Here is a 72,089-nt window from a genome sequence, read left to right as displayed (position 1 = left end):
GTGAAAGTCATATTTTGTTATTTCTTCCCCTTTTTCTTCTTCTTTCGAAAAACTTGATCCGTCTCTCTCTCGCTGTTATTTGAAGACCAAACGTCATCTTTACGTCTCACAGCTCCGAGATTTAAAACTTATTTTGAAGGAGGAAAACTTGTAGATTCTCTTTTTTGAGCATTTCACTTGCTCCTCTCATTCAAAGCTCTGCATTGCAGTGGTGGAAAAGGAAGAATAAGCATTTGTTCTCTGTAGCCATGGTCTTATTCTGGAAGTCAAACCTTCATGTGAATACGAATGGCAATAGGAAAACGCTGGACACTGGCACATACACATTATTAATAATCGCTGCTTGTTTGAGGCAGACCTGCCATTGATCATCTCCAGCACATCAGTGAGGGACAAAAGACAAAGGACACCTGAAGGTTGTCTTCTCATGTGACTACATTCTCGCTCTCACTTGTTCCTGCATCTCGAGCCCTCATGTATCCACCAAGAACATCTGGGCAGATCATATTACACGTGCACGCATTTCACTATAAAATAGATATGAGGGGGTTTCATGTGTTTTTGTCTCCCTCTCTGGTTCGTGTTTCTCTGTGTCTCTGCAGGATTTGTGCAGGCCACTACGTTACAGTGCCGTAGCTCCAGACCTCTGACCTGTATACATTATATAAGTTACTTAAATTAATCATTCTGATCTGGTAAATCCATGCATCCATTCATCAATTACACTTTTTTTATCCAGGTCTTGGTTATCTTTACGGGATGAATAATTGATATTAGGATTTATCATGATGTGCTGCTGGGAAATGACACGTGATCCAAGTGTCAATATGATGTATCTGCTATTCTGCTAAATTTAACTTAACTAAAAACCCATCATTCAGCCCTGTGCAGCACCGTGTGTGTGTGTGTTTGTGTGTGTTTGTGTGTTAGTGATACACAGTGAGGGGCTACAACAGAGGCCTATGACCTTTGCCACAGCCCAGAAACCAGATGCTGACGTCACGTGGCCTCGTCCAGCTGGAGGGAGCAGTGGCCTACATAGCAGCTGGTCAGATGGGAAGGCTCAACACAGTCCAGCAATTAACCTGCGAATGTGGCCGAGATCAGAGATGCTTGTGTTCAGTGAGTCTACCTGGGGATGTTTGATTCATCACCTCAGGGAGTCTGGAAACCAACAAGTCCTTCTTATGTCTCAATCCCTCCACAGGGACACATGTGAGCACTGTCTGACTCTAACTGTGTCCTGATCTTACTGTGGTGAAGATTTAATTACACATTTGGTCACAATCAGGAGGTTTGAAAGATCTTAGACTATCTAAAGATGGAGGACGGCTCCCAAAAGTAAAGCCAAAGAGTCTCGATCACCACCTGGTGGCTGGCTGCGGTATAGGTCATTAATCCTTCCTCCTGGTTAATAGTGATTGTTGCCTTCGCCGAGGAGCTTAGGTTTTGATTGGAGTTCGTTTGTCTTTTAGTTTGCAGGATTACATAAAAATTACTGGTCAGTTTTTGCGAGGATCGGTATTGATGATTTGTGCGATGTGGTGCAGCTTTAGTGAATTTAAGAGGACTCGTTGGATTCTGTGTTCATGTTGGACTCTGCTCCTTCTGACCCCTCCGCTGAACAACTTTGGCTATAGACTGTACGACTTGTCACTCATAGCTGAGGTAAAAACTTGCATCATACCAATCTCACTGTTTTATTTGTGTGTGTTTCAAAAAAGTTCAAAGGGTAACATTGAGATAAATATACTCCTGCCTGTTTACACCACAGTTTTATATAAGACTGTTGAGGTGAGGAGCAGCAGGTCTGTGTGTGCGTGTGCGTGTGTGTGTGTGTGTGTGTGTGTGGAAGCTGCTCTCATCGTGCTGCCTATTCTGAGTTTCTAAGGAGACAGATCAATCAGTGCTGTCTGCAGCAGCGAACCCACTGCAGGTCTCCATGTTGAGGGTGTGGGTGTCATGGTAGAATCCTCACTCTCACCCACTAATGCAAGTATGAACTTGACTCATTCTTCTCGCACCGCTCTCCTCCGCCTTATCCGCACTGGAGCCAAATCGCTGAGAGTAAGCTCGCTTCACGAATAAAGATGAGCTCGTGTTTTGTTTTTTTGTTTGTTTCAGCTCATATGAAATCATCCGAATCTGCACACATTTCCTCCTCCTCCTCTTCTTACAAAGCTGTGTGTGTGTGTGTGTGTGTGCGTGCGCGTGCGGTCAGGATATCAATGCTCAGATGTATCCCTTCAGAAAGAACACGCTCTCCTGACTCGTGTGACGACAACCTATGCTGCCAGTTTTTGTTCTGCGGTGCATTGTTGCAAATTGATTTCGCAGGAGAGCCGGCCTGCAGATTGATAATTCAGCCCCAGTCTGACAGCTGTGTGGCTGGACAGAGACCTGACACACACACAACTCCTGTATTTCTTTTTTTTTATGTGCAGCCAGCCAGCTGTCAGCCTTTCCCCTGAATTATCAATCAATTCACTGCTGATAAAAAATTTATTTCGTTATTTAAGGTCTGCTTTTCTCACACACACACCCACCCCCCTCTCCCTCCTCATCGTGGAGGCAGTGTGTAAATCATTACAGGAGAGCGACGATGGAGAGAGAGGAAAAAAGAGAGGCTGAGGGGAAAAAAGAAAGAAAGGGGGTGACATTCACCAGTAGAGAGAGAGAGAGAGAGAGAGAGAGAGAGAGAGAGAGAGAGAGAGAGAGAGAGAGAGAAAATTAAATGGAAGAATTGATGCGAGAGGGGCTGGCTGTCTCAGATGGAGAGGAGGGAGAAGGTCAAGGGGATGAGGGTCCGCTGCGCCACAAATTACCGCTCAGCTAGTCTTTGGCGTTCCCCGATAATTTGCAGCCCAAGGGGAGAAGAAGATCGTTAGTGATTGTAGAGGATGGATATGAGAGGAGGAAATATATTGCTATGGACTTTTCTCTGGGTTTCAGTGGCAGATCTATAAAAAAGAGTGCTTATGGGAGACGAGGCCAGGGTCAGACGTCAGACGACCGTAGGAGGAGAGCAAACCTTTTGAGATTATCAGCTGAAAACACGTACACGGAGTATATACTGAATCAGCATTAATGATATGGAAATAAGCTAAACAAGGCTTCTTCTTTATGACACCTATTGACACCAGTGTGGGTTGTGGCTGCGTAGGGATACACTTTAGTCATGTTACATATATTTTATATTTATTTTACATGTAATTACTGCTTTACAGATAAATCTTCATTAAAATGTCTCAAATCGACTAGACCTCTGTTATCCTCCCTGTATCGTCTCATAGTGTTCGTGTCTCTCGCTTCCAGGGACGCTCTTATCAGAGATTTCTTTTTTCATGCGGACCTCAGCAACTACGAAACCTAAACTCGGCCTCATCTTCTGTGTTTCTATTTGTCTCAGTTTAAGAGGTGTGATGAGGAATATGTGTGTTTGAAACTGGCTTCATGTTCTGCAGTTCGGTTGCGAGCTCGACCGTGGGTTTGAGCATATGGACATCCAGAGGGCGTTAAAATGCAAAATGAACGTGGAAGAGAAAGAAAACAATAGCAGCATTGTCAGTGTGTTCTGTTGAGTGTAGGTGGCTTGTAATGAACATCTGGATCTTTGCAACTGTACTTTTCTGCATAATGACACCAGAAAGACACGGATTACATAGAAAGATAAACAGTGAGCAGATTGTTTTACCTCTTAAGTGAAAGGTATGAATTGTTTTAATGTTTTTTGGGTTGTCCGTCCATACGTCCGTTCGTCCCATTCCCGTCAACACGATATCTAAAGAATTCCCCAATTTCCTCAGATTTGGAACAAATATTCACTTACTCAAGAATTAACTGATGTGATTTTGGTGGCCAAGGGTCAAATGTCAATATCTCCGAAATACCTTGAGGGAATTCTTCCACATTTGGCTCAAACATTCACTTGAGCTTGGACTTTATCGTAGTAGCCCAAGGTCAAAGGTCAAAGGTCACAGTGGCTTTACAAAGTATGTTTTTCTTGAACATGATATCTTAAGGTCTTCAACTGTCTTCAACTTTTGAAGAGTCACTTGGACTCATAGATAAAGTGATTATGTTTCATTCGCCAAAGGTAAAGGTTACAGTGACCTTTTATATGAATTTGGGAAAAAAGTATGTAGAACTATGTCCACAGAAACTGCACTGGTTGGCGGAGGCATACAGCCGCAGTGCGGTAATTCTGGTTATGTTAATACAGGCAAGTTATTAAAGTTGTAATAACTTAAGCCACATTCTGAGGTGTCTCCTGAACAATGGACAAACAACCGAGATATGAGTGAGTATCGCACGGAAAGTTATGGTTCAAGAGGTGGGGAAGAGTGAGTGGTCTTTAATGACTAATTGCTCCATCATCAGCCGAGCTAATGAGAACAGGCAGGAGATGTTTAGCTGTCCCTGACGTCTCCTGTCCTCTGTTGAGCCTCCGTGGACCCGGAGCCAGTTGCAGCCTCAGATCCCAGAGGTGTAGATCCAGGACGACTGCCCTCATCCCACGCTGTATTTCTTTCTTGCCAGGGAGGAATGAAATGTGAACACACTCATTAAAATTGACTTTTAGATTAAAGGGTTGCTTCACCTAAAAGACATAAAACTCTAGGTTCTCTCACCAGTAATGGGATCCAGCCTTGCAGATAGTATTGGTTATGTTCATCCAGGTTTTGGGACATCTCCTCTGACTCCACTCAGACACAAGAGCTGTGATTTCGACAAAGGAAATTCAGCTGTTACAGTTAAATAATCATTGGTGTAATGATTTGGTGACTCAAGCTTTTCAGCGTCATTAATAAGATGAGTCATGTCATATCCGCACAGCTCCCAGTGAGCAGTGATAAAGTAATGTAGCGCTCCGCATGTGTCTGTGTGTGTTTGTTTGCTCTCCACCTACGTTCATATGCGTCCTTGTCTCTTGTCTTTGCTTGTCAGGAGGCTTGTAGCAATCACAGAGATCTGTGAGGGCAGCAGCGCGGGTCAGATTTCTACAGGAACTCAGAGACAAGGTCCAGAGAGTGACGGAGTGTCCATCTGCTCGGAGCTATTGAACGATCCGACGAGCGCTCTCACTTCTGTGCCTTCTCTGCGTTTGCCTCTAATGGACAGATGCCTTCAGTTCTCTACAAAGAGGCGCACGTCAGCCGATATATTGGTCGAGTGCAGCGTCTCCTGTAGCATATTAAAGTATAAGTGGGTCAAAGTGTTGTGTGTGTGTGTGTGTGTGTGTGTTTGTGTGTATTTATGTCACTCTTCCATTGTCCACGGTGGCTGCTTACCTGGGGTTTGTTAGGGGATCAAGTGTGTGTTCTTGTTTTTGTTGCCTCTACCAGAGCTTTTTTCCAGAATAAACACTTGTCAGGGCCAGTAGACCTCATGGGGACCAAAGCCCAGGCCTAATGCTAATCACTTCTGTGGTACTGGTTAAGGTTAGTGGTAAGATGTGAACTGTGGTTAGGTATGGATTGGTCATGGTTTAGTTGAGGGATAATGTTTTGGTTAGGCTGTCCACAATGAATTTAAATCAATGCAAAGTCCTAATTAGGATGACTGCGTAAAAGTGTGTGTGTTTGTGCGTGCGTGTGGAGCTTGCTTCATGAACCTCCTCCAATCAGGAGACGGACTCAGTGGGAAGAACACACAAGTTAAACAAGACTGCTTGATAACACACAACAGCCTGGTCACCAAAACACACGCAGACATTCATGCCCTCAACACACACAAACACACACCCCCTGAGCCAAACCCACACTTGCGCTGACTGTCGCACATTGCCCCACATCGCTGTTGTCTCACGGGTGCTCTCATACGCCGTCACCCCGGTCCTGACTCAGCCGAGCGCCAGCCCCGACGCTCTCACCTCACTGCACCTGGATTCAACTCACAGGACCGTATCATCTTAACTCATTTCTCCTGGAGAAATGTAATTATTGCACATCATATTATCCTCGCCTGGGAAAAAAATGTGTTTTGCCGTCTCACAGAAATCTGCAGACCCTGAGAGATTGCAGATTGTAAATCGCTGGAACTCTGAAGCACACACTGGCTGGAGCAGAATTAAAGCATTGCTCCGCGGTGTGTGTGTTCGTGTGTGTGTGTGTTGTCTTGTCTGTGTGTGACGTGATGTTTGTTTGTTTGTTTTGGTGGTGGTGGTGGTGGTGTTACGGCATGTTTTGGCGGAGGCCTGTACTGTTCTCTTCACTGGCAGGCTGACGTGCTTCTGGAGCAGATGGTGCCGACTGAGAACACAAGCACTCCGATGCCCTTGAACGAGACAGGAAATTTCTCTTCCCCTGATTTCCCCCTTTTCCTCCTCTTTCCTTTTTTTTAAAGTCCCCTTTAGTTTGTGGGACAGGGGGAAATGCAGGACTACAATTCTAACTCCACTCTCCTAGGTCTGTCCTCTGCTTTGTTTGGGTTGTTTTTCATCTGGAGTGTCCCACTGCTGCTGACCTCTGACCTCCCACCGCGGAGAAGCTGAAAGCGTAGCTTAGCCTCCATTGAGCCTGTCATCCCCGTCCAAGCTGATTATTACTACTAGTGGTTAAACCAGTGGCGGACGTGTGACGAAACCCACGGCCAACTTTCCCCAAGTCCTCTCCAGATGTCACAGCGGCAGGTTGCGCGCTTTGCTTTCTGACGCAATTGTGATGCATTGACTGGCTTTGCCTCAGTGTGAGTTATTCTCAATCTTTAAATCCGTCTGTCCACCATGTCTGCTTTAGTCATCAAGCCGCCTACTCGGCTGGCTGCTCCTCCTCTGTCTGTTTGTTTACCTGCAATTCTTCTTCTTTTTTTTTTCACCAGCTAAATCGTGATCTCACCTTCCCCGTGTATCTGTCAGTCTGGGCCACTCTCCCTGCATCCTGTCAGCAGCATGTCTCCATCTGCATAATTAGTTTTGTCTCCCAGCCTGTCATTCTTAACAGGAGGTGATTGACTCGGCTCTCCGCGGGGACGGCTTCCGTGCACCACTTTTGGACGACGCGATGACACATTTCCGACACATTTCGCACTGTATTTCTTATCACGCTGCTCTGTTTCGCTGCGTGGCCCATGTTTCATTGTGCTGAGGTGATTGCTGCCATCCGTCATGAGTATTCACTGAGTTTTTCATTATCTTACAGCACTCAGTGGATTTATGTCTTTCGAGACCATAGATGTGTTTGACAACGCGAGAATCGAGAGGTGAATGGCAGCATCCAGAATTTCCAGGGCTCTGTGCCGTGCTCAGCTTGTCTGTGTCTCTCTCTCTCTCTCTCTGTGTGTGTGTGTGTGTGTGTGTGTGTGTGTGTGTGTGTGTGTGTGTGTGTGTGTGTGTGAAAGGTCGAGGCACAAATAGTGTTAGTGGACACAGAGGGGATGAGCTACAGAGGCTATCAGATGAAGAGATTATTACTGCAGACAGACTGTCTGGTTTAAAAAACAGGGACGTGACGTTATTTGTAGAGTGAGCTCTGGGTCCAACCTGGGGCCAGACGCATAAAACTAGAAATAGGAAAACCCGCACAGAATATTTGTGTCAATGATCAGAAGCCTCGCATTGATTTCTTTTATTAATCCCAATCGTTGTCAAATCTGTGCACAAACACCATTTCCACTCCCACAGTCAGCCGTAAATCATTTGTTTGTATGTGAACACTGTGGACAGTCTATAGCTCCATCAATGAATGAGTGTCTTCAACTGCCATCATCACACGCAATCAATGCCGGGGCCGTGGCTTTTTATGGCGTTTGCATCATCAATTGATCACGTGCACGCTCCTCAGTTATTGGCAGTGATGTCTCGATCATCGTCAGCCGGCGTTAAAGGAAAGTAATAAATCTTTTTGTTCAGTTGAGTGGATCAAATATGCTGTGAGGAGGATTTCTATCTCTATTCATATATAAAAGAAAATTCAAGGTGACATGAAGATGAGCGACAGCTTCATATTGCATTTTTCAAATGTCAAAAAAAGGGAAAATGCATCTAAATCGCCATATTGAAAATTGTTCATCATATCATCTCAAGAAAAAATGCTAAAATAGAAGATTTAGAAATTATGTAGGAGAGAATTTAACAATTATGATACTTCTGTAAATGACAAATGTGGCCACTGTAAAAAAAAATTGCATTGTTACTCTTAAATCACAATATAGAGAATTAAAGTAAATCCCAACTCTTTTAATAGCTTGATATTTTTATCAATGTCCAATTTTGATAATTATTTGAAATCCGTCTTCCCCGTATCATGTTGCCCACAGTAAGGACTCAAGAATGGTCTGAACCATATTAACATATTGTCTGTTTTCTCGCCCAGTGTCAGTTGGGATTGTCTCCGGCTCCCAGTGACCCTCAAAGGATAAGTGGTGTAGATAATGGATGGATTGAATGATGGATGGATTTTGTCAGTGTGCATTTACTCAGTACATTTAACTTCTGAAATCTCAGTTTAGTGCAGCTTTGGCGCTCCTGGATTTCCTATTCCACTCATCACTGCATTAGAATATATCAACGCCAGACTGTCAACATATGGTTTTATGTGCATTTCACTTTCAACTTCACATTCATAAATACTTTTTGAAGGCTCCCTCTGGTTGCCTGTCATCTCGCTGCCGTCTGCCGGCAGCTGCTTTTCACAAACTGTTCAAACATCACGAGGCGTCTCTTCCTGTCAGAGGCCAGCGAATACTGGCAGGAGGGAAATTTGGGTTTATCAGATCTTGACTTTCACAATAATGCAGTCTGATGAAGTGGTTGAATGCGGACGCTGTTAATCCAGGTGTGTGTTTGATTCCTCACGACCATTTTCGACTGAGGTGAACCCGGCGTTGGTTCAGAGGTGCATGTCACTGTATACGTCTCTGATATCCCAGCACCACCAGCACAACATCCACAATGGCTAAGGGCCACTGCTGCTTTGCTTCGGCATCCATAGTTAAAATATTTCATCTTTTTTGCACACGACAGGGGCTCTGTATCTTTTAATAAACGGTGCTCACAATGTTTTATCTGGTCTCGTTGGTCACGATAATCCCGCCCTCGCCCCCCTGATTAAAGCGTTTCTTTCTGCTAGACCAGCGAATCATTGTTGTCAGAGAGCCAAGTCGTTGGCAGTTGAAACACAGACAACCGGTTTGAGATTGGCTCCGGACCGGCCCCTTGGTGGAACCGGGGGGTATGAGGCTGTCGGCCCCCCTCTCCGCAGACGTGACGCAGTAAAGTGCCGTTTCCATCCCGCCTGGAGACGGAGCCCATGGATCCTCATCAATTACAGCTCCTTGATTAGTGCAGAGTGCAAACAGGCTCTGCTCTTTGAAGGCATAATGACTCGCTCCCCCCCCTCCCCACCCTTTACGTTACCCACTAATGGACTGAGCCACAAGCAATCTCACTGCGGCTCCGTGTACAGTAATTGGAGGATGCTGTAGTGTTCATAGGGCAGGCTTGAGGGGAGAGAAAATGGGCCGATGCTGCGTGTAGTGCAATCAATCACTTTGCACGGGTCAGATCTCAGCCAACGCACTTTAATAGGACTCAAAATTAAATCACATTAAGGTTAAGATACAGTTTATTAACACAGATATAAGTCGTACTGCATTTTTGTGTGTGTTTCTCTGCTTTTGACTGCAAATGAGCAGAAGGACCTGATTTCGACAGGACATTTTCCCTCTTATCTCATTTTATAACTGCATGCGTCCCATGGGAAGCATCGTCACGTGTGTGTACTCGTCCTCCTTTTGCTGCATATTACTGCAATGTCTCGCAGCCTCGTGGTCGTGCTGAGTTTATTAGCCAGCACTGGATGAACGCCAGGTGTGTTTAACTAGGCCAGGCCTCAGTGGCGCTCTGTGAGGAGTCACGTGTGTTATGTAACCGCTCTACCTTTTTTTAGAAAGCACTGACAGAGCCTGCAGGTAAATGATGTTGTCCAAAGGTAATACACACTTTAACTGTCCACTCGTGACACTGCCTGTTTCAGTGATGTGTCAGTTATCACATACTTTGTCATTACGATCTCAGTGAATGTGATGAATCTCAGTGTGGCTCATGAAACACAGACTCTGAGATCCTGACAAAGCATCGCTGACTTGAGCAAACTGGTTTTGTTCTTGCAAAAAACCCAACATGTGACCTGGTTTCCACTTCTCCAACCTGAGGATTTGCTGCTTTTTGCTTTCTTATCGCTTCTTTGGGTTTTAGAAAAAATGACATGTACTGTTGCAGTTTGTTTTGTGAGCAGGTCCCTGTTTGGTTTGCATTCACTTACACATGCAGGCAGGTGAGAGGATGCACAGTGTTTCCATTGCTTTCACGTTGCTGCAAGAGGCTGCAACGCACCAAGAAACACAGATGTAGGGAAGACGACTCTTAAGTTACTAAACAATGCAAGTGATGTTAGTTTCAAAGTTTATATACTGGCCCCATTTACTTTGCGAATGCAAAACTGGATGTTGAGTCAGATTTTTACTAAACGAATGAGGCCAAGAGAATTCACGATAACGATCCATCTATATAAAGTTTAAATAATGATGATGATAGTCAAACACATCTTTAGCTTTGTTTATAGGGATTTTTATCAAAATGTTTGGCAAATGAATCCCCAGAATTGTGCAGCTAGACGCTGATCTCATTAATGGTCCGAGTGATTGAAGATTGACCGATTTACTCATTAATGTATTAAATCATTATTATTATTCAGAGTTGGTAGCATTAAATTAAAATTTAATTTAGCCCACTTTGGTTTCACGTCTGCGTCTCCCGCACACAGACACTGATACAGAAACAGAGCAGAGATGGAAGTTATCAGTCTCTGCTTGTTTTTCTTTTTCCCGACTCAAAGTGAATCGACAGTCAATGAGAGACGTTGTCTGCTGTTCCTTCGATGCGTCTCTGCTGCTCTCAGAGAGAATGAGAGAGTGTAATTATACATTCTACCCAAACTACTTATTATTACCATGTTGGCGTGTGAGCTACATTGTTGCTGCATCACAGCGGAACGAAAGTGAACTCATTTGGGAGACGCCTGATTGATTTTACAGATTTGAGTTTAACGGCACCTTTAATTAAACAATCAAATAAACTAAATCAGTGATGAAAATAAAATTCTATCTGCAAACGCGTGGACTTTTTGTATCTTAAATGCAGAGAAAACCTTTGCAAGTACTGGATTATTTGGCCAAAGGTTTTATAGCTGAAGCACAAAAACAGCGTGGGTCCGAACACAAAGTTCAAACTGTGGTTTTCACCTCCTCCTCCTCTCCTCTTTCTCTTTTTTGATTCCCTGAATGATTCCAGTTTGAAATGAAATCCTCCCGATGCAGTAAATACCGTGCCCTCCGTCTTGACACAGGCGTTTGTTTGTGCACATGCCTACACAGCGGCAAGAATACACACATACTCCCGCCTTTTCATGCACACACCCACACACACACACACAGTGCTGAGTGCTGACAGTGTGGTCCCAGGTTCAACAGTAAAGTGCTGCAGACGTCTCCCCGGAGAGCTCAGAGTCCGATTCCTCGAATGATGCACACGCCACCCGGACACCGCTGCAATATAATGAATGTTTGAGGGGAGGTGGGTGAATGTATCGGAGGGAAGAGGAGGTCAGAGACAAATAAGGCGGAAGAAGAGGCACAATCTGACGAAGGTGAAAAGGTTTAATAGGACTGATGAATTTCTCACTCCCCAACTCTAAAGGTTGGCTGCGGCGTGTTGTAAAGGATCAGTCGTATTATTCAACAGTTAAACTGACTGTAACAGGGCAGATTCTAATATAAATGGTGTTATGCTTGAATCAGTACAATTTATTATAAGTTGTAAATGCCAGCCCCAAAGTTACGGCCTACCAATCATCTTGGCTCGGCCCTTTTCCCCTTTTTTTTCTCTGCTTGCAGTTCACTTCTCATCTCCACTTTGAGCTGTATAATTGATGGTGTCACTATAATTTCCTGTCTCCTTCTCCTGTATGCAACTGAAACTGGGATTCTCCTCTTCTGTTTTAATCCCCCAGCTGTCCAAGTACATCATGCATGACTGCCTCCATTCTTACCCAGTGTGTGTGTGTGTGTGTCGGTGTAAATGAGCGTGTCTCCCTGCAGCCAGGATTAGCCGGCTGTGTATCGCTGAAGTCTTTCCAGAGTATCCACAGTGGGAGAGAGGAAATGAGGCGATCAGTGGTGGGGCTATAATCAGCAGTGACGGGCCGCCTCACCAGCACCCAGCAGGTGAATTGGAAGGACAATCCACCTGGCTGCCATGTTGTTTTTGTTGTTTTTGTCACAGTCATTGTTTCTTTTTTGAGCTTTTATCATAACCTGTGATGGTGTAACGGCTCGGGAGAATTTCTAAATCTTGCATTAATCTTAATAGAATATGCTGCTGTATTACATGAATCACAACTACTGTGATCTCTTATTACGACTTATCCTTATACCCTCCTTTACCTGGCTTATCCAGGGGTCTTTCTCTCTCTCTCTCTCTCTCTCTCTCTGTCTGTCTGTCTGTCTGTCTGTCTGTCTGTGTTCAGGGATGTTTGCAGCTCATTCCTAAACATGGAGGATCCTCAGCCGCTTGTGACACACGCATCCTTTGCTTAACCTCACATGCCCGCTTCCCCTCTGCAGTCGGGGGGCAAGACAATTCACGACATAATCCCCTGACGACGCTTCCATCATGTCTCTCCGACAGTGATTAAAGCAAATTACCATACGTGTGGAAGGACAAAAAGATTGCTGTGAGAGGTTGAGGTCATGATAACAATGATTCACTGGTGTTATGATGAAAAACCCTTTGTGCTTTATAGAAGAGCTATAGTGAGGGAGGAGGGGGGGAGGTTTTAATCAGATGAGATCAGTGGAAGAGGATGTCACAAGGGTCAATAAGGAGTCAACGGTGCATGGAGAACACGTTGTGCTGTAATACCCTCTGACCCTCATGACACTTCCTTGTGCCCTTTAAGACGTTTCTGTATCTACAACTCTGGGATTATATTTAAAACCACATATTGGACGTATTTGAGCCCAGAAGGATTTGATTGTGTTCTTTAAGACTTAGTCGGATTACAAACCACAACACTCGGTTCAAAGAAATAACTAAACATCCCTAATCTCCTTTAACATTTAAGTTGAACGGCTTAAATGAATATATAAGGGGGAAAAAGTGCGTCAGTCATACAGTAAAGAAAAGTCTTTAACGGGCCTGTTTCAGAAACCTGGCATCGTGATGGAATTATTCCGCATCAGCACGTCCATGGGAACACTGAGCAGGTGCAGTCATGACGTGCATCAGTGTAGTTTGAACATGAGCCAGGGAAAATGTTTGGCTGCCTTTATACAAGCATCAACAGTGGAATATTATATAATGTAATGTATATTTGACCCAATATGGCATCGTTTATTCTTTTGTTCTTGGCCGCGGATGTAAGTTTGACACGTGTCATTTAAATTGACCATTTCATGATGATATTTCTTTTGATATTTAGATTTTGATATCACCATAGCCGACATCTAAGGGCTCATAATGGGTTCTGTAGAAACTGTTTGCTCTTTTATTTGTTCCATGTGTGTGTTCATTCTGTCACACTGTCGTCTATTCAGAAACAAGACACACGCACAAAGTGACAAATTCTTGTGTCAAGTCTCTGCATCTGTCTGCGTTGTATTTTTGTTTTCACTGTACACAAAATTCACTTCAAAAAAACGTATTTGACTAAAACTCATTGTTGAGCCACGAGGCCTTTTGACAGATTACCATCACTGACTGCACTAGATTAAAGTGCTTTATAATGACATTCTGTGAAAGGAAACATCTCTCATCTCTCCCTCTGTCTTTCAAACAAAGACACACGCAATATGTAGGTGTCAGCATGTCTGTCGTTTTTCACAATGGCACTTTGTTCGTTGAGGTTTGTGTAAGCTTTGCTGCTTCATACTGACCTGACACCTGCCAGACTAACCACACTAACCTGGACTGTGAAGAGAGACTGTGGGAGAAAGACGGAGTGAGATGATGATACCACAGGGAGGAAACTTCTGTCAAATGTGAACAAAAGTAGAAAGAAGAATAAAGAGGAAGACCTGTGCACCTGAGAACATTAAAGTAAAGGAACAACATTTGGATAATAATATAATATATGGGTACATCTATTTTCTGCACTCGTTTGTTCTTTCAGTCACACGGAGACTGGAGTTTATCCAAGAATGAAAAGTTTGAAGGCACAGAGACAATGAGTTCTTCTTTCTTTTAGTCACCAGATCTTACATTAAGCTGCAGTATGTCCTCGGCAAACTCTTGACCAGATCAATAGGGCCTCGTATTAATAAGTCAAAGACATCCCAGTAAGATTGTTCCGGAAGTCACAGGGAAACATCTGCAACCACTTCAGCTCTCATCCTCCAGATTTGGGTTCTCCTTAAGCACCTGCCTCCCCTCCGACCCCTGATCTTCCTCCTCCTGTCTGGTCTCCAGGGGCATCATCAAGAGCCGAGTCTCCTCCTGAACGTTATCCTGGCAATCCAGGTGTATGCTGGATCTTTCTTCACCCAGAGCTTATTGATTTCTTTTTCTTAACTTCAACCCTCTGGTTACACTTCAGGGACGTCTTAAGTTGCACGGATCATCTCCCTGACAACCGAGAGACTGCACGACTAGGACCCAGATATAATCTGCAGCTGCTCATTTAAACTGTTTGTTTTCATTAATTTCGATCTTCTCTTTGTCCTCTTATTTCTCCTTCCTTTTTTTTTTTTTTTGAAAGTTACATTTTTGAAAGTTAGGTTGAAAACAGACGCATAAAAAGAGAAACGGATATTAAAACCTCAGGAAATATGGTCCCTGTGGACTGAATTCTAATCCCAGTAGAGACATGCAGACTCAGAAACATGTTTATTCACCACATCCTCACAAAATTAAGCAAGTTCTCTAACAATTTATAGGCTCATTACCAGTTTGGTGGTGTTGAAAGAAACTGGTGCACCAGTCTACCCTGAGAAGACTCACTTTCAAACTTGCTGATTATTGCTCAATAGCATTTTGATGAACAATAATAATCAGTTACAGTCACGTTAACTCTCACAACTGCATCGGAGAACATAACTACGACTCTGAACTACAGTAACAGGAAGAGATTGACATCTTTGGGAAACGGCTCGTTAGCTGTTAGTGAAAGTATATTTTATTGGCCTTTCACCTTCATTACACAGCGACAGTGGAGAGAGACAGGATATGTAGGGAGAGGGAGGAGGGGAGTGACGGCCAGGACTCAAACCGAGGACCTGCTGCTCAGGGCATGAAGAAAACCCTCAACCATTCAGCTGCCGGGTTTCCCCTTATTGTTCAGAATAAGATGAGATAAGATTGATACCACTGTCATGGCTCCACCATAGACTGTGTATGAAGATGGATGATGGTTCACCTGCTGGCTGCTATATAGGTCATAATCCCCTCCTCCGTGTTAGTGGACGGGACATTGACCAAACATGTCCAATGTAGTTTTGTCAAAGATGGTTTCTGTCATTTTTAGTTTTAAATTACACTATTAAATGTTCAAGTGTTAATTTCATTGTGTTTTATTCTTAAGTAATATGATCGACAGCTGAGACTCGTGGTTGGTTGAACATGTGCATCTGTGGCAACAATATTTTGGCTACATTTTTTCATCATAAGAGGAAGTGGAGACATGTATTAATTTCCCTAACAGCACCAAAAGCTCACTAATAAACATTGTCTTGACCTATTGATTAATGTGTCCCCCCCAAAATAAATACATATACTTTATCTTTAAAAGTAGTGAAATCATCAGAATCAGAATAATAGATTTTTCCAGGTTGTGCCGATAATTTACGATTGATCCCAGAAACAGCCCAGTGAATGAAGTACTTCTCCTTTATCCTCATGTGAAGCTCCTGGTTTGTTCTAATGCATCCGAGCTAATTCTAAATGGATTAGAAGAACCAAAGGTAAACCGGTCAGAGCACTACACTGGTCTTCCTTTCAATACAGAGAGTGTGTTGTTAGTGTTGTTCATTAGTACAACTAATGACTAATGCATCATCAATATCCACCACATAGATCCATTGTATTAACTCTACACACTGCTCTGCTCTGTACAGTCCACTCCAACAATACTTTTGTCACTAGTCACCTACAAAGTCATTTTACTCCAGGAACAAGACATTCTGCACTGGGTGCCAGTTTTGCTGGGTCTCTATGGGATTTTTTTTTGAGAATGGTGCAGTCAGGCATGGTGGGGAATGGAAATGAAGGGATTATGATGAGCTGTTAGCATTAGTCCTTCATAAAGATGCATGTAAACATTTAAAAAGAGCACGAGCAAACCAAATTAGGCCTCCAAAATGTGTCCACCTCGTTCTCCCTCGCCTGTGATCTGAGTCTCTGTGGACTCTGTCGTCATCGGGGAGAGATGAGAGGATTGAGGGGCTTATGTCCTTTTGGTGAGATGGGAGAATAAGAGCCCACTCAGACCGAGACAGAGAGGAAAACACGATCCGTGGCAGATTAAAGTTGAAGGTCATCAGGAGTACATTTCAGATCACCGCTCTTCAAGTGACAAAGCCGTGTGAGTCATGAAAACATCATCACACAGGTTGATTTGTGCAAATTGAAAAATGAGTCCAGCTTTACATTCAGCACCACGTAAAAAACGACTAGTTTTTAACTGGGATGAAAGATATGAGAAAGAAGATTGAGCTTTTTTTTTTCATTTCTGCAGAGTTTACGAGATTGAATTTCAATATTATTTAATTTGAGAGCACCTTCAAAAAAGTTCTTCCTAAACTTGTGAATTCTTTAACTGTCAGACTCCTCGTGGACTCAGTTATTCAACCGGTTGTTAAGCAGGAAAATAAAACAAGAAATATTATTCACAATCAGCATTTTTGCTCATTTCTTTCTTTACCTAATATTTCCTTTAATTGATATTAACCCTCATTAGTGTGCAGACACATCATCCACTTGATTGGTGTGTGTGTGTGTGTGTGTGTGTGTGTGTGTGTGTGTGTGTGTGTGTGTGTGTGTGTGTGTGTGTGTGTGTGTGTGTGTGTGTGTGTGTGTGTGTGTGTGTGTGTGTGTGTGAGCCTGTTTGCTCATGTGTACGATAATTTGGGACGTTGCTACAAGCTCTTAGAATATAAAACATCTATTAGCAGCTGTAGGGGGTCTAAAAATACATGCATAATGAATGTGACACACAAGAACACACACACACACACACACACAGCACTGGTTAAGTCTCCGCAGAGCTAAGGCAGTGGATTAAAACTGCACCAAAATGTGTCTGATGTGAGGAACAGACAATTACATAACACAGAGAAGTGCTGACCAGGAAGAGCAGCTCAGCGTGAGTGTTTCGCTCTGTGCACCTGTTTTAATATTTCTGAACTTTTAAATCATTTCAAACTCTCATCCTTTTACTTATCAAGGTGATTATAGAAGAGAAAACATGCTCTTTATAAGAAAAGTTATTTTAAGGTCCCTGGAGAATACACGAGCAGAACTAAACAAGGTTATATTTGGATGTACCATCTCGACGTACAGCAGCGCATGCATACAAATTTAATCACCTAGCTCTGCTCTCTCTTTTTTTGCTGCCTAAATGGGTTCCTCTCAGCGGTGCCATCTTCCAGCCCGGACTGCATTAGAGAAGCTGTGCAGAAGGAACTCCCCCTGCAGGCTGAGCGTAGAATCAGCTGCACTTTTTTCCTCATCACTATTCATGACATGCAGCATCGGCTTTTAGCCGCTGCTCATGGCCACGAGTCTGCGATGACCACAGCCTCTGATTTACTCTAAGTCAGAATCGGTCCTGCTGAGCGTCAGCCTGAGCCTGATGACGACTTCTAGCCCCTCAACGTTTCTCTATAGGAGCAGATTCCTCTACAGGTGGGCGTCATTCTTTTACACAACTCCCTGCAAGAGGGAGATTGAGTGATGAAGGAAGAAAAAGAGGCAAAAAATGGAGTAAAGGGATAAAGTCTGGGTAAAAACGACGTTGAGTTCTGACTTAATTATGTTTGAGTGGGCATGATGTTTGATTTAACTGTTGAATCTTAGCATTAATAATGAATATGTAGATGGGGTCATATGAATTTGATGTAAATATTTGATTTAAGCTCTATACCACCGGAGTCGTTTTTTTTGAGAAACCTCTCCCTCCCCGGCTTCTTCCTATCTGACCATCTTGTGAGAAAACAGTCACACAAGCAGTTTTTATTTTAATACGAAGCTCCGTGAGCCCACATCTCCTCCTCCAGCTCTGTGCTCGAGTCAAAGGGAATTCCTGAGCCGTGCTCAACCTCGGCTCTGCCGTCTCCTCACCCACACAGACTCTCTGCCTCCAAGCTGTTTGCCTCTTCTTTCTGTCATTTTTCTATTTTTCTATTTTCCATTTTCATTTCATATTTCCAATACACAGTTGTTCAGGACAAGAGAGAAGCTCCTCACGGTGTTTTGAGAGTGAATCCACAGTTTTGAATCACGTCGGCGATACAACAAATCATTTCAGGGTGAAGGTTTAGTGAAAGTTTGTAAATTGAACTTATTATAAATTAAAATAAAAGTTATGTTTGTTGCTTTCTTGTTGCTTTTGTTACCATTGAACTGAGCCAGGCTAGCTATTTCCCTCTGTTTCCAGTCATTATGCTGAGCTACGCTAACCTGCGCAAGGCCTTATCTACACATTTAGCATGTAGACGACTCAAATTAGGGCTGAGGAAGAAAACAATATCAATAATTACCTTAGTGAGACTTAGATTTGTAAAATGCTTTAAAGTGTTTGTCAAAAAAGAGTTTAAAAGCACAACCTTTACTCAGGAGTCTGTCTTTAAACTGAAACAAAATAATAATGAGACGATATGATATGTAAGTTTCTGTGATCAAATCATTTTTGACCATATCGTTGTGAAATCAATCCTCCCAAATTGTGGAACTATTCCTTTAGAGATTTGTGAGAAATTCACAGAACACGTCATATTTGATACACGCATGCACATCACGCGCAGACTGCTTTCTAACAGCAGAGGCATTGTCATGGTTACCACACAAGAGACACGAACAATAGCAGAGTCGATGCACAACACACTCCTGTGCTGCTATTGTGTTCTTAGTTCGTTAGCTACTTGGAATAATCACCAACGTGCTCCACCATCTGGAACAAGTGGAAGGCTGCGGCCCTGAGTAAACCAGGGGAGCTCAGGGTGTAGACTGCACCTTTTAAGAGCCAGTTATTAGTCTGGACCATATGTACATCCCAGACCAACTGTAAAACTTGCTCCTCTGCAACTCCCGTGCTAACTGTGGGCTTTATTAACAACTACCAAATAAGAACTATACTCTAATTTGTCTTTTTTCAGCACCTGCTCCTGGTTTTCGTCACTGCACCATCCCCTCGCCTGCTCGACGTCTTTCCGCTCCTCTCCCTCCACGCCTCCACGTGCTCGCTCTGCACGTTCCCACCTGCGCTCATGATCCGCTGCATGCACCTTCAGTCTGCTCCCTTTGTCCTGAGTTCAGACAGTCCCTTCATAGTCTCAACAAAACCAGTGGAATTTTAATCACCCATTATCGCGACTTATCCAAGCCACCGTGGCAGGTTTCCCAGTGAGGGGGTCACTCTTTTGTTCCTGTTTTTCTGTGTATTCACAGCGGCCTGGCAGTGACTCTCCTGTGACGTAGAGCCATCTTCAACTATTAATGACACTGAGACTTAAGATTCAGATTCATGTTCTTCAACGTATACATTATCTTGGAGATCTTCCCTCCTTCCCTCCACCTCCTGGGAAATTATCAGTCCAGTGCTAACTCTCATCAAACCCCTAAGAGGTAGAAGCATGTGCTCGACTGCGATTGTATTGATCCTCCACGCAATCATGCGAAGGCAACAGAGTAAAAGCTTTAATATACCCTGAGCTCGGTGTGTTTTACGATAATGGCAGAGCTCACTCAGGGTGTGAGGATCCTCATCAGAGTCTCAGGACACTCAGGACTCGTAAGATTCAATCACACACATGTGCTGTAATGAAATACAGAAACATTCAGTCTTAAATATTTAATACTGATACAAGTGATTTCTTATATAAGTGGAGGTTTATTTTTTGGGGCTTTCCCAAAAAAACGATGCATACAGTTTAAACCACTGTGAGTAAGAAATTAATGAGCACAAGTGCTTTAAGGCAGTATTGGAGTTTTGTCAATTTTCACGTCGATGTGATGAAGCAACGGGACTTAATTTACTGAGGGAATAAAACACATTTGTGTGTTAGATATTGTCTTTGCCTCTCACTCACTCCCCTGTGTTCTCACTGTTTTCCATTTCCTTATGTTCTTGTTTGTCCCCAGTTTGCTTGTCTGTGTTACTGTGTGTGTGTGTTTTTGTGTGTCTGTGTGTGTGTGTGTGTGTGTGTGTGTGTGTGTGGATGCTGCTCCCCCTTAATCAGCTGCACACTTGCCTCAGATCAGCTCATCGACCTAACAAGCTCCATGCTCCACTCTCATGGTGCCATGCTGTGGTAGCCAAGCTCCAAGTTCTTTTTAACTCATCTTTCCTTGTGGCCTTTGACTCCGGCCGAACTATTGATCACCTTCGACCGCATTGATCCTCCAGCTCAGTGTGCTACTCCGCTCATTCTAATACAAACGCACATTGTAGTGGAAAAACGTATATTATCATTTATAAAAACAAAACCACTCGATATATAACATGTTTTAAATGTTTTTGACGTATTGGTTGTTGTGGCTAAATAAAGCAGCGCAGCTACAGTCCTCATCAGTCGTAAACATTAGCCAGACACCTGACCTGTCACCTACATTGACCTGATACTGTCTGCACCGCTGACCCGTCCTTGAGGAAACAGGTCAGGGCCCTTTATTCATCTGTTCATTGCAGTCAGGCTTTAATTCATTATGGCTGATCTGTTAAAAATGTGATTTGGTCATTTATGGCTTGTAACCACAGCCCATAAAGCTGCACTGGGGGATCTGAGATCAACAGAAAGCTCCACACACTCTGTAAACAGGCACCTATAGCTACTATAGGGACAGGATATGGTATAACGGAGTGTGATATATATTCTAGGATCCCTCAGTGATGGGACTACAAGGCATCACCTGCTTTTGTCAGCTTTTTTACTGGAAAGAACACAAAGCCTGTCCAGTTGTCCATTTTCTCTCAGCATCTCACCCCAACTCACTCCTCAAACTACCAGGAAGACAAACTCATGTCGCACCCTGTGAAACGAGAACAAGCGATAACACACATTTCACCTTTCTGAACATAACAGTCCCGACACAGTGGCAGTGACACGACAGGTGACATCACAACGTCTGTCGCAGTACGTCGGCGAATCTTTGTTCACTCGGAACGATCAATTTAAGAATGATACAGAAGTGCACACGATTTTAAAAAAGCACATGAAAGAAGAACGAGGCTTTGATTCGAGCTGCATTTTGCTCTGTTTTTATCTCTTTCTCTTTCAGTTCGGTGTCTCATGTGTCGTTCTGTATCTGCTAATTCCAGGAATCTCTCATATCTCGAGAACCCTTCATCTTCTTGGCATGTGCATTGTTAAGGGCCCAGAGAAGTGCAGTGTAGAATTTACAATTTTAACACATTATCCTACTAAACAGTGAATAAACACAGCAGCTTGCCATCTTGCAGTAGTGGGGGTGAGGCAGCGTGCCTTTAACATGTCCACTTCTTTGTCTTTAGTGTTTTCACTTCCCAGGATGAGTAACAGTCCTGATCAGATGACCTGCAGGGACAGTGAAAACCAAACTGCTTAGGTTTATCATACTAACTTATACTGTCGGCCGGTTCCAGAAACCTCTGTCAGTCTGCATGTGGCTTGTATATCTCCAGAACCGTTCGTGCTAACGGCTTCACACTTGGCACGTGTATTGTTAATAGCTCAGGGAAGTGCATTGTTGAATTTTAACACGCGATAAGGTCGATGTCAGCGCTCTGTAGCAGCGGCGGCGGCTGGGTTTCGTGTAAGTGGCGTAAGTAACTCACGACAACCTGACAGCGTGTTCATGACAACGGCAACAGCTATTCCTCCAGTTTGGGGGTTGTGCGTTCTGAGTCGAGCTAAAACAAACACTTAACAGATGAACAGCTCTTTGTGCAGCAGCGGTGGTGCAGCTTCAGGGTTGGACTGAGTCCTGAAGGTCACTTTTACAGATTCAGACAGAAACCTGCCACCAGCATCACCACAGGCCAAACAATTAGGTTTGGGCTCTGCACTAGTAAATACAAATGGAAACTGAATTCACATTAACATTTCGTGGATAAATGACTCCCCTCCTCAGTTAAATCAACTTTCACTGATTTTCTTTCTCTTTTTTTGTTGCATTTTCTTGTGCAGTAGTTTGCCACGAGTAGCGGCTCGTGATGATCTGCACTGTGTCAGCGTCTGCCTCTGTGTGTGGGTGGGTGAGAACTGGTCCATACAAGCACTGAAATGCTGAAAAGGAATCACACATTTGCAGTCCTTGAAAAACACAGATTAAGCTGTGAGGTCTTTTCAAAGACCAGTTTTGGTTCTTTCTCCTCTTCTGCGAGGACATTTACAAGGCCGCCTGCCTATTCACACATGGAAAGCCCACATGTATTAAAACATCAAAGCTTTCTTGGTGCTATGCTGAACTCTGCAAAGATCCGTGAGTTGTGTTTTCTTGCTGTCGATACGTGTCTTGAAAATATTAAGTGGGAGAGGGGGAGAGAAAGAGGGATGAATAAATAAGTGAACTGGGTTGCAGAAAACTGACGGGAGCAGTTTCCTCCCATGTTCCTTTTACGTCTTTGGGCAGAAAGAATCAGATAAATTAATAATAACGTACGGTTTGGTTCACCTCCTCCTCCCCCACCTCCTCCTCTGGGTGCTTCTCCCCCTTGTGTGTATTTTTGAAAATTGCCTTCATTGCTACGGATGGCTTCAATAATTCACTTGAAAGTTTTGAAAAACGCAGAAGATGATCTTGAGAACATCCAGAACGAGAGAAACAACAAATGAAAACATTTCCTTCTGTTTCCTTCTCTGGTGTTTCCTCGCACTGCACCAGCGTCAGAACGCATGAGCCCGACTGTGCGCAGACAAATACAGCCACAGTGCGAACACATATTGATTCTGCAAAGCACCAGTGATGCAAAGATGAATTGTTTTTACAGTGAGAATGAAGCCAAACCATCCATTCTATCAGACGTGTTATTTATGATTCATGCAGGATTCAGTATCTTCTCCGAAGTCCCTCAGATCCTCTGACCAGCGTCTCCTGGCTGTCCATTGGTCGAGGCCAAAGGAGAAAAGGTGAATGTGCATTTTTTAGTTCTGCTCCAAAGTTTGTGCTCCCCCTCAGTGAGATTTAACTGACCCACATGTTTACTCAGGCTTTTGACTTGTCCTTTTTATTCATACTTAGCCTTTTATTACCTCCGCCAAGGAAGTCAGTTTGAATTGTTGTTTGGAAGCAAGATCACTAAAACTACTGGATGTATTTCCACGAAACCTGGTGAAAGGAAAGGCAATTTCATTTGTAAAGCCCCTTTCATTCACAGATGAGTCAATGTGCTGAATCTAGCTGGAAGTAAGGATGTGATGTGGGTCAGGGAGGGTTTAAAGTTTGATACTGATTCAGATCAGGATCGGATCCAGGATTACATTTGCAGATCCAAATAAGAATCCAGATCTAGTGAATTTTATTGTTTGTTGTGTCTTGTTTGTTTGATAGTTTGCTGGATTACGCAAAAACTAATAGATGAATTATCACGAAACTTAAGGGGAACTTACCTACAGGAAAGAATCTCCGACCATTTTCTCATCCAGACTCTTTCCTTCTGCTTTTCACCAAAGTGGACGATCATGGTGTCGATGCTGTTATAACTGTGATCTCATACATATCAGTTTCAGGCACCATCCAGAGGAACTACAGTCTTGTAATGTCATACAAAAAATACATTGCCCTCCTTATGCATCTGTTACATGTACTGTAAATTTGAATTAGGAGCTCTAGTGTTTATAAGTGGGTATTACAACCTGGATAACAGACGCTGCTCTTCAACCCTGTGACCAGTCAGAGCATTAACATCCCGGAGGAGAGAAGCTTCCCCGTGAATGTGTCTCAGCTCACGGCGTGTTTTGTTAGGACCTCGCCTTGTTTTGTTTTCCCGCCCCCGCAGATGAATGTGACTGATATTCCCCCATCGCCTGCACATATGGAAATTAATGGATTTGGGTTACAGTATATCTTCATGTATGAAATTGCTTCTACAGTAGGGGTTGTGTGTGCTGTGCAGGGCGATAATAGGCCTCCTATATTCCCTCTGTATAGTAACTCTGCATCCTGTCAAAGTGACAGAAAGCACCTCTGCTCTCGCTGCTGCTGATGCTGCAGATCAGAGCCTCTGGTTTTATTTCCTCGAGAGGAGAGGAGAGGAGAGGAGAGGAGAGGAGGGGAGGGGAGAGGAGAGGAGAGGAGGGATGGATGGATGGATGGAGCCATGGAAATAGGCGCAAACATGGAAATATAAATAAACTCCAACCTCTTGGGTGCCACCACCCACCATCTCTTCTGCTCTGCATCTGCTTACTCCTGCAGTGAACTTTGTAAATTATCCTGTTCTTTACCATTATTATCATGTTTCATCTGGTCACCTGTGGTCCTGTCCTGCTCCTCCAGTCCCTCCACGTGCTGCCGGGAGCTGCTGCCGTCAGGGGCGTTGGTCCTTTTGTAGAAATCAGCCACTGTCGCTGCTGTAAACTCCTGTTCAGCCTTCATTTTAACATCCTCCTCCTACCTGCCTGAGGGATGAATCACTCCTTTTCTTTGTTAAATAAACAGAATGTAGACTGCAGTGTATAATACATCTTTGTAATGTACCACAATACTGTAGCGGTGACGGGGGAAACAACTTTACTTCTTTCGTCTTTGTGTCTCTTTTGTGTTTTGTAAAGCTGCTTTCAAGCACACACACACACACACACACACACACAAACACATTCAAACCCACATGGTGAGCCCAGCATGAAGCACCTTCGCTCTGTAATAGGTTTTATCTTATTTATTTTTTTGCCCACACTCCGTCGCCACTGCAGAGCTTCACTTTAAAAGTTGCATGAACTTCTTTAACCAATCAGGACGAGCTCTGTACTTTTCCATGCTGAAGCCCATAGGGTCAGTCCAAGGGTCCGTGTTCGCTGTGAAGGTCGTTACAACGCACACATTTCATTCTTTGCTGCACTGTGTATCAGCTGCACACGTTTTTTTACAGCTTGCAAATGTGTTGCAGCACTTTCTGAACAGCGGGGGGTCTCTGTGAAAGCCTCGTGTTTTCGTGCGTCAGCCTTACACATGTGAGTCAAGTGTGATCTCGACATGCGAGGCCTCGGGCTTTACAGGCGGCTGTGAAGGTGATGTAATGTCGTTTTCTCTGCGCAGACACATCGCGGTGTCTGAAGCTGACAAACAAAAGGAGTCTGAAGACGAGTTCCTTTTGTGTCTGTTGCCAAACTTTTGGTGGGCGATTAAAATAAAATAATGCCATGATCATAATATTGTGATCGCCGCCGCTGCAGAGTCATGCTGCTGCAATCAGAGGCCTTAGAACTGCAGGTGCTCCATCAAAAGCTTTCCATGAATATTAATTAAAGCTTTGAAAAAGAAACAATAGGAGATTTCTAAATCAACAAATGACATTTTATTGCTATCGGGTATGAATAATACTTTTAATAGTTTCAAATTATATGAGGGATTTCATGCCCCCTCAAGGATTGAAGCAATTTTCAAGAGTTTGGCACGATCCCTCTCGAAAACCTCTCAGATTTTAATCCTGAAGTTGCACTGTCATCCTGCCAAACAATAATGTCTTTTTCGATTGGGAAAAGTTGACATTTTATAGATATGAAATTTGGACCTGAAACTTCCTTTTGGGGCCCCGGAGGTGCTCAACAGCAGCTGAGGTCACCTTCGCCTCAGGCCGGCTCCACCCTGAGCCCTCAAACAGCTGCACTATGTATCCCATGTTATTAATATACCTTTTATTGTGAAAAACTGCGGAGCACCAGTGGGAGAGTGTCACATTTTATTCATAGATATTCAACAGTTTTCTTTCGGTGGATTTTGTGATAAGCGTATGTAATTGTTGAAAGCAATAAATTCCCCAAAAACTCATAATACAGGTGCTCGTCTTGCACTGAAGTAAAGTTTTTAGCACTTCTGTTAAGTGCTTTTTTTAAAAACCAAGTTATCATGCGACTGGAGTAATTAATCTCCTAAAATTAAACTGATGTTAGAGATATTACCGAGCTGATAACACATTTATTCCTTGCCTTTATTTTTTATCTTTCATCTGTTTTCTTAAATCATGTAAATCAAAGATAACAAATGACTCCGTAGCTCAGATCCCACTGTTATAAATCTTGAGCGCATGCTTCATCAAAGTGTAATTAGTTTTCCTCAAGGAAAGCGTGTGTATGAGAACAGTGAAAAAGGAGGAGCAGCAGCGAGGTTGTTTCTGTAATCAAAGAAAGTTAAAACACCTCCAGTTTAATTACCACTTTGCAATCTCGGTTGTTCAGGCTTTAAAAGAAAGTTGTGTATTACAAACAGACACATGGTTTCAAATGAGAAAGAATGCGGGGGGGGGGGGGAGAATACTCTGCACACACACACATTATATATTCTCCCCAAATGTTATATTGATTATCATAATGATTTAATTTATACCGTATGGTGATTAATGGTTGTTCTGATCTAAATAAGCTGTAACCAATCTTATTGGTTGCAAAACATCATGATGGCATCATTCCATCATACTATATGATCAAATTCTTCATAGGCCTATGTCTATATAGTCCTAAAAGATGTAGAGATACCTTGAAAATGCATTTTTAAGCTATATATGATGCAATTTTATGATTTTATTGTCACTTCATGATCTCACGTATATAACAATGTTTTTTTTCTGGATTTATTTGTGCAGACCAATCAAAATCATCCGGAGAGATCCCCCCCCCAGGTAATATTCACACAAGGTTAAGTGGAAATCTGTCCATGTTGAGTTATCTGGTCGGTGGTGAAGCATTAAACTCTCAGAAATAGAAAGTTCGGTGCTGATTGAAGGCAACGTTCAAGGTCAGTGGGAAAACAATGTACTATCAGCACTGGGATTCCTCTTTGTTTTGTCCCAACAGCTGCAGGGATTACGTTTCCTTTTCAGAAACTAATCCACAACATAACAAAAAGAAAATGATTGAAAATATGTATTAATCACAGATGACTGAAAGATAAAGTAGGCTTCCTCCTCATTGACCTGTCCAGGTGGACCCCGCCTCTCGCCACATGTCAGCTGGGATTGGCTCCAGCCCCCTGGGTGAAGAATGAGGTGTTTTAATGTTCAAAGAGGGGAAATGAACCTAAAACAACACTATTAAAGCCGACTAATGATAATAATGGTTCAGGAATTTATATATTAGCAAGTTTAAGTCGAACAAGAACATTTGTGAACAGAGAGTACAAAGCTGCACAGTACAGCTTGACCATTTGCCAGAGCTAAAATAGGGGATAGAGAAAATACAACAGCCTGCCATAATGGTAGTGCACTAAAAACCCATTATCCCCTCACGGTGAGTAACAATAATTTATGATGACATTTTCTGCTAAATGATGTTTTACGGATGGAGCTGTGAGTGCAGGGTCAGCGGCAGAGCAGCTGTACTGCGGCAGACAGGCAGCGCCTTGCTAAAGGACTCATCAGCAGGAGGAAGTGGATATTTAAAAGAAGATGCTTTACGTGCTTTCTTGCCGAGACTGTTCGCTGTGAAGATGCAGTATTCAGCCAAAAGAGCATTATGGGGTCTTGAGAATCGCTATATTGATATTGATTGTCACGTTTTAGAACTTGTTACGTGAGTTAAAAGTTGATTGATGAATAAATAACAAAAACAGAACTCTGTCACTGCATCGACAAAATGCACACAAGGTTTTTTTGCTCATCTATCTTTCAGCAACTCCGACATGCAGATCACACAGTAGATTATTTATCACTTGTACACATGAAGGTTATTCTGCTCTATATGTGAAGACCCAGCACATGACGTCTGCTGAACTCTGCCGTCCAACCCGATTCCTGCGTACAACAGAGATCACCTATTTTAGAGATTAATCCCTGTCTCATAAAACACATGGAAGTGTCTCCCTCGCTCTGAACCATTTGGGAGGCTCGCGCCGTCGTCTGGGCCGTGCGTGCGTCGCCGAGAGATGATACTGCACTTAACATGGTTTTGTTCCCTGCAGTGACATGTACTCGGCTGACATCCTGTCTGATTTGCACCACGTGGTTATATTTTACCGCGGCCCATCCCCTCCCCTCCCCTCCCCTCCTAAATACAGCAGCCTGAGAGCTCAATCCATTAACGTCACTCAGGCACACAAATACCCTCTGACAGGTCCAGAAATAGGCTTTTAAAGCAAATGTAACTGTTATTGAGGCGCGGCCATTATATTATCTGCTGCAGGTGTAAAGCCGCAATTTGTCTGATTGAGTGAGTGAGAAAGCAATTTTTTTTAAACTCATTGAATTTGTTTTTTCCTTCACTTAAAGCCTAAATTTATTCATCAGTTTTCCCCCCAACAAGAGCTGTTTGCCCTCAAGCGGTTTTATTAGCATCAGCGGGGGAACCTTATTTTCACAAAATGGTCAACATGTCGTCTGAAAAGCTTCCCCCCCCCCACCCCCACCCCCCCTCCTCGCCTCACTAAATTACAGCTCCAGAGAAAAACCCTGAGTGCTTGTAATTCTTCGGTCAAATTAAAAAATCTACCGCTGCATCAGCCTTCAATGCCCACATCGGTTAATCTCCTGTAAATATTTAATGCTTCCCGTAGCTTCACCCGCGCAGTTATTTGGATTCTCATTTGTTTTCCTGCCTTTAGAAACTCAAACTAATTCTGCGCGGCTAATTGCTTCGTCTGTCATGTACGTCAGGACGCCTCTGAGCGACCGTTTCCTCCATGTTTTCTTTCCTCTTTTTTTTTTTAATATCAAGAATTTATAGGTAAAGATCGGAGGCTAGTAGCCAGGACTCGCAGTGATGAATACGTCCTGACAGCGTTATTGAGGGATATATTGTTTTCTGGGGACATGGGAGGATTTTATCTGGCGAGTATTGTGAGAGATGATTAAAGGGAAGATACTGCTGAGAGTTGTATCGGCAAACCGAGTTATGAACGAACTGTGCCCACCTCTGGGAGCAGTAAGGAGCTCAGGGGTCACGGTGGGCTGTAATCTTAATTGTTTTCAGGTTCGGCCCCATGTCCTCCACACTTAAAGAAATGATTCTCTCCGCGAATCCAAATGCTAGAGTTGAGCGGGTTCACTCATGTACAAGACGTCAGGCTTATTACAGTCAATCATCTCCGCTGGGGAGATTTCTTCATGTAGGCAGCTGGCATGAACACTGATGACACGACTGCGACTTCAAACAGATCTAAATATCATCTCTCCGTCCTTTTCCCTGAAGTTCTCATGTCACATGAACCCTCTGTAATGACGATGATGAAATCTAGAGCACGTGGAAATAATAGGGGGCTTCTAACAATCGGCCTGAAACAGGAACTGTGTGACTCCAGAGAATCTTATGGATGCATATATGAAAACGTTTAACTTTTCCTCCTCCGAGGAGGTTTTGTCAGTTTCTGTTTGTCTTTCCATTTGCAGGATTAGCCAATAACTGCTGAGTCGTTAAAACTTGGTGGAAGGGTGGAGAGTACGACCCAGGAGAGAATCCATTCACTTTTGAAGTGAAGTCAATAAGGGGGCGGATCCAGAAATGTTTTAACTTTCTTCAACAATGTGAAATTGAGGCCGTTTTTCAACAACTGCGTCGGTTTTTATCACAGTGTGTTGATGGTGCATATTTGCTGACTTTCCAACAGCTTGAATCATTCTCCCCCCCCCACACTCTCTCTACAGTGTTGCTGAGATTTGCATGTGCAAGTTCGACAAAAGCTGCACAAGAACCTCTCAGTGATCATATGGCACCGGCTCATATCAGTGATTTCCCTGCTGACGCCCGTCCTTCCTCTCGGCCCTGAACCCACCATGATGCCAAAAGACGATTAACTTTCACCTCGTGCGTGCCCGGGGCATTTGGAGCTTTTGAAACCAGTGTCAATGGAATCCGTCACTGATGTGATTATAATTTCTGGACCCTGCCGGAGTAGCAGGACGTCCTAGTTATTCTGCTCCACTGCCTCACATCAGTAATGGAGGTAATGCTCACTTGTCAGCGCTTGACAAGTTTGGACCCAGAAGAGCCCAGTATATCACAGAGCCTGGGTTTAGTTGTTAAATGTGTATACGAGGGTTGAGTTAAGTACGTTGTGGGACACTTGTAGGTTTTTTATATTAGCTCCATTCCATCTCTGCTTTCGCCGGCCGTGCCAAACCAAACCAGGGTGGCATATATTTCCTCCCAGCAGGGGAAGTGACAGGTCACGGTGCTCTGGCCCAGCTTGGTGAAACCGTGACGGCCTCCTCCCCTCAGCTGTGTCTCTGGCAGCTGAACTCCTGTGAGTCTGTGGTTTGGACTTCAGCTCCACTCATGGGATCTTGTTTGTTCTGACACTGTTTACTGCTTTCCAGACGTATCCGACCTGTGGTAAAGCTTCACATTAAAAGCTTTCCACTGGCAAACCACCACAATGCTTCTTTTTTTAATTTTTTTTATTCCTGTATCGGCCCCTCAATCAAATCATTTGATATAGTTTTCAATCTGTTGATACATAACTGAAAAACGCTCTCACTACACGACCTGTTGTGTGTACAGATGTTTCCTAATTGGCTGATTTGGTATCACAATAAACCATTGTGATGGAAACAATTTACAAAAACAGCTACTTCTGCCTTCTGTAATTTCAGTTTCATTGCTTCCAGCATTTCATTTTATTTTAATCTGTAACAATTCATGAAATATGCATTGATGAGTTTCCAGCTCTCTGGGGCTCGTAATGTAATCATTGTTTTGTTTATGATGGAAAAGAAGAGAAAAAAGTTTCAAAACTGAGGAAGAAAGATGGAAAAGTGAAGCAGAGCAAACTTTGAACACAGTAAAGTACAAGAACGGTGCTGTTTACTAAAACATCAGCAGCTTTACTTATAGTACTTCTGTATGTAATACTTATAGCAAAGCTACTCTGACACGTCATTATTAATTATTTAGTTCCTTCCAGATTTCTTTTGCAACATAATCCCCCAGTCACTGCCTCTTTCATCTTATATCCCACAGTCAGTGAGCGGAGGCCATTAGTGCTGTATGATAAATAAAACAGCTCTGGTGTCATCAGAACCTCTTTACATTTAAAATGGATTGAAATAAAACAATACTGTAAAGATAAGGAGATAAAGCTTTAAAAACATCTATTTATTCATATTTATTTCTCTGTTACGAACTGAAGTTAATTATTTCAGTAAAAGAACAGATTCCTCAACACTTTACCAACTCGTAGCTACAATCAGGTTCTTCCCACAAATCCCACCAGGGCAACTCTGTACAAATGTGAATTTGGTAGAAAAATTGGATCAGTAAAGAACCCATTAGATTTCGGCACAGATCCGGGATCAGGTGGTGGATCCAGAATGTTGTGGATTTTTTTACTTTCTTTAAAATTGTGTCACAGGGCATTTTTTAACATTGACGTTGATTTCACAGAGAATAATTCATGCATCCTGATGAAAAGGATCAGGCAAGTTTGGGGGACTGATATTTTTGAATGTGGTCTATTCGGTGCAGATCCAAATAAAAATCTGGATCCTGTGAATTTAAATGTGGTTTCCTGAGGGGAAGGTTGGCGGAGGTGTGGCTGCCATTCCAGTTGTAGTTTTCTTACTGTCTCAAAGAATAGATAAAGTACAATAACTACGTGTATTCATTTTTCCTCACCAGGTTACTATTGAGTTTTTTAACACCCACAGGAGCTGTGGATTACAATAGCCGACAGGAGACAAATTATAGTGAAGTAAAACATCTAATTTTAAACGGCACATTCTTTAGATTCACTCTATGAGAACACATGAAAAAAGAATATCCTCTTTCAGCATGCGCCCGTTTTATTGAGATGATTAATCACTGTCATCTCCAAGACGCCACCCTGCATACAGGGACGCACTTCCACCGCTCTCGCTCCCGTCCTCGTCCTCTCCTGCAGCCTCACCTTTCCCCCTCTGGGCCTCCAGCGGATCATTAATGCAGCTCTGATCTGTACGATCCAGCATGCATGGATATTTATTAGCAGCTGTCACATGTTGGCTGCATCAATAATTAGTCACTGTAAAGCCATTTGGGTCCTAATTACGGGCGGGGTCCAGCGTCGGGGTGATCCATCAGCCGGTCACGTATTGCACATGCAAATGCAGGCGTGTGATCGTCATCTGAGACTCACGCGTCGACTCCTCATCTTTCCAGTGCACTTACAGTGAGTTGATCCAGTGCAGGTAGTTACTGTAACGACTCGTCTCCCGCAGAGAGAGAGTCCAATAAATTCTGATGTCATTACTGAGTTTAACTGCAAGTGGGGCTGCCAGAGGTGTTAATGTGATATAATGCTGTACAACTTTTACACCCTTATTACTTATTTATCAGAATTTATAATGTTGACTATTTGTTATCCTCTGCTGAAATTTCATTTTGGCAAAAAAAACTGAAACAAAAATGTGAAACTGGCCATTTGTCTCTCCGCAGAAGTGTGATATATATATTATCCCCATTACATCTCGCTGCGCTTCAGGAACCCAACTGTAATTTTGCCAACTTTATTTTTAATTATGTTTCTCTCAGAATCTCACAGCTCTTGTTGTTTTGTTCCTGGAGTTGAAGGCGCGCATCCAGCAGTGAATTCTCTGATGCAGTAGATATGTTTACTGTTGCTTGTAGCATAAGATTAGATTTGAGAACCAATGAGTCAACAAAGGATTGGATGTTTACCTGCTGTAAATCATGTGCACACAGGATTAACACTGCGATCAACAGAGTATTTGTGTTCTGCATGTGATGGTGGATACATTTAGTATGGTGTGCACAATTATATACGATGCATAGTCATTAACCCACAACGTTTCCTACAGTAAAAGGGTGTGTGTGGTGTGTGCATTTTCCTTTGTGCACCATTTACAGTGTGCAGAATGTGTATTTGCTCAGTTCCGCATGCTGTAGCCCCTCGAGCATCTACACGTGCACACAGGTGTGTCTGCATTTGTGTGTGTTGGTGTGTGTGCTGCGCTCGATGGGTCATAAAACAAGCCTGATAGGGCCCAGTGCGTTGGTGAGCACATTATCATCAGCTGGCCCCAGACTTTTATGGCCTGCCACACCTCTAAGCCGCGCCAGCAGTCACTGGTGTTTTATGAGCGCTGCTCCCACATACAAGACAGCGGGAGAAGGGGAAGGGTGGGGCGGCTGAGATGTAAATTATAGACTGGGCGGCTGTGGTAAAGGCACCGGAACAATCACAAAGCTCTCGGTCATGAAATATGTGTCCCCCGATGCCGAGGGAATGATGAGGTGGGCAAACGGATAACAAGGAATCTACAGCATCTCCCGACACCTGACTAACAACATCTCCATCGTCAGAGCAAAACGATTGGAACGAAACTAAGAGACCTGAGAGGCCTGAGAGCAAATATACACTGAGAGCAACGTTATGATGCAACAGAAATTAGATGTTGACACAGTGCATTTAAGGGGGGGTGTGAAACTGGAGAGTTGAAAGATTTAGTGTCAGATTTGGTTGCACAGAACAAAACACCTTTTCAATTTATCTTGAATTTCACAGTGGAGATTTTTCTCTTGGCAGGAGATGCAGGTAGTCTGACCTAGATGTGCAGTCTGAGGAATTGTTTTGTCTCTGATCTGGGTCTAATTCCAGCTACATATGGCAGCAGCAGCTTAAATTGTGAGTATTTTTGTTTTGTTTTATGAGCCTATGTTTGGCCCTCTCAGGACTTGATGCCTCACTCAGCTCTGGCACCGAAACACAGCGAGGTCATCTTCCCACAGTCGTGCTGATATTTGGGAGATTATGGGATCAGCAGAAATTAGGACGCTGCAGCTGTGGTGACTTTTTCCTGACATTGGAAACATGCCACAAGTAGTTTGTCCTCATGCACCACATGCACGCACACAGTGATCATCAACATCATCCTGAATATTATCAATTACCTGCGTACTTTTCATGTTTTAACCCTGCGAGTCAAACTCCTCTGAACTGATGAAGCGCGTTTTTTAGGATTAAAGTCGAATTGTAAAGATCTGCACAGGAACCGCATTGTTGTCTAAATTACTTAGCAATCCTCTACATTATTGATACGGTTCATTAAGGAGAGATTAATTGTGTATTGGCAAGCCCATCCCCCAGAGTTACCAGTGCTGAGTTGTAGCGCTGCTGATTGTGCAGTAGTGGACAATAACAGGATCTGTCCTGTCACTATGAAGGATGTCACACCTCCGGTCATCATGCACACAACCACCCCAGCGTTTAGCCTGCACCTCGCGACACAGTCCCCACCTCACACATGTCCTACGTCAAAGGAATATGCAAAAGAAATAAATCACCATCAGTCAAGATGCAAATATGGACTTTTACTGTTTCTCTTTTTTTTTACCCAGTCTACTAAATCAACATTGATTCTCTTCTCTGCAGTATCAAACTGCTTTGTAAAGGCTTTTCTTGAAAAAGATCCTGTGATAATGCTGAGTCCTCACCCGGAGCATCAATGCTACCCCTCCGTCTCGGTTTTGCTGCGTGCGCCACAAAGTCTGCAGCGTGTGAAGCCTGTGAGCAGAGAGTGATACTCACAAATCCGTCAACGCGGAGACAACCCAATGCTTTTGCTTCCACAGGGCAGGGAATCAATCACCCTGGTTGTTTAGCCAGGACCTGGTTCACTGTAGTGAATGTTGGTGCATAAAAATGCCCATTCACTTGGTTTGCATGCCTTCAAGGGACGAGTGCTTTGACAGAGTGTGATTGAATCTATAAGGAGGAAGCACAGTGAGAGAGAAGCGCCTCGAGGTTTAAAGGAAGGAGATTATAATCAGTGTGAACACAATGTTACTGTAAACACAAAATATTAATGAGCATGTCCTTCTCTTCTGTTTTTATAATGTAGTTAATGATGCATGTTTGTGTTAAATCTAACACAGAGTGGCAGCGAGTGCAGTGAGCACCAACCCACACTGATCTATTTGATTTCACACTGACAACACAGGCAAAGCAGCTTTTACAAGCTTTGCCATTCAAGTTGAGTTGTTCTTAATTTCAAGGTCACAAAAAAGCGGCTAAACAAAGTTTGTCCACAGAATTTGGGTCCAGACTTTCTCGATCACCGAAATCGTCGTCTTCTACGTGAATGGCACCGTTTTTGTTGTCCTGACATATTTATATTCTGTTTGTTTTTATGTTTACAACGTCATCAACATGTTCATTCCATCGTGGTGAATTCTGTTGAAAAAAAAATCCAATTTTTGGCAGATGCAGCAGAAAAAACACCCTCGTAGGAATTTAATTCGCATTTTGGCTCCTGTCACTTGATTTAATATCTAAGCCCTCGTCTTCCCGTGTCAACAGGAGTCTCATTTTGAGCCGTGACCTTTATCCAACTGACCACAGTGCTCTCTCAGAACCGGGTCGTAAATCTCACATGAAGCCTGTCACACAGAGCAGAGGTGCCGCTCAGCTCCGGTGACACCACTGCATGGATTTCTGCTTCAGCGGGTTCGGTTCTCATCAAGTATCATTCAAGACGATAATCCCAGAGGTGGTCGGATCGGTGCTCATTTATCTCCTCTGTCTGGTGCGTGCGTGCGTGCGTGCGTGCGTGCGTGCGTGCGTGCGTGCGTGTGCGTGCGTGCGTGCGTGTGTGTGTGCGTGCGTGCGTGCGTGTGTGCAGGGTGTCTACTGTGTCACTGTTTGTGCGCTCGTGTCTGCTCATGAGGCTTTGACCCAGAGAAGCTGAGTTCATTTTTAAAAAACACCCATTTTTAGATTTGGCTGAAGCTTATGTTTTTAGTCAGTTTAATTAATGGCTCTGGTGAGATTAATTCAATGAATACTTAAATCTGGTTAAATTTGAATCGACTCTGACATTTAGTTTAATCATAATTTGTCATTTTATTAAATACTTTTTTGGGGAAATATTTTACATCATGGATGTTGAAATGTTGAGTAATGCCACATGACATGAATTCGGTAATGCTAATAGGTTTGTTATTTCTCACTTAAAATTTCCTGGCAAGATTAATGTAATATTGTTCGTTATCAAGACGGTTTAGTTTTGTTTTGTTGTGTTGAGTTTATAAGCAATTATTTACTTCCAGGGGAGTTTCCCAGAAAGATCATCATTAGCAGATGACTTTTTCCCGTATGTTTGCTTGTGACATATTTTTCAGTCTTGTATTATTTGATGTAAAAAAAATTTAAGGTAGGAATGAATTAGTTATAATTTAGTAGCAGTTCACCTAGAGCACTGCCTCAGTTCCACAGAAGACAGTTCACTCCAGGGAACAGTGAATTCAATAAATCTAACATCATGTAAAACCTGTTGAGAAACAGAGGTAACAAGCTACTAGATTCAAATATTTATTTTGTACGGTGGCCTCAGGGTTAATGTTTGACCATGAAGAAAGTTTTTAAAACCTCATTATTATTAGTATTTTGGAAATGTGCATCTTTCACAGACAAGGACTTGAGAAATAATTTTCTCAGGGTCTTTTAGTCCCATTGTGTGCACTTTAATAAAGTGAGTTTGATGGATATTTGTACATGTTAGTCACGATTTCCTCGACTGAAGTAGCCGCAGAGAATCTCTTACAGAGAGATGAGTCCACTCAGAAATCAGCCGCAGCACGAGGCAACTATGAATAAAACCCGGAGGGATTAAGACCTTGTAAGAGGAGCACGTGAGCAGGAGGTCGACAATCTGTAATCCACTGGGGGGAAGAGACAGGGGTTTAAAAAAAGAACAAATCAGGGTGACGATGGAGGAGGAGGAGGAGCGTCTGCGTCATGCAGCTGTGACTCTCCATCAGAACATCTGGAGGGAGGGAGATGCAGGTGGACGGAGCAATTCTTTCTACCCCTGCTTCCACTGCCCGTAGCTCTGCCCTGTACAGTGAATACACATATATGCAGCAGGTAATGTTGACTAAAGATTGACGCTCAGCTAAGGACATATCTATTGATTTGTACACGTGATTAAAAAGAGCTGCAGTACATGCAGTAGTTGTAGTAGTAGTTTAAAGCAAAGGTCTGCAGGCTGGAGGTTGGGTTGATACCTGCCCTTGATTGTTTGAAGACGTTTGAGGATGTCCTGATCTGCCATTAAAGAGAAATTCTTTAAATGTTGACCAGTTGAACAGTTTGAAGTTTCGTCCCAACAGGGGATGATCAATTTATTAACATCCGTTCTTCTATGCAAATCTGGCATCAGTTCATCCAGCGGCTGCTGAAATATTTCACAGGACGAGTGAAAACTCTGTCCGGCTGTTGCCACTTAATGAAAGTTCAGAAGTTCACTGAAGTCATTGAGATTCATCCCGAGTGCAGTTTAATATCTGGGCCAAGTTCTGCGGCAATACATCGAATAGTTGTCTTAACATTTCACAAGAAGAACAAGTCAGAAGATCACTAAAGACAGGAGGCTTCATCCTCTGGGGACCAAGAATGACAATCTATTCAATGTACATTAAGATCAAAAAGACGGATCACATGACCGCTCCCCTGAAGTGAAGCCACAGCGTTTTGATCACCATCTGGTGGCTGGCTGCGGTACAGGTCATAAACCAGCCTCCTCCATGTTAGTAGATGGGACATGGACCAAAACTAAAACATGTCAAATAACCTTTTCTCAAAGATGGATTCTGTCATTTTGGCATTTTTAATTAGTTATTTGATGCTGTAGAAATGGGGCGAAACATAATGATTGACAGCTGAGACTGGGAAGTGTTGGACGTCCTTAGCAGCTCTGGTGTCCCCGAAGCCGCGCTGCTAACATGCTCTAAAACTAATATTGACTGCAATTAAAACGGAGAAACCTGAGGGATGTTCCCACCACGTTCACTTCTTTGAAAAACCGAGGATACCATCGCCATAAATTCAGACGAGGGATTACTACTTTTTAACCGCATAGGAAATGTTTCCCTCTAAAATCAGATGCCCTCAGTTTAAAAACACATCACGTAGTCTGACTTCTGCCGGCGTAAATGTGAATTTCACAGTTGAATATTATTGCAGTTGAGCCGTCTTGAGCCTTTTTACTTATGAATAGTAACATTTCACAGAATGTCATCATCGTGGCTGAACATCAGAGATGGACATCAGGTAATGGTTTTGCCCCGAATGCACACGTAGAATTTCAAAATGAGATCAATGATGTTTCTGTTATATAATATAATAATGTATAATTGAATATATTTATTGTATGCTCATAGGCTTAGAAGGTAGAGATGGTACTACAGGATGGATTAACCTGAATTCATCCTCCCCCCCCCCCCCCCCCCCCCCCCCCCCCCCCCCCCCCCCCCCCCCCCCCCCCCCCCCCCCCCCCCCCCCCCCCCCCCCCCCCCCCCCGCCGTTGTGGCTGTATTCAACCTGCTGCAGCTCAAATCCCCTCCCTGCTCATCACCATCTGTCTGGTAATCCCATCCACTGCTCCTCCACCCTTTGGTCACCTCACCCTAGTTTTCCTCTCTCTTTGTCTCATTTCACCTCTCACATCGCGGGCTGACGCAGACGAGGACGGGGTCGGGATATTTTCAGACCCGCCCGCTGTATACGTGTGGCTCCCGGAGCACAGACTGTCCCGAGCTCTGGGCCGCGCAGGAAAAAGCCGCCGAGCCGACAGAGAAAGACACTTATCCCGACATAGAGGGAGTTCGGCAAATGTCAAAACCTTCTGAGACAAGTGCTGAGAGGCCACTCAACCAGCCGGCTCATTATTTCACACACAGGCTCTAATTATAGAAGTATAGTGTATATTCCACCACGTTTCGTGCACAGAGGCTGAACAAGAGGCCACAATCTGAACGGGTGGATGATCATTAAAGAGGATTTTCCCGTAAGGTTCAGAGTAATGACATTACATCAGTGCTACTATTCAGTGACCTGTCGCCGCCTCTCTGTCACCGACTCTGCATCTGAACTGAAGACCCTGAATGTATGAATAGATAAAACACACACACACACACACGTGTGTAGTGAATCTGTGATGTTGATAATCCAGTTAAGTATTTACTTTTTTACAGTAAAAAAAACCTGTCATGTCGTGTCATTGTTAACTTCGACTCTTTGGCTCCACACGGGTTTTTCTGCTTTGTGTCCACTCCACTTATTCTCTGTTGCATAACAAAGAACCTCCGGTATGTAGAGCATGTACACTCACACATGTGCAGCTGTGGCTGAGGAGTAGAGCGGTCGTCCTCCAACCTGAAGGTCGGCAGTTCGATCTCCAGTCTTCCCCATCTGCATGCCGAAGTGTCCTTGGGCAAGATGCTGAACCCTGAATTGCCCCTCATAGAACAAGAAAGTGCTGTTAATAGATGCACTGTATGAAAGTGTGTGTGAATGGGTGAATGTAAACTGTACTGTAAAGAGCTTTGAGTGCTCATCAAGACTAGAAAAGCGCTATATAAATACAAAACCATTTACCATTTACATGTGGCTTGTCTTTAGACTGTAGGAAGAAGTGTCAGAAAAGTGTCATATTTAAAAAACCAGATCCATCTTGCTGTCACTTCTAACCACTGTAGCACTCTGCTGCCTGAGAGAAACGAAAACAGTAAATAATGTTTAGGTACTAAAATAAAAACGTGTTTTTAGACAAATGTTTGCCAACATATCAACTTTCTTGTTGCTTAATTCTGTGAATTGTCTTTGGGTTTTTTCCTCTATGTTTTCTTCCGATGAACTGCTGATAAACCACAAAACATGTTCCTCAGCAAAAACTATATTGGTGTGACAGATTGACTGAATATGACAGTGAACTGAATTCAAAATGAGGACGTATATCAGAGCTGTGAAGAGAAGCCTGCTGTGAACGTGTTTGTGTTCCTGCCAGAAGGTTCATCGAGATCATAGAGCAGCAAAAACCAACATGTTCAAAGGCAGGATCAAAAATCCCAAAGGATTTCAAAACAAAGTCAACGTACATATACCATGATGGGATTTTGCCCCCTTTCATACCTTTATACTCATGAAATATTACTGGCTACTCAGAACATATGCACACACGGACTGGAAAGCAGTTCAGAAATCTCGGTTGTGGTCTCACATCCACCCCGAGTGAGAGCGGCGAGTTGATGGCTTTGAACTCGGCTCCTCTGGGATCTCCTCTGTCTTCCTCCTGATGCGTGTGGAGCCCGGAGGCCCGATTCTCACCAGTGAGAATTCATGAATAACGACAATTCGCGGTCTCTCTGACATATAAAGTGTGATCAGATCGGCTCCGCACTAGTGACCTTCCGCGGCGGTTGAGGAAGACGTGGCTAAAAGGACGAGAGGGAGAAGAGAGAGAGCGGCGGAATGGTGTGAAGATCAAAAGAAACTGCTGCAGGACGAACGCATCTGATCAGACGCCTGACGAATTCACTTAGAAGCCAAGTTAGTGCCAGGTTGTTATTTCCCTCATGCAATCATGCACAGTGCATCATATCGGTATGTTTCCCCAGCAGACTCCGGTGGAGTGTAAACCCCCACTGATGCTCCCGTTCCTTCGCTGTAGTCAGATGCCTTCGAATGCAACCCGGTGTGAATATTTTCCTGAATATAGCTAGAGGCCATGGGAGGGTTTTGCATAGCAATAGCACGCGGCGAAGCGCAGAGGAGTCTCTTGCCAGCCGGCTTTCAAACACACATCCATCATCTCCCCAAAGAGTGTCAAATTAGCAGTGGGCTAAACAGGTGGCTTGTCAGCGGATGCCAAGGAGCTAGCAGGAGGGAGATTGAGGTCATGTTTGTTTGATTGCCTCGGGGGTCAAGTACCAGATGGATTAGACTTCTTGGTTTTCGAGGGTTGCAGAAAAGGGGGGGGGGCGTGACTGTTTAAGTGTTGTAGTGTAAATGGGCAATTAGAGCCCCCCTGCTAAGTTTTTTAAAAAAGTGCTGATACTAAAAGAGGATGTTTGTTTTGGAGTGTTCCGCATTACCACTCATGAGCTCATATTTTTTAGAAGAAGAAATTCAGTGAAAACAGTCTTGTTGACTTTCTGTCAGGGAGGGTGAATATTATAAATTTTTATTGTGAGCAAAGCTGAAAATGATCTTCAGGAACTTGTCCTGCAGGTGTTAACTATAATTATCTTACTGGTGTAGCTGATCAAGTTCAATCAGTAACTTTGTGTCTTTCAAAACAAATCACACTTAGTCGTCCCCGTTGTTCAGCCAAGCTACTGCTGTGGATAATAATGTTTGTCTGTCGGCCCAGACAGAAATAAACTAAAAACTAATTCTGGAAGTATTGCAGTTAAAGTTTGTAGAGACGTTCGTGGTCCTCAGACAGTTTCTGAATTACCTAACGAGATATTTTATGACAGAGGGAGAAGTTTTATTTTAACTTTTGTGCTGTGTTGTTCTCAAGTTCTTTGTCTCAGTGAAATCTTGTTGCAACATCGGTTCAATATGCTCTTTGTTTTATATGTGACCTGCTCTCGTGACGTTTTTTGGCCAATTCAGGTGGACAACTGGGAAGTTTCTTGATTTAAAAAAACAGACCTTGATCTACTTTTGAAAACCATCCATCCATTATCTATACCGGGGAAAAAGCGGATCCATAACCATAGAAGACACAGACGGAAATGTCAAGCGAGTTTGTGGTGATAAGATGTAAAGAAAATCACGTGATCTCTGCAGCGGAGTTAATACGTCACTTCCTGCCTCTGTGCTGCACCCGGCTGCTCCGCCTCTCACCTGAATAATGCAGAGGATTTGTTCCTCATGTGAATGCGTCCGTGCAGAAAACCTCCTGCTGCTTTGTGCATGTGTGAAAGGAAAACTGGGTAAACGGCTTTAAAGTCTAAATAGGCTGAATTTCGAGTCTCCAATCAACCGTAAGGAGAGGAGGTACTAGAGTACCCACAGAAAACCCTCGCAGACAACTACTACAGTACTAACTTTTGCTGTGAAAGTGATCTGAGGTCAAGCAGGCTGAGGAGCGGCAGGAGGCCGGGATCCGACTGGCAGAGCGAGCGGCGGAAACAGTGACTCCAAAACAGACCTGCTTGGCGCGGCAGGTCGCTGGAAAACGACCGGGTGACGAACCTGAGTATCGTGGCCGCAACATTTGTATCACAGAGGAGGCGACTGAACAATCCAGGGCCGATTGAGTCCGTGTCTTACTTACCGCAGCACATGCTTTGCTACAGGTGGATAGTGGATGAATCATGGGAGTGTTGGAGCATGTACCTGAGAAAGGAACAGGGGACGATAAACAAAACAGAAGAGGATCACTGGGGAATATATGACATATACACTTTAATATGTATCATGTGTATATTAATGTATTCTGTTGTTAAGTTATATGATTTTCCTGTATTTGATGACCCGTGCTGCAAAGTAATTTTCCTCTAGTCCTACATTTACAATGCTGGGTGTAAACATAATATCCAGGGGATACAGTGTAATGGAATTCTGGCCGCTGAAAGTCTCCTCTTTCCCGTGTTTTTTCTCTCAGCAGTAAATTGGATCCAGTAATCGCCTCAGGCTGGAAACGAGATGATTTAGACAGTAATTTGTGGAAGACAACTTTGAGGTCAGTGGAGTCTGCCCATTCATTTGCATTCGGTTCTGTTTATCCCCCGGTCGTCAGTGTTGTGCCAACCGAGTGTTGTCTCACAGCCGCATTTCTCTTACCATCTGTCAGAATTTAATACCTACGGAGTAAAATCCTGATAGACAGGGCTCCTCTCGCTTCAAGTCGCAATTTAACAGCGATTCCACTGCGACTACGACCCGGCTCACGGTATCGTTCTCCTCTGCTGTGTTGTGATGAGCTGAATGTGAAGCTATCGCCAGGAGTTTCAGATTTGGATGCGTGGGCGTAATTCCTTAAGTAATGATAATCTGTGAGTTAGAGGAAGGTGACTGGGGGGTCAGAGTCGACTGCAGTGCGGAGGCCTCGCAATTCAGATGCACCCTCCCCCGTTTTTTTATACCAGTGGACCATTACCGATATGTATCTGGGTCTTTACTTGTCATTCAATTTCTATCAAATTTAGCGATTGCATTATGCATGTGGGAGCATATTACTGCCGTCTGTATTAGATCCTTGGGATCGCCTGGAGGGTTTTTTCTCCTGAACCACGTTGTTGTACAATATCGCTCGAAGCCCGTGGCCTGAACATCACAGGAAGTTTCCAGTGCGACTCCTGGCAGCCCAGTGTTTACGATCACCATTAATGACTCTTTCAAACCACCGGGCATCTTTTCATTAAGTCACATCCGTAGCTGAAGTGTTCAGACCCTGCCTCAGCTGCAGGACAAGGCAGTTATGTAATGCATAGTTATTTTTCACTAAGTTTCTGATATTTTTAGCTACACTAGTAGAATGGTTCTAGAAATGGTCTCTGACCCAGACTGAGTCTAGAATACTTTTGGATGTATTGCCATGAGCAGCTGTGGCTTTGGGAGGAAGAGAGGGTCGTCCACTAACCAGAAGGTCGGTGGTTCGATCTCCCGTTCCCACAGTCCTTAGTTAAGATGCTTAACCCCAAAGTGCCCCTGTCGTCTGTGCCGGCAGTGTATGAATGAAGAAAGTGCAGCTTTTAGGAGCGCTGCAGAATGTTTTGCGTGAATGAAATGCAACTTATACTGTGAAGGGTTTTATAAATATTTATAAATAACACATTTTCTGCAGATGGAATTCTTCTTCACTCCTCGACATCTACTTGATGGATTAGAATTTTGACTTTCATGTTTCTTAAGCTGTTTTCAGACATGACCTGCAGGTAAAATCTGGAGAGTTTACCGGCAGTTTGACTTTCACAAATGCACAAAGCAGCAGGAGGTTCTCTGCACAGACGCGTTCACAAAAACAAATCCTTCACATTATTCAGGCGATCATCATCACTCCGAGGCTTAATATGTGCTTGAGCACAGTCAAAACATTATCATCTCATTCATAAACTAAAATATTTATACTGCACCATAAACAGTCAAATTTCCTTCCTGTTGTATTTGTTTGTTCTCTGGTTCGCCCCCATTTACCGGAGACGTTGCAGTTTGTGACTCCCACGTAGCGTTTGGAGAAGTCTGAATTACCTTTTGTCGTTGTTTTGAATCTTTCCACGCACCCTGAGTGCTGCTTTGAGCTCCAGGCGCCTCACTTTTATCCTCCCAGCATTCCTTGCAAGTTCTGTAGAAACGCTCCAAGCAAACAAAATGGAAAAACGGTGCAACTCTGAGGACAGACACTGAAGCTCCTCCTCAGTTGGCCCAAACATGTCGGTGGTTTTAAACTAGGATAATAGAAAAGTTGGTGTTGTTTTGGTTGGTTAACATTTGCTAATCTTACACCTACAGCTAATGAGTGTAATGAGTGTAATGAGTGTAATGAGTTATCCTGTGCAGCCGGATGTTTGTGCCCATTACGTTGTGTAATGATGAGGCTTTAATCTCATATTCCTCATCTATTATACATCAGAATACAACAGAACATTATCTTGTGTGCATGTTTTTCTAATTGTGATATTGTGATTTAACTTTGCGTGCCTCAGTGATTAGGGATAAAAGCATCGTAAAACTGTCAGACTGCATCTTATACACACACACACTGTTTTTAACCCTAAAAACCAGATAGCTTCCTCCACAATTCACATTTAATGTATTCGTGCTGAATAAGAGATGAATTTTACTTGTGTGCATTTTTTTGGGGGGGGGCTTCTTAATGGAATTCAGCCCCAAAGATACAGTATAAATACAGAATCCCTGATTGGGCTTATTGAGCCGTTGGAGGTTTCTGTGCCTTTCTCTTCCCCGTGGTAGGAGGTTGAAAGGGAGCAGGGGTTTCTGTGTGCACAGCATTATTGGATGTGAAGAGTCATGATGTAGCCAGAGTCATCCTCTATTCCAAGGGCAATGTTCATGTTCAAAAAACCAGACTGCACTCTCACAGGTTCATGTACTGGACTTCAAATCCCTTCTGCCCCGACTACTTTGATGAGTTTTTATTGTATTTGTCTTTTTTTGCAGGTGCTGTGGTTAGTGATTCTGTGGCTTTGATTGGTTGTAAAGAAAAAAAGGATATTTACATCTTTTTTGCCTCAAAGTCGAGAGAGAACCTGAAAGGGGTTCCTGCGTTATTGATCCTTCGTGGATCCGACTCTGCAGGTGACACAACCTTCACTGTTATGTAACCCAAGTTTTCCTTGAGGAATCTCACGGCTGCCAGCGGCCACGGTTACAGACACTGGAAACTCAGAGCTAACCGTGCCTGCAGTGTTGGATGACATGGAGCCGCACTGGAGTGAGTCCTTCCCCCGAGTGCCGGGGAGAATTTAGATTTCCTTCAACACAAACAGACCGGCAGCCTTTGAGCAAGGGGAGAAAAAAAGCCATGTTGTCCTTGTCAGCAGGATTAGAACAGAATTATGTAATGTTGAGGAAAAAAAAAAATATCAGACTCACTTGTTGATGCATAATTGATGACGCTCAATAATTTCCTCCCTTCTTGGTTTTGTTTTATCTGTGGCTGCATAAGTTTAAGGTAATTCATAAACCACCGTCATTTCTGTATACGTTTGTTAATGTTGAGCATAAATTAATTTTCTTTTTTGCAGAGGGGTTTAGGGCATCTCAATGAGGGAGACACTGTTCTGCACCATCATAAAGACTTTGAAGCTGTTGTTTGAAAGTGAAGTGGTTGCAAAATGCTGCTTTAAACCATTTGATTTATATAAACAGTCAAAGATGTGATTGTGCACACAGGTGGGAGTCACCTGGTTTGAGGTGAATCTCTAATCCGTTATTCTCTGTGTGCAGGTCGCTCCTGCAGGCTCAGTGGCAGCTTCAGAGAGGGACTGCTGGAGGGGTTTTAGCCGAGTTCATCTAATGATTTGTCTTTATGTGTCACAGCGAAAAAAACACTTTTTAATTCCTGCATGAAAAAAAGTGTATGAATCATTCAACAACCTTTCACTTGACCTCGAATCATCGCATCGTGATTGTGATTGATTCATAAACATGGCTCTTTGCAAAGCTGGCAGGATGAGGGTTTATCAACAGGCTGCTGTTACCTTGACAGATCAGTGTCCAGGTCAGCCTTCACATTTAAGTGCTAAATGCTAGTGCACCTCATATTTTGGTTTCTAAGGAGATCTTTTTAGCTGCTAAATGTACATTCAATGCTTGACTTGAAGAAATAATGTGGAAAAACAACAGTGTCCTGCTGTTAACGTTAATGTTTTAGATGCTGGAAATAATTTTAGGCTGCAAGACAATTCAGGGAAATGTACGTTTCAGAGTTTAGAGCAACCGACAGGTGGCTTCATTTGTTGAGCCACACACACAATCTGTGCATTCACATCACTGGTGAGAGGCTGTAAAACTTAAACAGCAATAAATAGTAGATGTATCAATAATGTTTATGCATTTCTCCTGAATTTAGCATCAGTCCCTCTGGCCTTTTTGAGAGTGGTGACAAAGAAAGCAGATGATGTCACTACGTTTGTACTCATTGATCATCAATCATCGTGGAAGTGCTTTTCATATACTGCCTGTTTTTTTTACCTTAACTCCACCTCCTCCCTAGATGTGATGTTGTTTTTGCAAAGAAAAAGAACAAAGACATAAGAGCAGACAACAAAGTCTGGAAACCCTGCGTCTGGTTTGATAGGAGTCTTGTCAGGCTGTCCCACAGGAAGCTGCGTGTCAGGTCGAGGCCGATCGTTGCCACTCTTCTTCGGGCTGCTCCATGCCTCCCTGCACTGGACCATTCAAAAACTTTCCGGAGTACGTGCCAGATCGCTCTGTTAACTTCTGAAATCACACCTGAGCCGGAGCCGGTGGGGGTTTCGCCTGCTGCCGTATGTGTAACACACTCCTCATTTCTGCTCCCGGCTGGAGTCGCGGCGCTCCAGGTGAAGTGCAGGAATGAGAGAAGTGGCGTCCAGCTCCGTCCTCGTTGTACATCGACTCACTTCACTGCGTGCATTTTAAGTTTTTAGATCAGAGAGGAGGAGGGTAAAAAACAGGAGGCTGTTTACTGAAATCCCTCACATACTTAAGTAAATCCTCCTCTTCAAAGTAAAGGGGAATTACCGCTGACAGCTCACACCAGCGAGTAAGTCGTGAGTGTGTGTGGAGCACAGCGGAAGGTGAGAGCTGATGTCAGCGCTGCTACCAAAGGGCTTCTGAGTTTGGAAGACTTTCCAAAGAGATGATGATAATATTGGAGGTATTACATTTTCATAACCTCTCAACTCTCCCACAACTCCCTGTAGGTTGACGGGGGAAAAAAACAATGCACCGTATCTGTACGGAAGCACAATCATTTTAAAGTCTTCCTCGATACCAAAGGTTTTGTGAATACCCACAGAAAGGGACGTGATACGCAGAGTATATTACACTTATATGAGATGGACCATCAAGGGACTGGGTGGAGCAGAGCAGACACAGAAGTTAGAGGAAGTTTCTGCTTTCATGTGTTTGTGTGTCTGCTCACAGATTCCAGCAAAAAGCCTAATTACAGTTTAAATTCAGTTTTATTTGCCATGAGCTTTACCTAACGTTAACCGCGACATAAGTACGCTGCTGTTTAACAAGATGATATTAAGGATGTTGACAGTTTAAAAGCTGCCAGTGAGCGAAATATAATGTTTAAATTAAAAAGTTTTAATTAAAAAAGTTTTCTTCTCTTTGTTTGTTAATCTGCAGGATTACGCAAAAACCACTAAACCAATTTCCTTGTAATTTTTTGTGGAGGGGGCGGGGCATGAGCCAAGGAAGAACACATTGCATTTGGTGCATTTCTGTATAAGGGGGCGGATGCAGGATATCTTTTTCTCTTTATGATTATAATTTACGGATCTTTTTTTGTTAATACAGATTTCTACAAAACTTGGTGGAAGGATTTGTCTCAAGGAAGAAGCAATTACATTTTGGTGTGAATCATGATCAGGGGGCGGATCCAGGAAGTTTTTATCACTCTCTTTAACATTGCGAGATCCTGAAGCCCTTATATTTAATCTTTGTGACTATTTAAACCTATATAATGAGTTATACATTCCCAGAGATTTTTTTAAATACCTAAAGTAAAGAGCACTAAACAGTATATTACACTTAATGCCTAAGATATGAGCTGGACCACCAAGGGACTGGGTGTATTATAGTTTAAATTACATTGAATCTTCCCCTGACTTTAACCATCACATTATAAGTTACCATGAAGTAGATGCTGTTTAACGTGACAATATTGACAATGTACATGAAAAATGCCAGCGAGCAAACATGTTTGGTGTTATGGTTTGAACCAAATTCACAACTTGCCCCTATTGAAGTGGATGACATCAAAAGAGGCTCTGCTCCAGTGCACTTCAGTCAGCAATGCAGCAGCAGTAATGAGAACCCGCACCTCCTGTGCACGTTTCTCCCAGAGTGCAGTTGCTGTAATATAAAGGGGGGTTTTACAAAAGCCAGTCTGGGTTACCAGAATTACAACTGAACAAATTATTGCAGTTAGATTGTTTCATGGCTGCACCGAGGACCCCCCCTGTCGGGCGCTGATCCCTGTTCTTTGGGAGAAAAGCACTTATTATTAATAATTCAGCACAGGAGCCACTTCACCATCAGATGTGGTGCTTTGTCCTCGCAGTGAGTGAAAGCTGCTGCTTAAAGCCTCGATCTTTGTTCTTTAAATTAAACCCGTCAACTCGCCGGATTGATGCACGCGGCTCCTGATTCCTGTTCTCCTCTGCGTCTGTGTTGACTTGTGATCACCGGAGTGGAAATTGGCCGCACATCATGAATTATTCCCATAATAAACTCTGCTGAGTGAAATTGTGATCAAAAGACGCCCAAATCTGGACTGTCAACGGATGTAGCTCTGTTGATACTGCTGACTACTTTGTCTTTAACAGAACAATCATGGGAGAATTTCACAATTGCACAGATAAGGCAGGAGGTGAGTCACCTGAAGCCAGACGCACACGTCAAAGGATGCAGCGACTTACACAACACGATCCGACTCTTGTGCGTGTATCACTGCAGAGCACACAAACCCATTGTTCCTGCCTCTGCATTACTTTGATTCTTCTTTCCCTTGAGTCATTCTATATACATGTACTTAGCTTTATACCACACAGTACGCATGAATACAGTGCTGCTGCTGCTGCTGCTGCTGCTATAATTAAATCCCATAATTGAAACCTGAGGGAATATATGTTTTTGTTCTCGGCTCTAATCACCATTCGCAGCTATACGTCAGCCGTGTGCATGTGATGGTCGTGTCTTTATGCTGAGTGTGGCGCTGCTGCCTTGCTCAGTCCCCGGCCTCTGTACATTATCTCACAGACTGATGACAAGCTCACAGCCAGAGGTCCGGCCTCCTCTCACTTCTTTACCTCAGAGATATCTGTGTCATCTCGTCTCCGCTCAGCTGCACGAATCTGCCGACATGTTCAGCTCAATGTCCTTTTTCTGCTTTACGTTTTATTTAAATTTTTCGTTCTTGTGAAGCACTGCAGCATCACAAATAATAAAGCTGTTTGCAGCAACGCCTGTGACGTCCATCTGAGATACTGAGATGTGATTATGTTCATGCATCAGTCAGGACGCTGTGGCCATTTGCCACACACACACACACACAAAACAAAAGATTCTTATGTCATCAAAGCTGCCGTCAGTTCTGTCGCTGTTTGTGGCAGGTGTGCGTTTTCATCTCTCCCTCACAAACACAAACACACACACACACACACACCTACATGTACATGCAGCTGTTCGGGAGGTAGAGGGGCAGGTACAGAAGAGAATATGCCAGAATAATGACTGCTATTCATTAAAGAAGTATTAAGAAATAATATGTCTGCAGTCGTTTACCTGCACGTGTTTCCTCCCCCCCCCAACCATTTTTATTGCCTGCAACTCATACACTCGTTATTTCTCTGCATATATTAGTGGCCACAGAACGTATGTTACATACGTGTTGAACAGTGCTCACACTGGGTTAATTAGAAGCACTGAATGCTTTGTGTTTTCTGTGAGCAACCGCATCCACAGAGCAGGGGGGTTTCAAGCAGGTGCAGCAAGTCTGCTCCTGATGGTCCACAATTCTTTACTAGAGCTGTCAACTACTAACACACACACACACACATACACACACACACACACACACACACACACACACACACACACACACACACACACACACACCTCCAGCTGCTTGAGCTTGTTATCTGTGGCAGAGCTGGGTCAGACCAGAGTGGATCAGGACGGGGGAAGATGAGTTCTATAGGCTCGAGCTCAAAGGACTTTATTTATTTGTGCTTCCATCTCACTGGAGATGCTTGTTTTTCTGTCTCATGGTCACTGATGGTGATTAGCATCGTATAAACAGTACTTGCTAGCTCTTTGAAAATTTGTTCAGTCGTCAATGTCTTTTTAACATGTCTCTTAATTGTTTAACCCCAAGAGCATCAAGGTGGAGGTTTGAATCCCGGTTCGGTCGTGGTCTGTCCTTGTTCTTTTCATGTTCTCCCTGTGTTTGCTTCCTCCCACAGTCCAAAGACCTGCAGATTGAGGATGAGGTTAATTGGAGACACTAAACTGACTGGAGGTGTGAATGTGAGCTGTCAGCCGCCCCCTCCCCTCCCTTCCCACACACACACACACACACACACACACACACACACACACACACACACACACACACACACACTCCAACCATTACAAGGTAACTGGTATAGATGATGGATGGATGTTCAACCCATTAACCTGCTAAATGATTTCCTGATTCAGATTCATTGACCCTGCTGACGTGCTGTAAAACAAGGATAAACAACAACAATGTATAAACGACAATATTTAACTGAGGCTCAAAAGCTCTCTGACAGTTTTACAATCAATATTCAACATGTTTAATAAGCGAATAATCTTCTGGTCTTTTTGGGTGTGAGTGTACAGACCGCTCATGTTCCAAGCAAACCACTGACCGTATTTCATTTAGCTCACCAGGTACTTTGTGCATATATTATTTTAATTAATGGTCATAAAAAATGCAAAAACTCATCTGCAGCTAGGACATTAACGATGGCAGCAACAACCTGTGTGTGTGTGTGTGTGTGTGTGTGTGTGTGTGTGTGTGTGTGTGTGTGTTAGAGTACAGAGAAACGCACACACGTCAGATATAGAAAGGGTTGAGGATGAAACCATAATGTGTGCGTTGGTGGGGGTGGTGCTTCAGGATGACATGGAGGACAGTGATTTTGAAACAATGAGATTTATTTTTTTATATTTTATTTCAATTTAATTGGAAGCCGACGCAGCATGAGCCAGCCTTGTTCTGCCTCCCACCCACATGGTCCCCGGTGCCACGGGGCCTCTTCGTGGAGACCTAATCTGAGCTGCGTGTGAAGGTTTCTGTGCTTTGCTGCAGTTGAAAGGCCCTGAGTGAAGGCATCTCCCCTCCCCTTTGAGGGGTGTCAGCGGGGGCTTTCACAAGGAGTATCTGACAGAAAAAGATGACTTCTGCCTCAGATCTGTCCAAATCTCCCTTAACTTTCGCTTCACATTTCTCCTCATGCATTTATTGCATCCCTTCCCCGGGGCAGGTTCTTGAAACGCATGCAGGACTGATATGTGAGATGAATTTATCTTGATTGAAGATCCGCTCTTGTTTTGAAATAAAGGCAACAGTCGCAGGGGGTTTAAACCGTGATCAGCACCCACACTGTAAAACATCGGAATAAATAATAGAATAAATAATTAAATCGAATAACGTACATGTGAAAATCTGTGTTTCTCTAACTTAAGAACCTTCTTCCGGTTAAAATAAATAATTGAAGATAACTAAAATCTAAAAAGTGTTTCATAAAAGTAATTTTTAAATAACTAAATAACTTAAATTACATTTTTAAGTCTCTAAAGAAGCTCATGTTTAAGGTAAACCAGCTTTAACTGATTCGCATGTATGGTTGAGTGCTGCATGTGTAATTGAACTGACTTGAGTTGGGAAGCCTGCAAACAAGCACTGGGGGCAAAACATTCATACACACATCTTGTTTTATGTGTTACTTCACTAAAATGAATGTAATTTGTTTCTATATTGTGATTTGCAATGTTTAATTTTCTGTCTTCTGTAGTTGTTAAGATTAAATGATATGGATTTACACTGTCTGTGATGTTTTCTTCATGTTTTCATTTCATTATCACACTTAAGTTACGAGTGTAGATGATGTAATGACCTTTAGTCTGTAATTGTATGTGAGTTAAGATCAATTCATGGTTTGTCCCTCCTCTTCATCTTGTCTGTTGGCTCCATGCAGCATCACACAGGTTCATGTTATTCCATTCGTTGGTCCTATTAAACGCTGAAATCAAAGGAATTCATTCCCATGTTGTCATCCCGCTGTCGCTCAATGACAGAGGTGGACCGGCCATCAGACAGCCTCCTCATTAGTGGCGGAGTGGTTGCTATAGTTACAGTTTCATTATATTCTGGTCAAATTCTTTTTTCCTCTGTAGTCATTCTTCTAAAAAAAAAATCTCTCTGCCATTCTTCAAATCGTGCCTGGATAAACAATAAACCGGCTCCAAGGTCACTTTGCACATACCTCGTTTCCTTTTTCTCTTTTTTCCTGCAGAGAGGATGTGAATGGATGGAATGCAACACGTCTCAATGAAGTCACATCTGACTCATGGATAAACGTAGCATGTTTTACCCCCCCCCCCCGAATACCAACACTGCAGAGGCCCCCGGAAGATTCCTATTGTCGGATGTTTTGATGGCACAGAGTCTTCGTGGTCAGCATTTCAACCGGCTGTTTCATGCTCGTTCTATTGTCCGACAACAAAAACAGGAAAACATGTGAATGAGAACATCTGTACTGGAAATGTGTCATTGTTAAAACACTGTGTACGAGCAGCAGAGGAACAGATACAGAGCTGGAACTGGCCGACGCTAAGCAGAATGTGAATATGATGCTATAAAGTCATTGACATGCTAATTGGTGTGGTAAGTCCTCTAGCGACATTTAGCCACTTTTCTAGCAGCGTTTATACTGGTTCCACAAACACAGGGAACCAGTCATGATGCAGCCACGTGTCTCATTTCCATGTCCACCTCCTCTCAGCGCTGGGATCTGTCTCCTCACGCTCCTCAGTGAAGTTCTGCAGTTCCATGTTGTTTCTCTGCTCTTCAACCATCCTTTCTTTTTCTCTCCTCCGTTCATTCCTCTCTCCCCACTGAGACTTTTCAGTATTGATAATGGCCTCAAGCTCTGCAGTCACATTAATTCGATTTTCAAATTTAGCCTTTTTCTGTGTGTTTATCAAAGGTTATATTTGTATTGATTAGAAACCAAATTAGGACATACAGTATGAATATTTGTGCGTTTGTGTGTGTGTGTGCGCCTGTGTGTGTTCTTGCGTGTGTGTATCTTGACATTGAAGCTGATCCTGAGCCTGAATTTTGAACAGAGCACATCCACTCTACACTTTTATGTACAGGTGATGAAATAAGAAGTAAAAATGATGAAATAAAACAAATAATCTTATCACAGGTATCCGGGGAGAAAGATGACTGTTAGATGAAATCAGATTGCGTTCGTGCAGAGTCTCTCTTGCAATGCAAAGCACTCATTTCACAGACAAAGGAAGAAACGCCATGCGGTGTTGACCAATGGATTATCAGGATGCAGACGTTCTGATCTATGCAGATCAATGCATGCACTTCACACCCATGTGGATATGTGCAGTGTATGTAGCCTGAGGACAACATTTAGTATCAGGATGGTTTTTGTTTTGCAGCTTTGTTCTTCCTTATGTAACATTGGCGCAATCTGCAATCACATCATGAAAGCTTTACTTACATACATCAGTGTGAAAAGAATGATGTAAAATGACAGAAAGCATCTTTGAGAAAAAATGATTTGACCTGTGTTCTTTTAGATTGTCCCATGTCCCATCCACTAACATGGAGAAGGTGGAACTCATGACCTATACTGCAGCCAGCCACCAGGGGGGCAATCAAGCGTTTTGGAAGCTGTCATGTCGTCCATCTTCATATTCAGTCTATCGTTGCCGTATATACAACGACTCCCTCAGCTCTATACAAAAAGTAACACTGGGAAATCCACGATGCATCTTTCATCTTATCTTAAGAGGCTAATTTTATCTTCTGCTTTGAGGATTGAGTTGAGAATTGCTCCCCTGCAGTCACTTCTGAGTCTGTGACGGGTTTTCATGGCAGAAAATAAGACTTTTATCTTTAACAGTTTGATTGTTGTATTATGTGACACACACTCTCAGTTAAATTAGGTTTTCTACAATTTGTGCCCCAGTGACACAGACTCCTGATCGAGTTGTTCAGAGTCTTGTTTGCCGAGAGGAGGCAAAAGGCGACTCAGAGCCTCGAACATCCATTTTAAATGAATTTTGTACTTTTTCGGCTAATTAGCATTCCTGCCAAATGAGACTCGTTGTTCTATTATAAAGGCCAATGCCAGCAAAGGTTGGGAGTTATACAATGCTCCATGCTAAGTCACTGACTTTCTCCCCACTTCCCTTTTACTTTGGAGATACTTTTCTCCAACTGATTCTCTCCTGTGTGCTGGTATTTCTTCTTTTTTTTTACAATAGGCTGTTATTGACATTTACTGTGGAAATGAGCCAAAATGTCAGGCCGTGCACCTCCAGCTGTATTTCTCGCTGTATTTGCAGAATAAGTCTCAACATCGGAAAAACAAAAGCTCAAAAGTTTCTGAATATTTGCAAATTTAAATATGGCTGTAGTCCTGGTGGCAAACAGTAGGGGGCTGTATGAGAGAACGCAAACAGTCAGTTGCTGCAGAGATTCTCTGGAGTTTCTCCTGCCAGTCCCCAAGTGAAATGATCGGAGAATGTCCGAGTGAGTCCACGTGAGAATACAGTAGGATAATGTCTGGAGAATTCACAACAAGCTAGTGATCCTGTTGATGATGTTTCTAACCCACAATGGACGTGAATAATTTAAAAAGAATTATAAATACTTCAGCATGAAAAAGAGGAGCGATACACAGAGACACTGAAGAAGATCGAGAGCTTTTGATGTCGAGAACTGACGCCAGTGTCGATGTGACAAAAACACATGATTTCCACACAGTGAAATTGACGTCCTCTCCTGCCTCCTTCCTGCTCCACGCAGGCGCCGCCCTTTCCCTGAATGCTTCTGTTTTTGTGACTGTGTCTGACAGACAGTCTCTTACTGCGTTCTTATTATGTGAAAGGAAAAGTCTGGAGAATACACTCAATTGTCTGGGTATTTTTTCCAGAGTTCATGACTGAAAACAGCTGAAGACTCTGGAAGCTTCCTCTGTCACCAGACATTCGGTGGCAGGTGTGAAGAAGCAGGATCTCTTTCTACCCTCACACACATTTACAGTTTCTATAACTCTAAACGAGTCCTGGGCCCAGCCGGAGGCGGAGTGTGATTGCACAGAGGAGCTGGTCTTTTGTCTTAATCCCGTGAATGAACATAATGCTCATATTGATCGTGAGTGCGGGGCTCTCCCAGATGCCCTTCCGCTGTGATGGGACCTCGGGGGTTTCAACCAAACAAAGCATTGGGGTTAAATGCTTGCTTTAATCAGAGCTATCCTGATTAACTGGAGCAGCCCTGCTCCCTCAGGGGTCGATAGCTTCTCTGGCTGACACTGCCGTGACATGGTGGGCAGTGGCAGCACGTAACGTCAGGTCAAACCCAACAAGTGTGTTGAGAGTGTCAGGAACAACTTCAATCTAACCAGTACAAACACTTTGTTGTGTCGCCTCAGAGGTTGCAGCACCAGCACCTCGTCTGCACCTTTCTGATCTCGTTCTAAGTGGCGTTCCAAACAAGTCGCTCCAACTTCTGGCTCTGACTGGTGTACTTTAAACACAGAAAAGGCCAGTTGTTAAATGTTGAATGTGGCTTGTTTGTGTGAAACCCACATTCTTATCTTGATCAGTAAAGGGCTAGAGCGCAAGTGAAGGTTTTCTGTGTCATAATGGGATCAGATCTCTTCCTGGTGTACAAGCAGTTCATACATTGTGGCCATATTTGTATGAAAATGGTGAGTTGAAAGGTCACGTACCTCTGTTCTTTCATGCCAACTCAAATAACCTTTGTAAAAGCTACAGGTACAGCAGGAGCCAACGATTATCCCAGACTGTATATAAAGATGGATGACACGTCTCCAATCAGTGAAGCCAAAATATCCCAGATACCAACAATGCCATCTTGGCTCTTGGGGGTCTGCGCAGTTGTAATACCACCGACCAATCGCAAGCATCAAATAGCTAATTTTGAAACCAAACTCAACAAAATAACTTAAGAATATGACAGAAAGCTACTTTTATAAATATTTATCTGCTAACATGTAGAATAAGTTTATGACCTTTACTGCAGCCAGCCACCAGGTGGCGATTGAGACGCTTTGGCTTCACTTTTGGGGAGCTGTCAGGTCGTCCATCTTAAAAAACATCTTTACATCTCCACTCCCAAAAAGTGTGTTGCACAACACATTGTTTGTTGAGGAGTATCTAACAGATTAACTTATTTGCATGAGATCTCATTCTAATGCAGACAGAAATTTAGTATGTTTTGTATTTGGCTCTGCTTGGTAATGGTGGTTAAAGGCAAAAAAGGTAATTTATGTACATTTATACTCGATTGAGGTGGAGAAGTCGATTCATGTATTCAACTGTAGAGAGGAAACAGAGGCAGATAGAAAACATCACGTCCATGAGGAGCGATGCTGATGATGATGAGACCTTCAAAATACTACACGAAACATAAAACACCACATTTATTTTTTTTAGGTTTGACCCTCGCTATTTAAATAAGAGTCATCTTTATAAATTCTCTTCCTCTGCAGTGGTTCAGCAGCAACTGGAGAATTAGTGCGACCTGTGTATTTCGATGCGGCCACATCTCAGCCTCGAAGGCCCTCTCTCTCTCTCTCTCTCTCTCTCTCTCTCTCTCTCTTTGAAACCTTTTATGAGAGAGAGAGAGAAAAAAGAGGTGGTTTCATAAGAAACTGTTGGAGTTACAGGGCAATTACTGTTATGTTCTCTGATGCCTGCATAATTGATTTTAAAATTCACACAGATGGGATCCTCTCCCTCGCTCTGCGCCTCTCACCGCAATCTGCAACGGAGAAACATCCCTGTGTGGTGTTGCTCAAGGACACTCCAGCAGGGTTGGGTCTAACCGGAGCACATCAACAGACAACAAAAGAGGGCGAGAAAAAGAATTAGGCTCATGCTCAAACCAGCAGAGGGGTCCTTGGATCCAGGTTTTCTGTGGAGAGAAACAGCAGGCCTCTCAGTGCACCGGCCCCCTTGTGGAGTTTCAGATGGAGCTGTCCACATACAGCACGCCATGTGCCGTGTCCAGGAGCGACGAGTGGATGCTCGAGGGCCGGCTGTGTCGTGATGCATACATCCATGAGAGCTCACTGTTAATGCGCTGCAGTACGGAACAATGAGCATGAGTCTTTTCTCCGCGTCCCCTCTGCTTCACTGTCTTGACTGTAAACCTGCTGCTGCTGCTGCTGGAGGAGCGGCAGCATTGTCTGGATTCTCCCTCAGTATCCTGAGGGAGTCGATGCAGGGCGCCTGTCACAGCCGAGTCTCTCAGATCATTTATTATTGATTCTGCAGACATGAGGTGGGTGGAGCAAGGAGGACAGAGAGAGAGAGACAGGGAAAGTGAGAGAAAGTCTGTCTCCAGCAGAAAATGACATGTAAATCATGATGTGGAAGAAAATCCAAACAAAAAGGAGGCAGGGGAAAGAAGCTAAATTGGGAATTAGAAGTTATTTAGATACAGAATCATCATGTCCCTTGAAAAGAAAGATGGCGTTGCGGTTGGCCGTGCGATGTTTTGCGTTGGGGCAGTTGGCCTCAAAGCTTTGCCTTGTAGCAACACGCTCCCTGCCTCCTGCACGCTGTTGCGCCTCAGGCAGACACATCCCCATGTTGTCCCTCATCGGCAGTGTTCCCAGCCGTGGGTCAGCCGGCCCTGACGTTAGGTGCAGAGGCTCCCTGGGGAAACAAGTGGCCGCACGCTGCCAAAACACACTGTGCCAGGGAGTAGAGCAGGGAGGGTGGCTGCAGATGGATTTCTTTTTACTCTCTGTTCTGTCTGGGTGGCTGTGGCTGAGCGGGGGAGCGGTTGTCCTCCAACCAGAAGGTCGGCAGTTCGATCCCAGTGTTCCCCATCTGAATGCCGAAGTGTCCTTGGGAAAGATGCTGAAACCCTGAGTGGCCCTCATAGAAGGGAAAAAGTGCTGCTAATAGATGCACTGTATGAATGTGTGTGTGAATGGCAAAGCTGTACTGTAAAGTGCTTTGAGTGATCATCAAGCTCAGAAAAGTGCTTTAAATACAAACCATTTACCATTCTGTCATTGTCCCACAGTAAATGATCCTCGATTTGTTGTATTAAACCATTTGTTCCAATATGTGTCTTGTAAAAAAAACACGATTGCGTGATTGTACTTGTTGGATTTTCTACAAAAGCCTGAGCTGATTGTTTGTTATTAGGCCCTGAAGATCTTTTGCGTTCGAGCAGAAACCCATTTCCCAACTCATGTCGTTCAATGGTGAAGCTTTATTATCCACCAAAATTCCCATAGGCCTAAATAACATAGACGTCTAGATTGTTTTTTTTACTGATTCCTCCATTTTCTCTTCCTCTTCGGTCTAACGTGTTTCAATTGAACGTCCTTAATTCAGAACAACAGCAGTTTGTTCAGTTTTAAATTTAAAACCTTTTCACACACACAAAAACACTGAGTGATGCACAAACCTTTGCAGACAAATTAAAAGAAATTAGCTGAAAACAATCTGTTTGCAGTACATGCACAATGAGAAACATTTCATAAACACAATAAATCAAATGGAGATTGCTCCTAAACCTGCATGCTCTCAGTATTTGAAGCATCCGCACTGATAATCCTCCAAACTTTGAACATTAGATGTATCATTGCAGTGGATAAATAGGGATTAACTCACAGTCCGGCGGAGCCACAACCTGTGCGGCAGCCTGAGAGAAGTGCCGGCTGTACAGAGCCCAGGGCGAGGACATAAATCACGACTCTGACCCGGGCCCACCGAGAACCAACAGTGTCGATGGTACTTTACCGTGGCCGCCATCGATCACGTCTTTCAGAGCAATGCACTTGTTACAGTCGTGAAAATACAGTGAACGCATGCAAAAAAGCACTATCCTCATCAACCACTGTCCGGCTCTGACACTCACAACAAACCTCCAGACTGTGTTCAGACAGTAAAGTGGTGAGAGGCTCGGATAAAGAGATTTCGTCCTTCAGCAGAGGAAACTGAAAAGTCCTCCAAACCTTTCACCTGCATCATTCTGCACAGTGAAGGTTGAACCATCAAGTAAATGAACAATAAGGAAAATGTTTTTTGGACACATGCTAACACACCACGGGTCGAGATTTGTGTTATGAAATCAACTTGTCATTTAACTAACTTGAATTTCAATCTCATGTATAGACTGTGTATGTATGTATATGTAACCCATCCACAAGAGGCTGATGTCACTTGTGGATCCTGGGTGTTTAGCACTGTAACCTGACGTCTCCCATTGCAAACAATGGTTGAATATATAAAACAACCAGGCTGAGAAATCAAAGTAAGTGAAAAAATAATGGAAACAAAAAATTAACCATCTTCTATCCTGACCTCCACACTTGACATGTCATTCATAAAGATTAATTGACTGTACTATCTTCTAACTGAGCGTTAAACAGTGTTAACTTCACCTTAACTTCTCAATACAAGCAACACCCCCCCCCCCCCCCCCCCCCACCCACCCACCCCCCCACCCACAAGTGTGTTGCTCAGTCATCTCTTGCAAAAATTCTTCTTCTTCTTCTTCTTTTTCTCTCAATAACACGTAGTTATGTTGAAGTTACGATTAAAGGTGTTGGATGTGATTAAATGTTTACTCGACCTATTGGGACGGCAAAGGATGCCTCCAATATCCCCAAATCTCCCGTCACATCGCCGCATTACATCTGTGATCAATACTCTTGTTCCACTAAAGGTGTAAAGGATGTCTGCTGCTTTCTTCAAGCATCTCTATTTTTTATTTCCTTCTGCATGTTCAGGAGTGCCTCTATCCAACGTGGACTGCTGAGGCAGCGTGCAGCCGCAGAAGCATCTATAAAAAGTGTCCTTAGTGTCTCTAAACAGCCTCTTACCTCCACCTCAGCAGAACCAGCCCTGATGCTGACTGCAAACATTCATGGTTTGCAGTGTTAGGTCAGATTGGACGGTTAATGCTGGACTGGCATGGCCTTTAATGGAGGTCACCTCTGCAGCACCTCCATGACAGCTCTCTGGAAGCCACATCACTCCTGTGTATAGTGTGTAATATGTGTGTGTGGAAGGTGGAACAAATGAACTATGCAGATGGAGCTGCAGAACATGAGGGTTTTTCAAGGACTCCCTTTATTTTTGATGGTTCAGCGCCTCTTAGTGGTTGTCGTTAAGGATTGCAGGATGCTGGGCACTGCAAATAGATACAAATGCAACCAGCTTTTTTTAAAGTAAAGTTTCTGCACCAGTGACAAGAAAAGTTCAAATTACCAGCTATAGTCGATACAGGTAGATAGGAGGTAGGTAGTCGGCTGGGGTGGTGGGTGGGTGGGTGGGTAGGTAGGTAGGTAGGTAGGTAGGTAGGTAGGTAGGGAGGGAGGTAGGTAGGTAGGTAGGTAGGTAGGTAGGTTAGGGAGGGAGGTAGGTAGGTAGGGAGGGAGGGAGGTAGGTAGGGAGGGAGGGAGGGAGGGAGGTAGGTAGGTAGGTAGGTAGGTGGGTAGGAGTGACCTCTTCAATGCTACAACAATAACCACAACATTATATGGGAATTACATCATGTTATTAACTTTGCCTAACATTTGTTTGCAGAACTGCTTTGACCTTTCTGTGCTTTCTTTTCCAATTTCCTATATCAAAGTGACACAGACCAAACATCGGTCCAAAGGTTGTTTGCTGTGTGAAAGCAAATATGAAAGCGAATACACACCCACGCCGGGGGAATTAAAGATAGAGACACTTTCTGATCAGGGCTCTTCATCTCTTGTTCTTTGTGATCTCACTTGAGTTGAGTTCTTGTAAGAAGCTTGAATAACCTGTCCGCTGTCACGTCACAAGTCTGAATCTCATCAACTCGGAGGGACTGAGACCATAATAATTAAATCTGACTCTCCCCTAACGTTATGTATTTCTCCATAAATCTTCCCAAACACTTGATGATTTCTTTTTCTGTGTGTACATCATTTATAAATCATCACTACACTCTCTGCAGTTAAAGTCTGGCACAGCTGCTAAGATCTTAGTTTGTAGCCTATAAATGATTCAGAGGCTCCATCATAGTTTCATCTCTCAGTTTTTAAAGAGGGTATACGGAGCGCCGGAGAGAGGATTAAACACGTCGGTGTAAGGTGGTGTTTGTCAAAACAGTGTGTGTTTGGATTTTACACTTAATATCGGATAAGAGATTGTATCATTACTCAGCCGGAATCCCTGCAGCCCAGTAAAAGAAAACTGCAGATGATATTAACAATTTAAGAGGTGAGCTCGTGGGTAGAGAACAGCCTTTAGGTCGGTGCATAATTCTCAGTGTTGGTTGTTTTGGGATTATAGCTGCAAAAGCAACAGTCTAATCTCTGATATAACCACATGTAGGAGACGTGTCTGTAGATGTGTGTCATTCATCATTAGGTGTTAAATCATGTAAGAAGCTTCCAGACCGGATCCATGCGAGAGAGAAAAGTGAGGAGGGCACAGGAGGTTTCTAAAAGCCTGTTGAAATGATCTCCTCCCTCGTACACTAATAAAACAATGAAAATGCTTGATTCCTGAGGAAGTGGCAGCCATTTCCTGGTCAGTCAAGCAGCGCAAGGAGTATGTATGATAAGACGAGGTCCACCCCCCATCATCCCCCACTGCACTACCACACAAACTGAAAGAGTTTCTCTTCCTCACACTCCCACCTCTCACTTCCTCCGGCCCTCCCCTGTTCTTCTCGCGGCCCTTTGCTGCCCCTGTCTCGTCGTCCCTCTGCAGCCGTATTTTTAAACTCCCAGCAGTGAACCACCATCGGTCAGGATGGACTCCAGACCCCCCAACCTGCTGCTGCTTCTCACCGGCCTCCCTGCACCTGTGTAAGGACCCACTGTTGTTGCTGCTTTCAGCTTTTTTCCTTCAGCAACTTATCTCCTGATCCTGACGTTTTGTTTGTTTTCTCCTTTTTTCCAAATACAGCCCCGTTGGCCAGAGGACAGGGATGTAAGTATAACTGCGTACTGTACATTCTATATATCTGTTTCTTGTTTGGAAAAATGTGGGCCAGGGTTTCTGCAGTGTTGAGACAGTTTGAGGTCACCATGTCCTCGCTGGTATAGACAGAGAAGCTATTTATACCTCACACGTTTGTCTTTTTGTCGTTGTTTTTGATAAGAAAATGTGCGTTGTGTTTCGCACTCCTGACCTCCTTGATATTTCAAGTCTTTCATGTGATTCACTGAAGCTATTTTCAGTGGTCCTGTCGGAAGCTGGGTATTTCTTTCAATTGGCTCAACTCGCTTCTTTAATATGTTTTCAAACTCTTTGCTTACGAGAATAATCTGGAATTCCTAACTAGGTGGTTATAGAGAATGATATGACGTGTTTATATGAAATAAATTAACATTTTGAGAAATACACTTTGTGCAAAGTGCTCGATGAGACAATTGTCACCACTCTCATGTCTGTCCAGTCAATGAGGCCACAGCCAGCTGCTGGTTAGCTGAGTTTAGCATAAAAACTGAAAACAGGAGGGATGCAGCTGATTTTCTTGTGTCGAGGTCCAAAGTTAAACAAATCACCTCTGAAGTTCTCTGATTAACATAACGTCTGTTGTTGAGGTTTTAAGTATTTTAGAAATAGTCAGGTGCATAACCCGGTGAATTATCATTATTACACAGTTTTATGCAGATGAAACAGTTGCATTAAGACTAGAGAATAAGGGCGGCATGGTGGTATATCTATGTTTTCCCCGAAGAAAAATAGATAGCTAATTGGAAGATTATTTTATAAAAGTAATATTTCTAATGTCAAGAATGCACTTTCTCAGTCTACGTATAATTTCTTTGTAAAGTGGCTGAGGAAGGCCCAGCCATTCTCTGCCTCAGTGACTCCACATCTCTGAGCCTGGCGCCCAAACCAGCAGCGGCACTTTGAGGATGTTGACTAAGTGATTGTATTGGTGGCTGTTGAGGCAGGTTACACCGTGTTGTTGTGCTGAGGGAAGAGCACAGGAGCGATAAATCAACACAGCGCTCCCTGGGGGAGGAAAAGGGTCAGATGCTGTTTGTTGAAGCTCTTTCCTTCCTTTGGCAGCTCCTACTTACTGTGTGCAGCACATAGAGGGCAAGGGAGCCACTTTGCCTTTATTGTGCAAAAAATAACACACCCTGAGTTCTGTATTGTGTTACTGCTTCGGTCTTTTGTGTTGATTTTCCATGAGGGAGACGTTAAAATATTTCTCTGTAACATGTTTGTGTGTCTGTGTGGAACCTGCAGCGTACATTATAGATGGCGTCGGCCTCACAGTCCTACCCAGCAACACAGTTGAGAGCGGGACACCAGTGACCATCCACTGCAGGGTCAGCGTCAGTAGCGAAAACCTCCCGAACCTGACGCACACTTTCCAGCTCAAACAGGACGACGTTCCCATCCACACCACTATCACCACAGAAAACAAAGTCGAGTACAAACTCAACCCGGCCAGGGCCGCCGACTCTGGAAGTTATGAATGTCTGGTCACGGTTAAAGACAAGAGCAAAAGAAGTTTCATCCAAAAGCTCGACGTCACAGGTAAAGCTGGAGTGGACAACTTGGCACAATATATTACATGATTTTTTTTTTATTAGTTTTATTTGTCATAATTGCTTTTGTCTGGTGTGGTTACTGTAGTGTAATCTAAAAAGGTAATAAAATTCCATTCATCATCATAGATGGGTGGGGGGGCTCGGTTTATCTAAACCAGTGGTATGTTATTCCAATAATTCATATTACTGCAAACCATTTTTCACAAAGCATGATAGAAGATACTTTCTGCTGAAATGTTGCGTTACAGCTGTTGACGTTTAAATTTTGGATGTCAGAATTTCTTTTGGCATAAAAAACATGTTTTTAAATTTCCTGTTTTTGACTCAAAACAACCTTATTTACTTAGAATCATTGTTTCAAAAATAATAATATAAGTTATTTATAATGAATGTGGCAAAGCACACAAAAACTGTCACATTTATCACACTCAAAACCACACTTCCTTTTCTCTCTCTTTGGCAATACAGGGTTCTTTCGCACATCCAGCTTTGATACATTCATCATACCAGGCAGCTTATGAACGTGTACTGTTATATCTGAAGAGCCAGTATCAGTATGGGAGTAATGGCTTTGCTTTCCATGTCTACTGGGTTCTCCTCTCCTCTCCAGGCCTGCAGACCCCCGTCCTGTATCTGAGTAAGAGGACCTTGTACAAGGGTGATGACTTCAAAGCCATCTGCAGTGCTCCGGATGAGAAAGGGTCCCTCATATTCAGTTTTTTCCAGAGATTTGGAAACGAAGAGCCTCAGAAGATGAAGCAGGTCGCAGCCACAGGTAACACATCAGAGACCACGCTTGTCCTGAGACACGTCGGAGACTACTTCCTGTACTGCAACTATGAGATCAATTTGGTTTCTGGGACCAGACACTCCAACCACAGCACTGAGATTCAAGTGATAGTCACAGGTGATAAAAAAAGAGTTGTTACATCACCCAGAAAAGCTCAGATTGCCAGAGGAACGATGTGTGACTTACTACTCTGAGCTGTGTCTTGCAGAACTTCAAATTTCCCCGATCATGAACGTGCTGCCATCTCCTACCGTCTATGAGGGTGACGTCATAGAGGTCGTCTGCAAAGTGGTGAATTCACTGCAAGACGTTAACGTGTTCCTGACGAGGGACCGGAGGATCCTCAAGGAAGCCCTGGTCAGCCTCAATCACCGTTTCACAGCGCAAGACGGCGACTCAGGGGAGCTTGTGTGTAAGGCAGAGTGGGGCAATGTGCAGAAAGAAACCTATCAACAAATCATAGTCAAAGGCAAGTACTGGAAATCTGGGAGGAAATGTCTAATATGTCCTCTTATCTTACGTTTAAAATACAACATGTACAGTATAAAGATTGCGTCATGGTTAATTATTGTTGTCTGACCCCAACAGAGCTGTTTTCAAAGCCACGCCTGACTATGGAGCCTCTTGACATATTTGAGGGTGACCGCATCAAACTGACCTGCTCTGTCACTGTTTACGTTCCTGAGCGGATCAACCACAAAACCATGGCGTTCACCATCTACAAAGATAACGTCGAGGTCATCCGCTCAGAGACGTACACCACTGTGGCAGACGCGAGTAGAAATGGCAACTACACCTGTAAAGCCCGGAGTTCTTATCTTGCAGAACATTTTGAAAAAGAGAGCCCAGCGCTTGTTGTTAAAGCAAAAGGTGAGTCGTGAAATTACAATTCTATGGACCTTTATAGAAGACAGTTTGTCTGTCGGCAGATTCACAACTGTGTGTGAAACATCACCCTCAAAATGTACTCAATGGAGTCACATATTCATGGTTCCCAGATGATGAACCCTAATTGCTCCCCTTACGTCTACTTTAGAGCCACAACCAGGTTTTAATTGAAATGTGTTTAGAATTATTGGATTGTCTTGAAACATAGTTCTGACTTTCATGATCTTCTGAGGATGAATTGTAATCGCATTGATGATCGTGACTTTTCATCCGGTGATATCATCAGTTAGTCATTCAGTTAACAAACACCTGCTAAACCAATGAGATTCCAATCAGCCGAAAGCTTCACTTTGTGTTTAGTGCTAATTAGCAAGTGCTAGCATACAGTAAACTAAGATGAAGCAACAGACAATTTCTTACCAATAGACCTAATGAAAGAATGACAAAAGGAGGGAATTCTTTTACAAGCATCATACATAACAACATCATTTTAGCTTTGCTCCGACTGTGCCTACAGGCTCAAAGTGATGTTAGCATGGCAGAAGACACTTAGGGCTTAATTTTAATGATCTAAGATCATGATCTAAGGTGCGTAGTGAAAGTGCTTTTAGGGCTTATCTAAATAATCAAATTTTGCCTGTTTCATGATGAATAAATTACCTCTGCACCGGGTACATGGTGAGTGTCATAATTAATCATAATTCGTTAATTGTGTTGTAACATGCAGTAAATCAGTCAGACTGCCACCTCCCATGAAACCTAGATGTGCCTGCACCTTGACCTCCTAGCGCCTGCAACAGGCGCTAGGAGGTCAAATTACAATTGTGTCTTAAACTAGCAAAAACACTTGTATCAAACTTTGAACCATTTTTTCACTAGATGTAAGTGAAGTTTTGTTCATCTGCATCTTGTTTGTTATGTTGTATTGACTAACTGGCTAATTATCTCTATCCCCAGTTCTTCCTTCAAAGCCCGTGCTAAGCGTGGTGGGGGGTACGCTTGTATTGGGAAAGCGCTTCCAGCTGCTCTGTCACAGTGACATTGGCACTCTGCCCATCAAGTACACCCTACATGGCCTTCGAAAGGTAATTGGAGAGAGGTGGGTGAGCAGGCCGGGAGAACAAGCCCTCTTTAACCCACCAATCATCTTTAATAGCTTGGAGTTAAACAACTTTATATGCCACGCAAGGAACAGTCAGAACCATCCTCCCATGGTGGGATCAGTGCAGCAGCTATTCGATTCAACCAACGTCATAGGTTTGTTGGATGCAGGAATAATGACAATCATTTGAACTAATGTAAAAACATTGTCGATGCAAGTCTAATAGGGATTTTACTCTCTGCAGAGCCTGTGACAATACCACAGTTTTCAATAGACCCCAGCATGGGGGATGTCTCGGAGGGGCAGGACTTGACCCTCACCTGCTCTGTCCAGAGAGGAAGTTCTCCCATAACGTTCACCTGGTATCGCGCCGAGACAGCGGGCGCTCTTGCTTCAGAGAACTCAAACAAACGTGAGGAATCGTACTTCATACGCAATGTCATGCGAGAGCACAAAGGGGATTACTACTGTGAGATCACCAACCCAGCTAACGAAACCAAGCGGAGTTCCACTGTCAGCATTAAAGGTGGGTTTCGTCCTCAGTTAACAGCAGTGATGATGTTAGTGCACATCTGTCCTTGTGTGATGACTTTTTGAAAACAAGAGGTAAGATTCATTGTATTATTGTAAAGACGAATAATGGTTTATTATCTTGTTGTGTCAGGGTGCTCTGGTTTCCTGGTAAACAGCTCGCCCTCCATGTTTATGAAACAAAATGGCCCCAAGCTAATTTTTACGTTAAACGTCTTTGAAGCCACTCAAACAATGTAAACTTTTAACAGTGTTGTTAAAGCAGAAACAATTCATCTACACCTAATTTTTACACAGTCTATGGCATACACACAGCACGGGTACACTTATGATGTAGCCAAGCTAACAAGCTGCTATCTGCCACGATGAGCCCTTTATACCTGGATCTGAAGTGGGTGCTCTTCCATTGAGTCCACCATGTTTCTCCACCATGTTTCCTCTACATGTTCTGAAGGGGAGGGTGATGCAAGGAGTATTCAGTTACTGCAATATGCAACGCCACCTCTAGATGCCACCAAATCCCACACACGGAACCTTTAAAAACAAACATTTTCCGACCGAAGTATCTCAAACGGAGGCGCTGACCTGTGAGATGCAATTGATCCATTTTACCAGTCCACATGGCAGCTGCCTATTTAGCTGTGGCCACTTTTATTTGACTTAGCAACACCGATAAAGCATTTTGGTCCAAGATGCTGGTGCTAGTGCGACATCTAGTGGCAGCGAACATAGTACATATAACCTTATATCAAAGACAGCAATTAAATGTTAATGAAATTATTATATACCATATATTTGTGAAAGGTACAAGCTGAAGATATTGAGGTTTTGTGAGAAGATTTGGAAATTAGTTTTTTATATTTAAATCATGATAATAATTTAAATATTTGTGTCCCTACAGTGAAGTTGGCCCACTGGAAGAAAGGTCTGATTGCAGGCCTCTGCATTCTGCTCGTACTGGCCTTGGTCCTCGTTGTCGCCCTTAAAACACGTCTCCTTGTATGTGGGAGGAAGAGAACAGGCGATCTGTCAGTGTGAGTTCTTGTTCTTGTTCTTATCAAAAATCTCTTTGTTCTAAAGGTGAAGTAATGAGGTACAAGAAGTGTTTTGACTCCCACAGAGCTTCCTGTTTGAAAAAAGCTGATTGTGGTTTTGTGTCCACCTCGTCGTAGGAAGTCAGCCGGCACCAAAGTAGAGCGGCTGAGTCTCACCCAGGCGGAGGTCAACGAGGCTGCAAATGGTAAAAACCTCTTCTGCTGATAATGCAACAGCAAACTGTGCTGAAGTAAACTCATTTTAAAAATGTCCCTCTTCTGTTTAATGCCACTTGTTCTAGATTGTACTGACTCAACAGCTGGTGTTGTTCTTGTTCTCTCTGTGTAGTTACACCGGGAATTATGGGGAAAAGTGTTTGGAGTGAACATGTATCAGGCTCTGGTGGGTATTAGAGACTGGACAGACCAATTGTTTTTAATTTTATACATGTTTTTAATTTAAATATGAGTCCGTTCATCTTATTGTGAAAGATTTTCTCAATATCTCAGCATATAAGACACAGCCTTTAAAAATTGGTCACAAATACATTATTTATGTATTCATGGAACATCGTGATAAGTCACTAAACAGCTGAGCCCTGTTGTGTTTACTCAACTCAGATGTTACAGAAGTAAATTATGCATTTGTTTGGGACTATTTTCACCAATGAAATGTGCATTAATAGTTATTACTATTGGGGGTGTAGGTCAAAATTAACTGTCAACAATAAGAGGGATATAGATTTTCACCTGCCAAACATTTCTTTCTTCTTTTTTTTAAATAATATGAAATGCAATGAACTTTGTGCTGCAGAGTCCGATGACCAGATTAGTGAGCCTGCTACCGCACCTCAATACACAGAAGTGAATATCGGCGAGGCAGATCCGAATAGAGGTGAGTTTACCTCAGAGCATTATTATAATCTATCGTTAATTCAACCCGACCCTAAGAACATAACCCGAAGTATTCCTGTGTTTGTTCCGCGTTAGCTCCGGTGAAGAAGGGCACGGACACGGTGTACAGCGAAGTGAGGAACTCCATGCAAGGTACGACTGACATCCTGCCCTTCATTCAACCCCCCCCCCCCCCCCCTTGTTACGCTCTGAGAGAAATCAGGTCACAGGCTGCCATTTGAAAAAAAAGAGCGGCACCAGGAAACGGGATCGGCTCCGTTTGTAAACATCGGCATTGTTGGTGAAAGAATGTCCCATGAACACAGAAGGCCCGCCAGGTGTCCACTTCCTGCTTTCATCAAAGAGAACTTCCTGTTCCTACAATCAGAGAGAAACAGCGGGTACATCCGTTCAGACAGAGTGAGCAACGCGCTCCATTGTCTGATGCTCCAGAGGGAAACTCTGGTCCATTGTTCGGTCATTGGTTCCTAACGGCTCCTGGCTCTGTACACGTCATTATGTGTCACACAGTGAGGCAGCAGGAGTGAAGGAGAACATAACGTCTGGGTTGTTTTTTTGTGTTCTGGCAACATGCTCACTCATAGGAAGAGACTTTATTGGCATATAAATAATACTGTGACAGATGTGATAATCTCCCTGGTTTCGTTAGTGCTGATGAGTTTGCGAGCCCTCAGACTCCTCTTGTTTCCTGAGTTTGTCCTCTGGCTTTGTTTTTGCAGGTGTCCCGGATCAGACTGATGGTGTAAGTAGCAGCACACGTGTCATATTCAGTGCATCCACATAACACACAGTCGTGAATCTGCTGTGTCTTTGCTCAGAGTGACCTCTCATGGACAGACACAGTACAATAAACTGAAACTCTGGTGTCAGTTCTTTTTCTATGCACACAGATAACTGAGAGTGTAGAAACTTTATTTTCCAGCATCATGAATTCATGATAGTTTACGAATAATTACAAAGGAACTGTCCCGGAAACAATCACGTGATTTGGCACCAATTATTTAATAAGATAAGATAAGATAAAACTTTATTGATCCACATACCAAGGAAATGTAGTTGTTACAGCAGCAGGCAGCTCAGAATGAGGTAGAAAATGTAAATTAAAATATTTCAAAAGGCAATAGAATTAAAAAATATATATTTAATTCAAAAATGCAGATTATGTACATGATATACACATTTCACTGTAGTGGTTTGTACAAGGACATATTGGGATGTTAAAAAAAAGTGTTTTATTTTTCATGAGGGGGTTGTAGAGTCAGTTTAATTAAGTTTAATTGTTTTTTAACAGGAAGCCAACATCGAAAACTGTATTTGAAAGATGATTTAGCAGGTGGAGACGGTTTTGAGAAACAACATAAAGAAACTTTAATATTTAGTTTGTAAGTCCCTGTGTCATACTGGTGTCTTACAGTCTTTTAGTCAACTCACAGCAGCTTTATGCATATAAGCTATTTACAGACATTCAACAAACATTATATATGTGATAATGATATCAACAAAAACGTCCATAATCCTTATGAACAGCGGCTTTTATTGTCGACCAACTAAAGTTAGACCTTTAGAGCTTTGTCTTTGGTTTAGTTGGTTCCAAATTATAATTATGTTTCCTGTAAACCTTTCAGCAAATGCACAAGAAATTCTAAAACTGTTACTGTTCTTGTTAATCCATCACTACTTTGTTCATTAAGGTGAACGAGCTGAGGTGATGTTATCAATCACGGACGGTTAATTACAAGGAGCCACTCTGTCATGCTGATAGACACAGGAAACAGTGTCGTGTAGTAACCTTGTGTTCAACTCTCTTCACATGAGCCTCATATTTCATTTTTTTTGTCCCCTATCAGCAGGGGTCAGTAGAATATGCGGATCTGAATCATGATACAGATCGCCACCGTGACCAAGATGTCCAGCATGACCACGTGGACGGACCTGTCCAGCATGACCACGTGGACGGACCTGTGCAGCATGACCACGTGGACGGACCTGTGCAGCATGACCACGTGGACGGACCTGTGCAGCATGACCACGTGGACGGACCTGTCAGTGTCGACGCCAACATTGCTGACCAAGGAGAATGAGACTGAAAACTGGGCAACAAGGATATTTATTCCCTTATTTATCCAGCTGGAGTAAATTGTTCTGAAACAACACTAAGAAACGACGTGTAGTTACACAATGTACTTTAGTAAAGCTTTGCAAAGAAACACTCCACCCTGTAAATTCACCTGCTTTGCTCTGGAGGGCAAATAAAATGTTTTTGTAAAGTGTTTCTCTTTCCTTCACAAGAAAAATACCTTCAAATCTACATCCTTCTTCCACAGACTCTAACTAGGCTGCTGCAAATAACACTGTGTTTGGAATGAATGGTGAGAATCATTTTATACAGCCTGTAATTTTCAATAGAGAATAAGCATGAATGCTGCAGTCATCCCTTTTTCAGAAGTGGAGATATGTCATTGAAATGTTCTTGGTTTATTCTGCCTGTGCAAACGCAATATGCAGTAAAGATTAAAGGTTGCATTTAAAAGCAATCTTTCAAACAGAATTATTCCGGGAAACTATATATTATGCAAATCTGACACAAATCTTCACTTATCTAAAGCATTTCTGTTCCACCATTTATTTTATTAATCGAGCCACAGTTTCATTAAGACTGTGTGAAAACCTTCTTCCTCTAAATCAACCCTGAAGCCATTTATTG

At 43.2% G+C, this 72,089-nt stretch overlaps 1 protein-coding gene across 1 annotated transcript; it reads left to right on the top strand.

Moving 5' to 3' along the window:
* Nucleotides 1–58,078: 58,078 nt before the first annotated feature.
* On the top strand, nt 58,079–71,652 carry pecam1 (platelet/endothelial cell adhesion molecule 1). The gene is made up of 16 exons (XM_034592806.1): nt 58,079–58,229; nt 62,224–62,418; nt 62,519–62,542; nt 63,818–64,111; nt 64,736–65,032; nt 65,124–65,384; nt 65,504–65,785; nt 66,761–67,060; nt 67,150–67,431; nt 68,338–68,470; nt 68,609–68,676; nt 68,820–68,873; nt 69,285–69,365; nt 69,461–69,517; nt 70,105–70,127; nt 71,233–71,652. The coding sequence occupies exons 1-16, from the start codon at nt 58,079–58,081 to the stop codon at nt 71,464–71,466; spliced, it is 2,736 nt and encodes a 911-aa protein (XP_034448697.1). The 3' UTR covers nt 71,467–71,652.
* Nucleotides 71,653–72,089: the final 437 nt, after the last annotated feature.

This window comes from Hippoglossus hippoglossus, chromosome 8 (assembly GCF_009819705.1).
Source record: "Hippoglossus hippoglossus isolate fHipHip1 chromosome 8, fHipHip1.pri, whole genome shotgun sequence".
NCBI lineage: Eukaryota > Metazoa > Chordata > Actinopteri > Pleuronectiformes > Pleuronectidae > Hippoglossus > Hippoglossus hippoglossus.
This window is presented reverse-complemented; position numbering and strand designations above follow the sequence as displayed.

Coding starts and splice junctions, on each gene's coding strand:
- pecam1 (XM_034592806.1), top strand. CDS start 58,079: ATGGCGTTGCGGTTGGCCGTGCGATGTTTTGCGTTGGGGCAGTTGGCC. Junction 64,112..64,735: donor CCAAAAGCTCGACGTCACAG/GTAAAGCTGGAG, acceptor TCTCCTCTCCAG/GCCTGCAGACCCCCGTCCTG. Junction 67,061..67,149: donor CGATTCAACCAACGTCATAG/GTTTGTTGGATG, acceptor TACTCTCTGCAG/AGCCTGTGACAATACCACAG.